Below are 72,089 nucleotides of genomic sequence, written 5' to 3'. Positions count from 1 at the left end.
CTAGTAAGACCTTAGATGAACCTCAGGTTAATTATGCTATTACTGAGAAGGGGCTTCTAGCCATAGTCTACGCCTTGGACAAGTTTTGTACCTATCTGATCGGGTCCAAGGTGATAGTCTACACTGATCATGCAGCCCTCAAGTATTTTCTCTAGAAAGAGGAAGCCAAGCCTAGGCTTATTTGATGGATACTACTACTACAGGAATTTGATTTGGAGATTCGCGATAAGAAAGGGGCTGAGAATGTGGTTGCATACCACTTGTCTAGACTGAGGTATGATGATGGTAAAGTGTCTACACCGACGGATGACTCGTTTCCAGATGACCATCTCCTTGCACTTGCCAGTCGGTCACCATGGTTCGCAGAGTATGCGAACTACATTGTGGGGGGTATTCTTCCGGCCGATCTTACATTTCAACAAAAGAAGAATTTCCTACATGATGTTCGGTTCTACTTTTGGGACGATCCACATTTGTTCCGTGAGACTGCTGAAGGGTTTTATAAGAGGTGTGTTCCAAAATGGAAAGTCCATTGTATAAGCAATAGGTGTCATTCTTCACCTTATGGAGGTCACCATGGGCCTTCAAAGACTAATGCCAAGTTGTCACAGTGCAGGTTTTAATGGCCTACTATGTTTAAGGATGCACAAGCTTTTATTATGGCTTGTGATGCGTGCCAGAGGGCCGACACTATCTCGAGGAGGCACGAGATGCCACAGAACGGAATACTTGAGGTTGAGGTTTTTGATGTGTGGGTGATAGACTACATGGGGCCATTCCCATCATCCAAGGGTAATCTATATATCCTTGTTGTTGTAGATTATGTATCTAAGTGGGTGGAAGCCATTGCCTCACCTACTAACGATGCCAAGACAATCATCTCCTTGTTCAAGAAAATCATCTTCCCCAGATTTTGAGTACCGAACGCATTGATCAGTGATGGAGGGTCACACTTCCATGAGAAGCATTTATATGCGCTCCTGCACAAATATGGGGTCTATCACCGCACCAGACTAGCCTACCACCCTCAAAGGAGTGGGAAAGTTGAGGTCTCCAACAGAGAGATCAAATCTATACTTGAGAAGGTGGTGGAAAAATCTAGGAAGGATTGGAGTGAGAAGCTTGATGATACTCTTTGGGCGTATATAACTGCTTTCAAGACACCAATTGGTACTTCCCCGTATCAGTTGGTGTATAGTAAGGCATGTCATTTACAAGTGGAAATGGAGTACAAGGCTTTCTGGGCAATCAAGCAGCTTAATATGGTGCTAAGCTAGCCGGTGAGAAGCGGCTATTACAGTTGAATGAGTTAGATGAGTTCCGACTGCAAGCCTATGACAGTGCCCGTATCTACAAGGAAAAGACTAAACGATGGCACGATATCACATTCTTAAGAGGGAGTTAGAAGTGGGCGACAAGGTTCTACTATTCAACTCTTGTAATCCCCCGTAAATTTATAAACATTATTTATATATTTTAACGTATCGACTATTATATTTAAATAAGAATTGACGGATTTTAGAAATAAATATATAATTAACGTATATTTATTTTATTACATTTTAATATTTTTAATGATTTATGAAATAAAAAGAAATTTTAGAATTTTACGTTGAAAAGAAATCGAATTACGAAAATTTATTGAATTTATAAAAAGATCCTATTCGTTTTTGGATTCGAATCCTAAAACTAAATTCCTAATTCTAGCCCAATTGACAAAGCCCAAACAATAAAACCCAAAACTTCTCTCATCCCTTCTCTACCTCTAATGCACGTGAAACAAAACAAAAAACAAAAAAAAAAGGCAAAACCCTCATCTTCTCCCCTTGCAATCACGTAAAACCCCAAGACCTTCCTCCTCCTTCACGTTCGTTGCTTCAGTCGCCGGACCACCATCACCCGTCGCCGCCTGTAAGGCCTCTCACCCCCTTCTCCGTCATCCTCCCTTTCTCCTTCGTTCCTCTTTTATCTTTTGGTTTGTTTCTTCCTTCATTCGCTGTTGTTGTTCGAACCAGAAACCTCCGCGAACTTGCTGCTGCCGAGCATCCTGCCACCGCCAGCACAACCCTGACCGTCGGCCACCGCGCGGTAGAACTCTCCTCCTTATTCTTTCTTTCCCTTTAGTTTTTCTTTTCCCTCTTACTTTTCGTGGCTGATGTTTGCTCATCCACGCAACCACCACCACCGTGTGCCGCCGTCTTTACTCGCAGCCACCCTTGCGACCACCTGCCGCCGCGACTCAGCCCGTCGGCGGCCCAAACCCTTCTCTTTTCTTGGTTATTTCTTAAACCCTAGGTAAACTAAATATTTTGATTATATTTTGTTTATTTAATTTATGCTTTGATTTAATAAATTTATGATTTTTATGAGTTAATTAGAATTTCAGATCTACATATTATATTTAAATAATAAGTTTAATTTTCAGATTATAAAAATACATTGAGATAATAATTTTTGATTATCTAAAGTATGAATTTCAAAGTTTTAATAGTTGTAAACCATGGTAGGACGATTGTGGATTATTAAATTTATTGTTTCGATGTTCTAAGAACGTAGATTGGCCTTGGTGAAGTTTTTAAATGAATTTATATTGCTGAAAATTTTAAGTACGATGTTTGCGAAAAGTTTTCAACGAATTTCAATCACTAATTCAATGACTATGATGCTAGGAAATCAAAAATTCAAGTTTTGATATTGGGGAAGGTTCTAAATGATGCATTTAGAATGCTTTATTATGTTTGCGAATGATTAGAAATTGATTGGGAATATTTGTTGGTTGTTTTAGGCGGAGAATTCTCTTTGGGAGACTTTTGAAAGTGTTAAAGTGGCCTATCAGTTTGTTTACACAAGGTACGTACATACCTGTGTGCTTGGAATGTGTTTTATTTGTTGAAACCATGTTGAAATTTGTTGATGAACTTGGTTATGTTGGAATCACATGTTTAATATTGTTGGATGGACATGTTGAACATATATATTTTGTTATAAGAATTATAACATGTTAGTAGATGATTGATGCGAACATGTTGGTTGGGAACATTAGATTATTATAATATATATATACATTGATTCAGATCGATTGTTCGTTGTTCCCTTTTAGCTTTTCACTACTTTATAAGGGCCGAGGACCTTGTTTAGTAAGTTGAAACCTTATACGCATATAGAGGGGTTGATCAGTATTAAAGAAAAGGTTGAATTAATTGGAATAAGTCTTGATTGATACCTTTGTGATCACTTACTTAATTCCAAGATAAAAACAGCTGTGATTAATTGTTGATTGCATGACTTATGTGATTGGTGAGTCATAACAAAGTATTAATATGTAAACCATGTAAAGTGAAACTGAGTAGCAATAGCTTTAGACTGTGCACGTCTGAAGTGACGGACAATCGAGAGTTGGGGTCATAGGTCGCCTATGGCTTTTTCTGGGCCGGATTGATCACCGGTTCTATTTTAGTCAAAAGTTCCTCGATATCGCAGGTCATTGGGGTTACGGAGTTGCGCTCGTACCTCGTCTTCTTTAGTGAAGGCTTCTAGTAGACAACTCAGTGCATTGACTATTTCAATTAAAATAATGTTAATGATACAAAGGTCTAGTTCAGTCAAGTATAGTCTTCAAGTCAATATCTTTTGGTTATCCTTGCTTATGTTGTATTAGTATCATGTTAGGGTTGTTCGTTTAATAGTATCATGTTATGATTATTATTGTTTTGGTATGTAGTACTCAGCTTTGCTGATTACGTGCTTTGTTTGTGTGTGTTGATCATGGCTATGCCTTATTGATCATGTGATGACCCAATTTTGTTGAGCAGTCTCTAAGGATCAATAAGCGTTGCCATCTACAGGTTGGAAGATGATGCATCATTGGGATCGGGATTAGAGAGCTTGTATTTATTTTTGTTTTGCTAATTGGCTTGGTTTGTTAATTTGGACTTGAAACTTGTCGTACTATTTACATTTCCTTATTTTCGTTGATTGGTTTTTGGATTTAATATGTAATCGATTATTTATAAACCTAAAGTTAGTTTTGTTAGGTTATGATACATATGACAAAACATAAATCATGCGGAAAAACCATAAAGCCGGGAAACATATTATTTACACATAATCATTTAGCATAGTTTAGATGCATACACTTTGTAGCGTGCCTTCCCTAGCTGCGCCCGAACCGAACAAGAACAAGTCTTTAGGACTCCAAGTGTCGTCCCTCCGTAGATAGTCCACAGCACGTCCGGATCCTCCTTAAGCTTGACCAACTAGAATCGCCCTTAAGGTTCTAGGAATTTCGACTATTTGGGTTGCAAGTGTATGGCTGATTTTTGCTTGAAAATCTTACCCTTTGAATACTTCAAATCTCGATGTAAATATGTGACCCTAGGCACCTATTTATAGAGTTTATGGAAAGGAATTATAATCCTACTAGGATATGGATTTATTAATTAGAATCCTATTAGAACTCTAAATAATAAATTTAATCTTTTAGGATTAGGATTTAATCAATGCACGAATTCCAATAGGATTAGTATTTGTTACGAACACGAGCGTCGCACGACCACGAGGGAAGCACGCACCGCGCAGGCCTTGCAGCCCACACGCATGAGCGCTGCCTCGCAGCCCACGAGCACGCTCAGCGCGCGCGCCAGCAGCCTTGCTGGGCCTGGCCTTGCGCTGGGCCTGGCGAGGCTTGTGGCCTTCGTGTTGGGCGCTCGGCTTGCTGGGCGTGGGCTTGGCTTCGTGTTGGGCCTTCGTCTAGCAAGCCTTGTCTGATGCTTAATTTGTACGATGCGCTTCCGATTAAATTCCCGGTTCCGGAATTCATTTCCGATACGACCAATATTTAATATTTCCGATTCCGGAATTAATTTCCGTTTCGAACAAATATTTAATATTTCCGTTTCCGGAATTATTTTCCGATTCCGATAATATTTCCGATTCAGACAATATTTCCGTTTCCGGCAATATTTCCGATTCCGGCAATATTTCCATTTCCATTAATATTTTCCGATACGTACCATGTTTCCGTTTCCGGCAACATCTACGACTTGGATAATATTCATATTTCCGATACGATCCATATTTCCGTTTCTGGCAATATCATCGTTTCCGGAGTATTCATTTCTTGCTTGTGACGATCTTAGCTCCCACAGAAACCAAGATCCGTCGATTCCGAATATCCATAGATGGATTATTTAATGCCATTAAATACTTGATCCGTTTACGTACTATTTGTGTGACCCTACGGGTTCAGTCAAGAGTAAGTTGTGGATTAATATCATTAATTCCACTTGAACTGAAGCGGCCTCTAGCTAGGCATTCAGCTCACTTGATCTCACTGAATTATTAACTTGTTTAATTAATACTGAACCGCATTTATTAGACTTAATATTATATGCATGCTTGGACCAAGGGCATTATTTCCTTCAGTCTCCCACTTGTCCTTAGGGACAAGTGTGCATTTCCTAATTCCTTTGTCGCTCGATGCTTGCTCTTGAACATAAGGTAAGAGTTGTCATCCTTATTATGTCCAGAGGTGTTTCTCGGTTTCAGAGTTCAACTGATCAAATAAACAGATAATCATAGCCTATGATTCATCCGAGCACGGCCATGCATTTTACAGTTTCTAGCTCTCCGAGTGGCCTTGTACAACTTTTAAGCATCTCATCCCGATTTATGGGAGGACAATCCTAATCTTGCGATCTTGAGATTAGACTTCGTTTGATAGGTGATTACCTGAGTGTTGCCTTTATAGCCTCCTTTTATGGTGCGACGGTTGGTCAACGTCAAAGTAACCAGTTCTCAAACAAGTAATCCCAAATCACTCAGGTATTGAGGATTTAGTGTCTAATAACTTTAATGAATTTTACTTATGATAGATTTTCATCTCTTACAGTAAAGTTTCATAGGTCTGTCCAATACTAGTATTCCCAAAGTAAGTATCTATGAAAATGATTATGACATTGCCATGTCCACATAGTTCAAGAAACAGAACTACTAGTCATCTTGCATTCTAGTCGTCTAACGTTTTCTATGCGTCCAATTTTTATAGAAAACTCCGACCAGGGACCTTTTTCAACTTTTGACATTCATGTTCACTTGATAGACATTTCATAGTCACAGGACTGGTCCTGACAGTCTATCTTGAATATTTCGTCAAATTGAAGGGACTCATCATTTAATACTAAACCAAGATTAAATGGAATATGAAAATACATTTCATATATGATAAATGTTCAACCCCAATGTTTTACAACCATGGGCCTCGAACCCATCTTTAAAAACAATTAGTGGAATTCAAAACTATGCTTGATTTCCATGGATAGGTTTATAGTCATTCAAAACTGGCCAGTGCCACAATGTGAGTGTTGTTTCTCACTTGTTGCATAGGTTTAGTTATCATGCTTTGCCAATCTTAATATCCCTTTTATCGAATGTTTTTCGAGATAGGATGATAAGATCTTTTGAGTTTGTTTATTATGTGATCTAGTCTTTCTTACTTAAATAGTGGTTCTACGCATTTTGCAATTAAGAACTATTAAGTCAACAGACATGTGATCTACCCAAGTTCAATGAAGAACTCTTTATCATAAACAACCCTGTTTTATTGCTTCTTAGGCAATAAGTACTTTTACTTCAACTGTTTAGGTTGCTAGTGATGCTTTGTTTGGATTTACTTATCCAAGCAGTTCCAGATATGTGGAATACTTTCCAGCTGTATCTTAGAACATAGAAATTAAAATTTAATTTCCCACGCAACAACTCATGGTCTCCAATCCATGTTGCCATTTTCAAAACACAATGCATATAGCTCGTTCTTGCCAATGGTTAACTCCAAAGGGATCTTGCCTGATCCTTTGCCAGTGTTTATGCGTGAAGCATCAATATTTACCATATCTTTATTTCCTTGAATCAAGAACTAATCCTATGTACCTTTTCAAGTACCATAAGTTTTTCTAGATCTCAATCTAGTTGATCTTTACTTAGACCAATAGAGATTGGTATATGTTCGTCATGCCTAAAGTCATACGATACGTTTTTGGCGATCCTCATAATATATCATACATGATAAATTCTTTTGCAGAATAATTCCCAATTGAATTCTATTCATGTAACTTTAGTTCATTCAATTTCAGCAGATACTGAATCCAACTAAATTCTTTGACATATAATATAGGTGAAGAATCTCATTAGATTCTTTGATGTTTAACTTAGTAAATGCTTATACATAGTTCAAACATTCTTTACTTAGATTTATTCATATGGGTCGAATATCTCCAATGGAGTCTTTCGTGTCTGATTTAGTAAATGCCATTACTTAATCTAAAACAATATCATAAGATCTTTGTAAATAGATCTTAATACCCATTATGTACTAAGTTTCGCCATGGTCCATCATTGATGAATAATCTCAAATCTAAGTCATTAGCATTTGAATGTTATTTCACAATAGAGAGATATGTGTGTGATACACATAGGACCAATTAAGTTTTACGTACTCCCACTAAACTTCTTATATATCTATAAGAATCATGTTCATTTTATGAAACTAAAATACTTATTAGCTTCACTAAAATACAATTCCAATTCCCAATTGCTTGCTTAAATCTGTACTTAGATTTTATAAGCTAGCATTCATTTCAAGCATTATTTGGATCCACAAATCTTATGACATGCTATGTACATAGTTTTCTTCCAACATTTGATTGAGGGATACGTTTTGTCATCCAATTGCCATATGTACCAATATGCAATCATTACTTGAATTATAGACTTAAGCATTACGATTATGCATGAGGTTTCAACACAAACCATGCCATGAATTTGCTTGTAACTTTTAGCAACTAATCTAGCTTTGTGTGTGAACACAATTCCATGTTTGATGGTTTTTATCCTTAAAACAAACTTGCAACCAATAGGTGTGAAACTATTCTTGCAAATCAACAAAATTTCAATTTTGTCATCAAAACATTGAGTATGTTTTATGGCCTCTAACCATTTAAAATATTTGAGTCTATATATGGCCTCTAACCATTTTAGGGAATCTGGGTTTCGTCATAGCTTTCTTACAAGTCACAAACTCATTAATCTACATGATAATAGTTTGACTGTAAGTTGTAGGTTTCTTCACTATCTAATAGAAGAATTGCATAGTGACCTGAAATCCATGTTTCTTCACTATCTAATAGAAGAATTTCATAGTTTCAGTGACTTGAACTCTATGCCCACTTGGGTATAGAACATCAAACAATAGAATATCAATAGCCACTTGAAAGTCCTTTGAATATTCTGTTCTCCTTGAAGCACTTGTAAAGTCTTCTAAGAGATGTCTATTCTTTAAAGCCACTTCTAAAGTCCTTAAAGAATAAGTTCGGATTTTCTGAAGCACTTCGAAAAGCCTCCGGAATGTCCGTTTATGTTTGTTGTTCGCCTCGAAGACTTTCGAGGTCTATTTTCTCCCACTTGTCATTTTGGAAACGAATCTCCAAAAGGACATTATTTCGAGCAAACAAACATTATGTTCTCAAAAGTTCGTGGTAGAAACAATACCCTTGTGTCTCATTTGAATAAATCACAATGAAACGTATATCTATACTTGGGCCTTAGTTTGTTGAATAACAAACACTAAGCTCCCACTGAGTTTAGGAACTCTTTAGATATATGATGAAAAGATATTCTGAAATTACTTTTCAATAGCTTTGACGAATTTGGTTTAGTTTGGTGGTAGTTGAGCATTTTGTTTAGAAATTATAGGAAAATTCTTTTATGATTCATCATTGATCGAATCAAGTACTAATTGACTTCGATCATTCCAACTTAGATATGCCATATCTTATGGAGCTAGATCGTGAAATTACAACACACAATCATTGATGATCATTCTTGGTATAAGTAATCAACAACATGATCTAACCTAGATCTTTATGATTTCTTGCCAAGTGGGATTTATACTTCTGAATCTTTGAACTAGCCAAACAGATTCAAACTTATATCACATTGGGTAAATAAACCTATATTCACTCAAATCTATGTGAAATAATAAAGTCATAAAACCTTTCTTTAGCTTTGAACTCTATCGTCTAGGCGTTCTAACAATAATTCATAATTTTTGTTACTTTCAACAAGTAAGACTAGCTTGTCTTGAATTGATCTAGAAATCAATCAACTTTCAAAAGTCCATCAAAATAGAGCTTATGAATGTTAACTTGTTGATATGGTCTAAGCAACAATGCCAAAGATTAGAGAAACTCAAAGCAAGGGTTTGATTTGAACCTAGTAAAGTTTTTATTGTTAAAGTGTTGTTTGTTTTAATCAAGCATATTGACTCATCCCGTAAATGACCATTTCATTCAAATAAACAAACAAACATTGTTTTTGTTCTTCTGAATGTGAGTCATTCTGTGTTTGAAAACAGAAATTTAGGTATGCTGATTGTGGAGCAAAATATCCATTAAGTTCCAGCCTTTGAAAGGACTTAAAACAAACTAGATGACCCTACAACTAATGTAGCATTGCCATGCTTCATTTCCCACTTGTAGGCCATTAGTGTAGCCTAGCTTCCAATGTTTGGGTTATTATCGAAGTAAAAACCACAAGCGGTATATGATACCAAGGAAGTTTGATTGCTAGGTCACTACTCTTTAAACATAAACTTATAGGTAGAAACGGAATCGTAAATTCCTTTCATTTGTTCCTTGTTTTCCTATTTCTTGTACCCCTTCTTATAGTCTTAAGAAATGAATTCTTTAGTGTTGACTTTTATACTTTGTTGGACATGTCCAATGTCACCAACAAGGTTCTTTACCATTTTAATTTATGTTGAATATTTTGTTTCAACTAGATGATCTTACCAGAAGCTTCTAAAGTTCTCTAAGCATAGATCTATTCGAATGTCTAGGGACTAGACTCATTCGAGAATTAAATGGACAAAGATGTTAGGTTGTTAACCATTGGTAAAGCTGGGCGTTTAAGCTCAATGCTTTATGATCTCAAAACTACAGTGTATTTTGAATTCACAAGCACCAATTGGTTTGCCATTCGATTTTGATACTCGAAAACAACCATAAAAGTCGCTATAAGAAACGTACATTTTAAATTGCTCATTTTCTCTCATTTCCTTGAATCGTTCTTGGATTCACTACCAATCGAGGAAATTTACTGTTACCTTTCTAAAAGGATTTATTGCAGTGCAAGATATTTAATTATAAACAATAATTAAAACATACATTGAAGCATGCAAAGTCTAAACATTTATCATGAGTAATAACTTGAAAGTTAAAGCAATCATGCAATTTAAACAAGTTATTGGCATTTTATTGGATTTTATTGTTCCGGCAGGTGTGAATAAAATGATTCCAAGACCCTAAAATCATTGAAGAATTAAGCACATTATGTATTTTGACTCAATTCTAAAATATTTTAGCTAAGCAAAAGCCTTTTGCTAATAGTCTAGAAACTACTCTTGGTTGATAGGTACGCCTAAGAACTTATTAGGAAAACCTATCGAATTTGCCACGACATAAAAGGACTCCTTACTTATATCGTTGAGTTTCACCAAAACTAACATGTACTCACAATTATTTGTGTACCTTACCCCTTTAGGACCAATAAGTAACACCTCGCTGAGCGAAAACTATTACTAGATTGATGTAAAGGATATCCAAGTAAGTGTTTATTTTGGCATGGCACCTTTTAACTCAACTTTTAAGTTTGGAACTTAAGGCTCTTACTATGTTGGTTAGATTTTAAGTGAACTAAAATCCTTAATCATGCAACATAATCAAGCCACAATCTCATGCATAATTAAGACATATTTAAAGCAATAAATAACTTAAAGCATGCATAAGATAAATGTGATCTAGTATGGCCCGACTTCATCTTGAAGCTTCAACTTCAAAGTCCGTCATGAAAATGGATTGAAAACTCCGTCTTGAATTTCACCGTGGGAGGCGCCGTTTTCTTCAAATAGGATAAGCTATAATTAAACTAATTAAAACTATTTGATGGTACGCATACCATATTTAAATTGAAAAACAAATTTGGTGCATTAGACCAATTACATTCAAATTAATGGTGCGCAGACCATATTTTCTATCCTATTTGGGCCATACTAGTCACTCCATAACCTGCAAAACAGTACATATACAATATATACCATTCACCCATTCATTATCATGAATGGCCCACATAGCTGGTTAGTAAAACACGTTATGCATCACATAAATATTTGCAGCAATTAATTTAGGGAACCAATAATCTACCAATTATTCAGTCCTTATTAATTCTAATCAAGTTGTTTAACCTTAAAGGATTTGTAGACCTAATCAAGAGTTTATTACTAAAAATGCTCCCACTTAAACCAATAAATTCATATGCTTTACTAATTTTAAACATAAAAATGTATTTCTAGTCTAACCGGAAACATACAAATTTAATTAAAATTTAAAGCTCATATAAATTTATAATCGAATCCATTAATTTAATTTATTTCAGTTGAATTAAACGAATTTAAATTAATTCAAGATTTAATTTTAGTAAAATAATTAGTATAAATAAAATTTATAATAATTATAATATTCAAAATTAAAATCCGAGAAAACAATTTAAATTACGAATTTTAAAATTAATTAAAATCGTTTCCGAACTGAAAATCAAAATTAAATTCAAAGTGTATCAATCGGGTCAAGACGAGGCCATGGGCTCGCGCCCATGCCCCGTCGAGTCCACGAGGCAGCATCGCCCCTCACGAGTGATCGCACAGCAAGGCACGAGCAGCAGCCACGCGCAAACGCAGCAAGCCAAGCCACGCTTGTGCGTAGTATCGCTCGCTGGCTTCGTAGCGCAGCAGCTGCTTGGCGAGGCTGGGCGAGGCAGCGCTCGTTGCTGCGAGGCACCCCTCGCTGCCCGCGCGCGCGCCTTCCATTACTCGCTCGCCTTGCTTCTTCCCCCATCCGCCCATGCATCATCTCAGCACTCGACGCAAGGCAGGGCCACTGCCTTGTGCTCGCGTGCCACTCGCCTTGCTCGCTGCATTCGTACCGCATGGGCGACAAACTCCCTTGCTCGTCGTCGCATGCCCGCACTATACAACACCCCTTAAGGGTAACACGTAGCGTCCATTGCTTTGTGCGTGCAAGTTTTATGAGCGAATTGCATAAAAATTAAAACTTTTATTTCCAAAATTAATGACAAATTATTAAATCATATTAATTTCATAATTTTAGGGCGGAAAATTGAAAATTTATTAATCAATTAACTTCCGATTAACATGGATTCAAATCTAGGTCATAAATATTTGAAATTTAACACAAATTAACAATTTTTATGGTGGTTTTTAATCATTGGTACCTAATTAAATTTTTAATTAATTATGAAAATCAAATCAATTCTAAATTATTCGAATTTCAACAAATTAATCATAATTACAAATTAGGTTGTATAATTAACAATGCTAGGCATTCAAACTTGTTAAACATATACAGTAGGTCAATCAAAGATTCAAGATTTATCAACAAGAATCGCAAATATTTAATTTAACATCTTAAATTTACAAACTTTTGCGTTCGAAAAACTAAAACCTCCGAAAAGTCATAGTTAGGCTTCGAATTTGAGAATTCTGGATTCGGCCGAAAAATACTACTTTTGTCAAAATTTTAGAATGCCTTTTACATGCGGAATTGACACAAAAATCACTCGATTTGGATGAGTAACGAAGAAACTGCCGAAAAACTGCGTACATATAATTAAATAAACGCAATTTGCAATTAATTACGAAAATTAATCACCCCTTTAATTCTTTGCAAATTTGTAAAATTTAACCATGTTCATGCAATTTAGATTATGAAAATAATAAGAGGCTCGTGATACCACTGTTAGGTTATGATACATATGACAAAACATAAATCATGCGGAAAAACCATAAAACCAGGAAACATATTATTTACACATAATCATTTAGCATAGTTTAGATGCATACACTTTGTAGCGTGCCTTCCCTAGCTGCGCCCGAACCGAACAAGAACAAGTCTTTAGGACTCCAAGTGTCGTCCCTCCGTAGATAGTCCACAACACGTCCGGATCCGCCTTAAGCTTGACCAACTAGAATCGCCCTTAAGGTTCTAGGAATTTCGGCTATTTGGGTTGCAAGTGTATGGCTAATTTTTGCTTGAAAACCTTACCTTTTGAATACTTCAAATCTCGATGGAAATATGTGACCCTAGGCACCTATTTATAGAGTTTATGGAAAGGAATTATAATCCTACTAGGATATGGATTTATTAATTAGAATCCTATTAGAACTCTAAATAATAAATTTAATCTTTTAGGATTAGGATTTAATCAATGCACGAATTCCAATAGGATTAGGATTTGTTACGAATACGAAGGTCGCACGACCACGAGGGAAGCACGCACCGCGCAGGCCTTGCGGCCCACGCGCATGAGCGCTGCCTCGCAGCCCACGAGCACGCTCAGCGCGCGCGCCAGCAACCTTGCTGGGCCTGGCCTTGCGCTGGGCCTGGCGAGGCTTGTGGCCTTCGTGTTGGGCGCTCGGCTTGCTGGGCGTGGGCCTGGCTTCGTGCTGGGCCTTAGTCTAGCAAGCCTCGTCCGATGCTTAATTCGTACGATGCGCTTCCAATTAAATTCCCGGTTCCGGAATTCATTTCTGATACGACCAATATTTAATATTTCCGATTCCGGAATTATTTTCCGTTTCGAACAAATATTTAATATTTCCGTTTCCGGAATTATTTTCCGATTCCGATAATATTTCCGATTCAGACAATATTTCCGTTTCCGGCAATATTTCCGATTCCGGCAATATTTCCATTTCCATTAATATTTTCCGATACGTACCATGTTTCCGTTTCCGGCAACATCTACGACTTGGATAATATTCATATTTCCGATACGATCCATATTTCCGTTTCCGGCAATATCATCGTTTCCGGAGTATTCATTTCTTGCTTGTGACGATCTTAGCTCCCACAGAAACCAAGATCCGTCGATTCCGAATATCCATAGATGGAGTATTTAATGCCATGAAATACTTGATCCGTTTACGTACTGTTTGTGTGACCCTACGGGTTCAGTCAAGAGTAAGCTGTGGATTAATATCATTAATTCCACTTGAACTGAAGCGGCCTCTAGCTAGGCATTCAGCTCACTTGATCTCACTGAATTATTAACTTGTTTAATTAATACTGAACCGCATTTATTAGACTTAATATTATATGCATACTTGGACCAAGGGCATTATTTCCTTCAAGTTTTATATTTTTCCGCTGCAAAATTTTGAATAAGCCATTACGTTTTCACACGAGCGATAATACTTTTATAATTCTCTATAGTTATATTTATAAAAAGGGTTATTTTAGAAAAAGGAGAAATGTCGGGGTGTTACAAAGTGGTATTTTTGAGCTAAAGGTTTTACTGACTTTTTGTGTCTACTTTTTAAATTTTTAGGCGCCTAACTAACTCATTAATTAAGTAAAACGAATTTCGTTGATTTAAGCTACAACTAGTAAATAAATTGAAATATTTTGTTTACTATTTATACAAGGTCCGAAATTATTCTAAGTTCGATTCGAAAAACTTTTGTTTATGTGAATTAAGTGTGTTTCCCTTTTTGAAATTAAGTTAATATTTTTGGAATTATTAAAAAAAAAAAAATAAAAAAAAAATACTGCTGCTGCTACAGTACCGTAAAAAAAATATTTTATTTACTTGTTAATTATTTATTCGTTTAATAATTATTCGTTTAATCAAATTATTTCTTACAAATCATTCTTGTTTTATTCTTTAAATGCTTCAATGTTTGACCTATTAGGATTCTTTTGAGAGACGGGTAATATAGGAAAGGGCATAAAGAATAAAAGCATTACATTTGCATTATGTCAACACGATTGTATTTTCTCTGCCTGCTAATTGCTTATGTCTTTCCTATGCCTTGCGATTGATATTTATTCTTACTTATTGTGCATTGTGGGATCGTACGGTAAGTGAGAGTACTAATTACTAACATAGAATCTATGTTTAATTGTTATAGATCACTAATCATGTCTGACATAGAAGAAAATAGAGTAGGGAGCAACTCTAACCCTATTGTTCTGAGCGATGATGAAAATGAAATGGATTACGAGTCTGACATTAATAGTTACACCAGCTACGAACTTATTCTGCGTCGAGTTTTAAGAGCAGGAGAACCTGATAGTGATGATGAAGCCCTTCGTGAGTTTGATTGTGCTAGAGGGCAAACTAGGGTCGATATTTATCAAGCTGTTTTGAGACCTGATAGCGATTCTGAGCCTAAGCCTGAGCTTGAGTTTGAGTTTGAGCCTGTACCTGAACATGTACCTGAGCCCGAGCCCGAGCCCGAGCCCGAGCCAGAGGAAGATAATCATCAACCTCAAGGTCCACGAAGATCCTCAAGGCCAAGAAAGCAAGCTTATTATTTTGATATGGATGATGATGATGAACTTAAATACGAGTTATTCACCCTAGAACGAATCAAAGGACAAGTCTGATGATGTCTCCCACTAGCTTTATTTACATATTTAGTTGTGTTTGAGGAAAATGTTGGACAATTCTCCCAACCATAGTTTATGTTTATATCATAGAACCTTTCCTTTTATTTTTGAGGACAGGTGTGTTAATATTTAGGATTGTTATTGACATTCTTTTGAGGAATAAAAGTTAGATTATTGATTATCCAAAGGATCAAAGTTTATTATGGGCACGCAAGGGGAATGTTTTCTTCTTTTATTCTACCTTATTATTCGTGATGATTGAAGTTATTCTTTGTTTCTCAGTTGAATGTCCTGTATGCGAATATCATTCGTAAATGATTGTTCATTTTATGTGAATTCTGGATGTTGGTGTGATATTACATTGCTAGAGGATAATATAAGTAAAATTTTGAACCTGAATTAGAGTATATTAATTTCAGGTCACGCTCTAGGATGGCCAACGATAACGACCTAGCTGCTGCTATTCGCCTCTTGGCGGAAAGATTAACCCAGGAAAGAACTGAGCGCCCCGATTCTGCAGGGGACATGTTTGAAAGGCTTGCGAAAGTTAAGCCACCATACTTTAAGGGGCAAGCAGACCCGACCTTCCTTGAAAACTGGATCAGTGAGTTTGAAAAACTATTTGGGGCGGTAAACTGTCCTGAGAATATGAAAGTAGTCCAAGCTGTCCTTTACCTGAAAGATGAGGCCGACCTTTGGTGGAGGGAAAATGGAACTAGACTAAGTGTTGTTGAGGGGTTCAATTGGGACTCATTTATTGTTGCCTTGAGGGGGAAGTTTTATCCTCCTTTTATGAGAAAGCAGAAAGCGCAGGAATACATCAACCTTAGGATGGAGAATATGACCATTGCTGAATACTATAGCAAGTTTATATCTTTGTCGAGGTTTGCACCTGAGGTGGTAGCTACTGAGGAGCTAAAGGCTCAGAGGTTTGAGCAAGGGTTGACCGATGAGATCCATGTGGGATTAGGTGGGGAAACCTTTACATCCTTAGACATTGTGTATGGGAGAGCTGCTCATATTTATGGCCTACAGACCAGGAGAGACAAGAAGAATATTGTTGTTGGGGATAAAAGGAAAGAGTTTAATGCTGGGGGAAGTCAGGGGAACTTCAAAAGGAATAGAAATGGAAATGGGAATGGAAATGGAGGAATGGTAATTTCCAGGGAAGAAATAACCAGGGAAATAACTACAACAACAAAAACCAATCTGAGAGAGTGCATCACTGTAAGATGTGCAATAGCAACCATCCTGGTAGAAACTGCAGGGGAGAATTGGTGACTTGTAATTACTGCCAGAAAAAGGGGCATAGGGAGTATGAGTGCTATACTAAGCAGAAAAGAGAGCAGAATGGTAGTGGGAGTAGTAACTATGGGAAACCAGGGTTTAACCATTCAGGGAACCAAGGTTCAAAGCCGGCTGGGGCACCAAATAACCAGGGAAACCAAAATAAACCTGCCAATGGGAACAACAATAACAACAAACTCCGGGAAAACTGTTCGTAATGAGCAGAAATGAAGCTGAACATTCTGCAGATGTAGTTTCGGGTACTTTCTCTATTAACTCCTTACCTGTTAAAACATTGTTTGATTCAGGGCAACTTATTCTTTTATTTCGTCCTCTATTGTTAAAAGTTTGAAGTTAGTAGATTTTGAGGCAATTGATTTACCTGTTAGTATGCGTACTGGTGTAACCATAAGGTGTACAAAATTATTTAAGAATTTGCCTTTGAAGATAAAATATTGCACTTTTCCTTCTAATCTGATAGAATTTAGTCTGGGGGACCTAGATGTGATTCTGGGTATGGATTGGCTAAGTTTATACAAGGCCAGGATAGACTGTGAGATTCAGAAAGTGAGCCTAAGGAACCCTACTGGGAAATCGATATCATATAGGCGTTTTGAGAAGTCTAAGAACTTTGAGGTAATCTCTGCGAAGCAAGTGAGGAAGTTGGTCAAGAAGGGGTGTGAATTATTTTTCTGTAGTGTCCAGGATGTAAGTAAAGAAGTTGGGGTGAAGATAGAGGATGTTCCAATTGTAAATGAATTCATGGATGTATTTCCGAGTGAGATTTCGGGTATGCCACCTACTAGAGCCCTTGAGTTTACTATAGAGTTAAATCCCAGAACTGCACCCATATCCAAGGCACCTTATAGAATGGCACCTCCAGAAATGAGTGAGTTGAAGACCCAATTGCAAGAGTTGTTCGACAAGGGGTATATTAGGCCTAGTGCATCACCATGGGGAGCTCCAGTATTGTTTGTCAAAAAGAAATATGGGAGTATGCAGTTATGTATCGATTATAGGGAGTTGAACAATGTAACCATCAAAAACAAATACCCTTTGCCTAGGATAGATGACCTGTTTGACCAGTTGAATAGGGCGAGTGTGTTCTCAAAGATCGATTTGCGTTCGGGGTATCACCAGTTGAGAGTAGCCGAGAAAGACATACCTAAGACTGCATTTAGGACTCGTTATGGTCATTATGAGTTTACAGTAATGTCTTTTGGGTTAACCAATGCACCTGCCATATTTATGGATTTGATGAATAGGATTTTCCACGAATTCCTAGATAAGTTTGTTGTGGTATTCGTTGATGATATTCTGATCTATTCGAGGAGTAAAAAGGAACATGATGAGCACTTGAGGATTATCTTGGAGACGCTTAGGAAGAACCAGTTGTATGCAAAGTTCTCAAAGTGTGAGTTTCGTCTAGAAAAGGTAGCATGGTATCTATACAACATTTATTTTCATGACAATTATGCCTCTAAGCCAAGTCCGACCGTAAATCGTAAACCGTAAATAGACCATTTATAAATTTGGCTTATCTATATGATGATTAACACATTTTATTGTACACATATGAGGCCCCATAATTGTATTTACTAACAGCGGAATGTTACTAGTATGGCTCAAATAGGATAGAAAATATGGTCTGCGTACCATTAAATTTGAATGTAAAATATGGTCTTAATGCACCATAAGTTTTAATTTAAATATGGTCTGTGTACCATCAATTTGTTGTAATTAGTTTAATGATTGAAAATCCTATTTAAAGAAAATTGAGCTTCCCATGGTGAAATTCAAGAACGAAGTTCCAATCCATTTTAAGATGGAATTCGAAGTTGAAGCTTCAAGATGAAGTCGGACCATACTAGATCACAAATATTTTATCTTATGCATGTTTTAAGATATTTATTTTTTTAAATATGTGTTAATATTATGCATGAGATTATGGTTTTCTGATGTTTCATGATTAAGGATTTTAGTTCACTTAAAATCTAACCAACATAGTAAAAGCCTTAAGTTCCAAACTTCAAAATTGAGTTAAAAGGGGTCATTTCAAAATAACACTTACTTTATAGAAACCTTTATGTCAAGTTAGTGATAGTTTTCCGCCAAAGCGAGGTGTCACTTCTTGATTTTATTGGGGTAAGGTACACCATTCAATTGTGAGAACATTTTTAGGTCGATTAGTGATAGTTTTCCGCCAAAGCGAGGTGTCACTTCTTGATGCTAAAAGTTGAGGTACATAATTAGTGGTGAGTACAAGTTGATTTTGGTTGAACTCAACGATATATGTACGGAGTCCTTTTATATCGTGGAAAATGGGATAGGTTTTCCTAATAAGTTCTTAGACGTACCTATCAACCAAGAGTAGTTTCTAGATTATTAGCAATGGTTTTTGCTTACCTAAAATATTTTATAATTAAGACAAGCCAAAGCATGCTTCGTTCTTTAATGATTTTGAGGATCTTGGATTCATTTTATTCACACCTTCCGGAACAATAATTTCGAATAAAATATCAATGACTTGTTTAAATTGCATGATTGCTTTAATTTTCAAGTTATTAATGATAAATGTTTAGACTATGCATGCTTCAATTTATTTTTTGATTATTGTTTATAATTAAATATCTTCCACTGCAATAAATCCTTTTAGAAAGGTAACAGTAAATTTCCTCGATTGGTAGTGAATCCAAGAAACGATTCACGGAAATGAGAGAAAATGAGCAATTTAAAATGTAGGTTTCTTATAGAGACTTTTATGGTTGTTTTCGACTAACAAAGTCAAATGGAAAACCAATTGGTGCTTGTGAATTCAAAATACAATGTAGTTTTGAGATCATAAAGCATTGAATTTAGAACTCAACTTTACCATTGGTTAACAACCTTATATCTTTGTCCCTTTAATTCTCGAATGAGTCTACCTTCTACACATTCGAATAGATCGAAGCTCAATGAACTTTAGAAGCTTCTGGTGAGATCATCTAGTTGAAGAAAATGTTCAACATGAATAAAATAGTAAGAACTTTGTTGAAATGACATAGGACACGTCTAACAAAGTATAAAAGTAAACACTAGAGAAGTCAATTCTTAAGACTATAAGAAAGGGTACAAGAAATAGGAAAACAGGGAACAAGTGAAAGGAATTTACAATTCCGTTTCTACCTGAAGGTTAATATTTAAAGAGAAGTAACCTAGACATCAAACTTCCTTGGTATCATATACCGCTTGAGGTTCTTACTTCAGTAATAACTCAAATCATGGAAGCTAGGCTACACTAATGACCTACAAGTGGGAAATGAAGCATGGCAATGGTACATTAATTGTAGGGTCATCTAGTTTGTTTATAGTCCTTTTAAGGATGGAACTTAACGACTATTTTGTTCCATAATTGGCATACCTAAATTTCTGCTACAAGCACATAAAGACTCACATTCAATGAAAAAAAAACAATGTTTGTTTGTTTGATTGAATATAAATGGCCATTTCAGGTTGAGTCATATGTATGCTTGATTAAAACAAAAACTCTTTAACGATAAAAACTTTACTAGGTTCAAATCAATCTCTTGATTGAGTTCCACTCATCTTTGGCATTGTTACTTAGACCATATCAACAAAATAACATTCTAAAGCTCCATTTCGATGGACATTTGAAAGTTGAGTGATTTCTAGATCATTGAAGACAAGTTAGTCTTACTTGTTGGAAGTAACAAAAGGAATGGACTATTGTTAGAACTCCTAGAAAATAGAGTTCAAAGCTAAAGAAGGATTTTATGACTTTATTATTTCACGTGTTGAATAAGGCTTTATTTACTCAAAGTGATATAAGTTTGAATCTGTTGACTTGTTCAAAGATTCATAGAGAACTATAAAATCCACTTGGCAAGAAATCATAAAGATCTAGGATAGATCATGTTGATGATTACTTAGACCAAAAATGATCATCAATGATTGTGTGTTGTAATTTCACGATCGAGCTCCATAAGATATTATATCCAAATTGGAATGATCGAAGTCAAATGGTACTTGATTCGAACAATGATGAATCATAAAAAAAATTCCTATAATTTCTAAACAAAATGCTCAGCTACCACCAAACTAAACCAAATTCGTCAAAGCTATTGAAAAGTAATTTCAGAATATCTTTTCAATAATATATATCTAAGAGTTCCTAAACTCGGTGGGAGCTTAGTTTTTGTTTTTCAACAAACTAAGGCCCAAGTATAGATATATGTTTCATTGTGATTTATTCAAATGAGACACAAAGGTATTATTTCTGCCACGAATTTTGAGAACATAATGTTTGTTTGCTCAAAATAGTATCCTTTTGGAGATTCGTTTTTCGATTCCAAAATGACAATTGGGAGAAAATAGACCTCGAAAGTCTTCGAGGCGAACAGCAAACATAAACGGGCATTCCGGGGGCTTTTAGAAGTTCTTTAGAAATGCCGCACACTTATGCTCTAAAGGATTTTAGAAATAGCTTTAAAGAATCTATCTCTTAGAAGACTTTACGAGTGCTTCAAAGAGAATAGAATATTCAAAGGACTTTCAAAGTCGATATTGATATTCTATTGTTTGATGTTCTATACCCATGTAGGCACAGATTTCAGGTAACTAAAGCTATGAGATTCTTCTATTAGATAACGAAGAAACCTACAACTTGCAGTCAAACTATTACCATGATGATTAATAAGTTTTTGACTTGTAAGAAAGCTATGAAGAAAACCAAAATATCCTAAAATTTTTAGAGGCCATATATAGACTCAAGGTTTTGATGACAAAATTAAAATTTTGTTGATTTGCAAGAATGGTTTACACCTATTGGTTGCAAATTAGTTTTAAGGATAAAAACCACCAAAACATAGAATTGTGTTGTCACAATGCTAGATTAGTTGCTAAAGGTTAAAAGCAAATTCACTTCATGGATTGTGTTGAAACCTCATGCATAATCGCAATGCTCAAGTCTATAAATAAGAAATAATTGCATATTGGTACATATGAAAATTAGATGACAAAACGTATTCCTCAATCAAATGTTGGAATAAACTATGTACATGAAATGTCATAGGATTTGTGGATCTAAATAATGCTTGAAATGAAGGCTAGCTTATGAAATCCAATTATGGATCTAGGCAAGCAATTGAGAATTAGAACTGTATTTTAGTGGAGCTAATAAGTATTTTAGTTTCATAAAATATACATGATTCTTATGGATGTATAAGAAATTTAGTGGGAGTACGTAAAACTCAATTGGTTCTATGTGTATCACACATATCTCACCATTGTGAAATAACATTCAAATGCTAATGACTTAGATTTGAAATTATTTATCAATGTTGGACCAAGGCGAAACTTAGTACATACTGGGTATTAAGATATATTTATAAAGATCTTAGAATATTGTTTTGGATTAAGTAATGGTATTTACTAAATCAAACACGAAAGACTCTACTAGAGATATTCGACCCATGTGAATAAATGTAAGTAATGAATGCTTGAACTATGTATAAGCATTCACTAAGTTAAACTTCAAAGAATTTAAATGAGAGTCTTCACCTATATTTTATGTCAAAGAATTTAGCTGGATTCAGTATCTACTGAAACTAGATGAGCTAAAATTCAATTGGGAATTATTCTGCAAAAGAAATTATCATGTATGATATAATATGAGGATTGCTAAAAATGTATCATCGGACTTTAGGCATGACGGATATATACCAATCTCTATTGATCTAAGTAAAGATTAACTAGATTGAGATCAAGAAAATCCTATGGTACTTAAAAAGATAAATAGGAATCGTTCTTGATTCAAGGAATTGAAGATATGTTAAATATTGATGCTACACGCATAAACACTGGCAAAGGATCAAGCATGATCCCTTTGGAGTTAACCATTGGCAAAAACGAGCTACAATGCATAGTGTTTTGAAATGGCAACATGGATTGAATACCATGAGTTATTGCGTGGGAAATTAAATATTAATTTATATGTTCTAAGATACAGTTGGAAAGTCTTCCACATATCTGTGAACTGCTTGGATAAGAAAAATCCAAACATAGCATCACTAGCAACCTACATAGTTGAAGTAAAATACTTATTGCCTAAGAAGCAATTAAATAGATTTGTGTATGTTAAAGAGTTCTTCACTGAACTTATGTGAATCACATGTCTACTAACTTGATGGTTCTTCATTGAAAAATGTGTAGAACCACCATTGAAGCAAGAAAGACTAGATAAAAAATCAACACACTCAAAAGATCTTACCATCCTATCTCGAAAGGCATTTGTTGAAAAGGATATTAAGATTGGCAAAGCATGGTAACTAAACCTATGAAACAAGTGAGATGCAACACTCACATTGTGGCATTGGAAATCAAACATAGTTTTGAATTCGATTAATTGTTTTAAAGATGGGTTAGAGGCCCATGGTTATAAAACACTCGGATTGAATATTTATCATATATGAAATGAATTTTCATATTCCATTTAATCTTGGTTTAGTATTAAATAATGAGTCCTTTCAAATTGACAATATATTCAAGGTAGACTGTCAGGACCAGTCTTGTGACTAAGAAATGTGTATCAAGTGAACTTGAATGTCAAAAGTTGAAAATGGTCCCTGGTCGGAAGTTTTCTATGAAGGTGAACGCATAGAAAACGATAGACGACTAGAATGCAAGATGACTAGTAGTTATGTTTCTTGAACTATGTGGACATGGCAATGTCATAATCATTTGCATAGATACTTACTTGACAAGACTAGTATCGGACAAGACCTATTAAACTTTACTGTAAGAGATGAAAATTCGTCATAAGTAACTTTCATTATCTTATTAGACACTAATCCTCAATACCTGAGTGATTTGAGCTTACTTGTTTGAGAACTGGTTGCTTCAACATTGTCAACTGTCGCACCGTAAAAGGAGACCATAACGGCAGCGCTCGGGTAATCACCTATCAAACAAAGTCTAAACTCAAGATCATAAGATTGGGATTGTCCTCCCATAAATCGGGCCAAAAGTTGTATAAGGCCACTCGGAGAGCTAGAAACTGCAAATTGCATGGTCGGGCTCAGATAAATCATATGCTATGATTATCTATTTATTTGACCAGTTTAACTCTGACATCGAGAAATATCTCTGATCGTAATAAGGATGACCAGTCTTACCTTATGTTCATGAGCAGGCATCAAGCGACAAAGGAATTAGGAAATGCACACTTGTCCCTAAGGACAAGTGGGAGACTGAAGGAAATAATGCCCTTGGTCCAAGTTTGCATTTAATACATTTAATGCTAAGCCTAATAAATGTGGTTCAGTATTATTTAACCAAGTTAATTATTCACTGAGATCAAGTGATCTGAATGCCTAGCTAGAGGCCACTTCAGTTCAAGTGGAATTAATTAATTAATGCCACAACTTACTCTTGACTGAACCCGTAGGGTCTCACAAATAGTACGTGAACGGATCAAGTATTTGGTTGAATATTATATTCAATGAATACTCTAATTATGGATATTCGGGAATGACAGATGTTGGTTTCAGTGAGAGCTAAACAAACTGTCAAAAGGCAGAGAAAGAATTTTTGCTGGAAATAAAGATGTTACCGGAAACGGAAACATGGTTCATAACGAAAATATAAATATTATCAAAGTCGAAGATATTGCCGGAAACGGAAATATGGTTCGTATCAGATAATATTTCTATTTCAGATAATATTTCTATTTCAGATAATATTTCTAGTTTGTGATGCGTGCCTTCCCTCCGTCAAACTTTCAAAGCTAGGGAAGGCACGCATCACAAACTGTGTTCACTAAATTATGCTAAATGATTATGTGCATTTAATTTTGGATTCTGGCGTTTATGGTTTTTCCACATGACATTAGATTGTTCATAGCCTAACATCAATACCATCAGTAGTGTGTTAGTTCTGATCAGGCATGGTCTCAATATCATCAGCACTAATACTCTTTATAATGGTGTGGCACGTTGCAGATGGGCTAGTCAGGTTGCTGAGAGACACCGACGGCCTTGCAGGTCATCAGGTTAGACACATTTAACTTGTAGTCAGCATTGCAAGCAACCCAAACTGCAACCATCATTGCTAGAAACACTGGGAGCTTTCTCATTACCATCAAACCGAAAACATCTTTGTGCACCATTAGACACTAATCCAACTTTATGTGCCTGAGTTGTTTACAATCCTCAGGAATCTCTCTGAATCCTTTCTCTGTAACACTCATACAGCTTTCCAAGTCCAAGTAAACAAGTTTAGGGCACCTCTTCGCAACCATTTCAAGCACCTGGTCATTCATCCCTTGCAATTCTTTTGCACCCAAGTACTCCAACTTGCATATTTCTTCCTTCCCAACTCCCCCACTAAACATTAACTTGTCGGCGTTACTTATGGTTAACTTCCTTAAATTAGGGCAGTACTTTGTGATATGACTAATATCCAGTAACTTGCACATGAGAAAATCAAACCCCACCCCCCCACCCCGGGAAATTCAACATGAGAAAATCAAACCTAAAAAGGATGCTAATAATTGACGTAATTTTGCAATCAAAATTTACTAATCAATTCAATTTGTAATTTCGAAAGCTTGATTTCAGAATTAAAACGAATTGATTACAACAAAACAGAAAAAATACCTTCATGTTGGGGAACCGTTGACACCTTTTCAGAAATTATGTTTAGTGAGAACCAGAATTAGGAGTAAAAATTGTTAATTGCATCTTTCAAATTAGATTTCCGCCATGGAAGAAGAGCCCGGGAAGAAATACAGAGAAAAATAGTGGTTTTATTTTTATTTTTAGGTAAGTGTTCTAATTGTTAGGATTCGGTTTTTCTATTTTCATGCGTGACATCTAAGCCTTTGGATTTTTTTTTGCTTGGACGGCCATGATCGCTTCTCATTCATCTCATTATATAGATATTCTCGATGTTCTTGCCACCAAACATTTAAGGGTCGGTTCGGAAATACCATGACTCTCAGAGTAGGCAATGAACCAAAAACATATTAGAGATCCGGATTCGGGAATGACACACTTGTTTAAATTGTGTTTAGCATGGTGATATGCAATACAAGGATCATTTTCGTGATACTACTTTGGAGGGTTTTCATGCATATTAAAAGATTGAATTATCTAGAATTGGTGATCGATTCGCTTTAGTCAAAATAATGGGAACCTAGGCCAATCCAAAAATTGTCTTGTTCAGCCTGATCTATTTTTGTAGGTTCTTTTATTTAGCATGTGAGATGATGAAAGCAATAAAAAAGTAAGAAAAATCATCACAAATAATGGTGCATAAAGGAAAATATACACCACCTAGAAGGACCAGGTGTAATAGAAAGAATGAATTGTAAGGGTGCAAAAAGCGATTAAATAAGAAAGTTAATGCATAAATAATCAAAATTGCATGAAGAGTTGAAATTTGCATGTTTGGAGACATGGAATTCAAAGTGAAAAATAATGTTCGGACATGACATACTTTCCCTTGAATGCTATCAAAATTGTATCAATCTAACTTTAAATTGAAGTTGCTCACTAAAAAGTATCATCGATTTTGAACTTAAAATTGTAAGTTGAACTTGAAATTAAAACTTGAATTTAGAAATTGAAATTAGGAGGCTTAATGTTCAAAATAAATTATAATTCAAGCATGGAAATCCTAACTTTGATGTGCTCCAAATATTTTTTTTTTTTTAAATAAAATAAAATAAAACCTAGTTTAAAGAGAGGTTGCTTTTCTTTAAACATCCTTGACTTTGAAAGCTTGGACATGAAACTTGAGGTTCATGAGTTCTAGTTTGAAGATTGGCTCTCACATCTTCAAAGATCATTGAACATTGAAAAAAAAAAGTAAAGCTTGGAAAAATGTATCATGATTGTTGTAAAAAGAATTTTCAAGAGTGAAATATCACTTACTAATCATGTTTTTTTAATGTGGTTTTGTAAAATTGAAACTTGAAATTAAAAGAAGAGTATGGAAGATCATTTGAAGGAAACATTCAAGTGTGATGCTCCTCCAAAGATTACTCTTAATATTACATATTTTCCTAGTTCATGTGAGTTATTTCATCATGAACATCCTTGGAATTTAACAGTGCATTAAGACGACGACAATTGTTGGTTTTGAAATTAATCAAAGAACCGTGGTAATTACTAAACATGAGGTTGGACATTACCTAGCAAACCATCAATGTAGTGAAGATTTACAATGACCATACATAGTACTAGAAATGACCAAGCCTAAAAAATTTGGAAAAATTATCAAAGTAAATCACAAGTTTGAGTTGACATTCAAATATGTGACTTAGATCTCGAACACGAATTAAAACGAATCCAATCAACTTATTTCGCCACTTATTTCATAACTTAAAAAAGATATTGCATTACACACAAATCCAATCAACTTCGAGGTGACAAAATAATCAATCTAGCTAGAATATACTTGAATTTTGACACAACTTCATTATTTCCAATCATCAATTGATCTTTAATATGGAGTAGTTGATCAATAAATGATGTTTCAATTGACATATTAAAATTAAAGGTTATCAATGTTATACATTATATATTCCAAGTTCATCTTTATTTTGTATTTGGTAATGTCCATCTATACTGTTGGTATTTACTTTAGGTAATTGGAGTTGAAACTGAAAAAGAGAAATGATTGGGTTAATAAATTTTCATTTAAAGTTAAGGGAAAATGAAGAAGTATTTGGATCTAAAAGTTTCTTAAGGTAAGTACCAACAACATAGATGGTAATTTTCATTTAAAAGTTGTTTAAGGTAAATACCAAAAAAATTATGCTTTCAAAATCACTAACATGTATAAAGTTAACCATTTAATCTTTTAAAATATATTAAAAGTTCAAAAAAAAAAAATTGGAGAAAGTTATTCTGTTATGTAATAAATTTATTGTACAACTTATGCATGAAAGACCTTTTGATCCATAAAATACTTATGTTTAAAATATACTCCATCCGTATTTAATTAAAATATTCACTTCACATTTTCGGCCGTATTTAATTAAAAGATACACTTCTTATTTTTGGCATGTCATGGTTCTCTCTTCCAATTATATTAATATTTATCTCCCTCTCGTGGTCTCACACTTACTCACGTCCTCTTTTTTTCTACAATAAATAATTCACACACTATCAATTTCTTACAATAAAAATAATAACTCAATACCCCACTTTCATCTTATTTTAATAAATTCAATTCACCATTCTTAAATTATGTGCCGGTCAAGCTGTATATTTTAAGTAAATACGGATGGAGTATTAATAGTTAAAAAAAATTTGGTGAAAGTTATTTTGTTATACTTCTCTGTTTCACAAATATTGCACCATCTTATTTTTTACATTATTCACATTACACTTTGGTCATCTTTTGTGATCATGCCTAAGAAAAATTATAGTCATGTAGGATTTTGTTAGATTCGTATCGATATAATATTTTCTAAATATCAACATTTTATAATTTACTTATACGCATAATACGAGATATTAAGAGGCAAAGTATGTTTAGAAAAACGTAGACAATAAACTTATGGTACAAAGGTTTGGCCTCATAACCTCAAGGTTATGGGATCAAACCCCACTAGGGGCTCTTTGGGAGTGAGGATTTCCCCTATAATCCCCCTCACTTCCAATGAGTCTGACCTGCAAAGCTGGCTGGAAATACCTGTGCGAGGTACCAGTGCAGTAGAATCCCTCCGTATTTATTTAAGGGATACACTTGCCTTTTCCGACCTTATTTATTTAAGAGATACACTTGCCATTTTTATTAACTTACACTACTACATTTCTTATCAGATGCAACGCCTAAAATTGTTGCATTAGGCATCAAAATCCGTCGCATTAGACCTAATGCGACGATAAATGACCCTTGCATCCGGTGGCGTTGCATTAGGCCTAATGCGACGATCACTGACCTAATGCAACGGGGAATTAATACCGTCGCATTAGATAAGTATCTAATGCGACGGTCCTTAGATGGGGTGTCGCATTAGACCTTTAGCTAATGTGATGGGGATTTTAGCTAATGCGACGGTTATTTAAGCTAATGCGACAGTTATTTTAGCTAATGCGACGGTTATCTATGTTGGCTTAAAGAAATAATGCAACGCGTTTTAGCCTAATGCAACGGTAATTTATTGTCAAAATAAATCTATTGAGCACCTAATGCAACGGGTTCATTTATTCATAATAATAAATAATAATAATTAAAATTAAAATTAGTTTTCTAAATTAAGAAAGGATGTCAATAATAAAAGATTTTCATTGACTTAAAGAGTAATATTACAATATTAGTGCCCATAGGACACATGCATTACAAAATAGTTGTTCACTAACTTAGTGTTTTTAATGACCAAAATACATAAAATTAAGATTCATATAAACAAATTCAACGTTACTAGAAATCACAAAATGACCCAAAAACAAACAAGAGCCCCCATCTCATTTGCTAGATCTACATTTCTCCTCCATTTAGCTCACCATGCTCCTGCAAGTTTAAATCACGAATGGGCACAAGTTAAAGATGGTACACTAGCTAAAACACGATAAATAAAAAAATTAACCTTCATGTTTACTCAAATAAAAACATAAAATTTCACAAAAAATAAGCAATACCTAGTAAGAACTCATTCTGTAGGGTACTCCCATTAGACTTGAGTAATCTGCACCCGACTAGAAGAGAAGCTCTGCCAGCAAATGCAGAGTATGCAGTTGATTGAACTCACCTCAAGTTGAGGCAGTTAGTAATTCCTAATCTAAACTTCTCAAGCTAAAAAAAGGGTACATGACTATGAGTAACATAGGCGTGCAAGAAAGGGGAAAGGTCAATAAACAGATTATAGATATATACTCCCAGTCCAAGGGCAACGGCAGCAGCTGGAACATTCAACAAGAACATTTTTAAGTAGTCAACACTTAGGTCGATGTAAACCTGCAAAATTAAGCTTACACAAGAACATCTTTGAACGACTATTTGTCAAGAAATGTAAGTTAGTGTAGCAAAACTAACAGGAAATCGAAGGAGATAATTGAAGTAGCTACTACAAACTAAGCAATACCCCTGTTCAAAGTTTTCGTTGTTGCAATTCCAAATAACATCCATTAATAAGCTGCAAAGACTGCATACTGATCTCTTTAGCTCCTCTCGAGATAAACCCTTCAGCAAGACCTGTATAGGCAAGAAAATCTGAATTTTTGCTACCAGATCAAAATATTATCATAAGCTAAAGTCCTGCTTTTACATTTTTCTGCCTTCATATTTCATACTGGAAAAGAAAACTACCTTTGTATGTTAATTGACAAGATTGAGCATGCCTTTTAATGAATTTATTCAAAGATATATATGTACACATGCGATTTTATTAATGGATGGAAAGATCAAGCAAACCAGACATAAGCCTAGAATTACTGCAACCAATAAACCAGATTAACGTATAGCCATTTTCACTGGTCTATAAAGCTTTTTGGCAAGAATATTCTTATATGAGAAATTTAAATTCAAACATACAACATAGATCATCACATCAGAAGAATTCAAAATGTATTTTAGCTGACCTACGCTACATGTTAGAAGATTCTAAATTTATTTTAGCATCCTTTTAATAGCCAACAAGCTGCAAAATTCAGAAGTCACAGTTTGCTTCCATAGTCTATTGTTCAGCCAACACAAGACTTTGTATAAATAGAATGAGGAAGCACAGTAGCCATATACCAAATACCAGAATGCACAAATGAATTCTGTCAGCCGACCAGAAAGCAATAGGAACAGGAGAACCAGGAACTGAGAGGATACCTTGACGATTTCATCATTCCTGGTCTTTACATAAAGACCAGCAACACTATCGGGGTAAGCTACTTGAATTTCGTCTTTCAAAAACATGCCACATGTAAGACCTGCAAAATTAAGCTTACACATCTGAGAAACTGAACAGAAGTTACAATATTACCTAGAGGTGTTGCCACAACAATGCAGAAAAGAACCGAGAAGACAAATTATAGGGTAAAGGAAGCCTCAAAAGCGAAGGCCGATAGTCCAACAAAGTCAAAATCTATGCACATCATGCATTTGGGAGGAGCGATTTCCAAAGCTTTCAGATGGGTGGAAATCCTACATTTCTACAGTAGGAAATGGTGAAATGAAAACATAATCCAGCACCACAAATTAGGATTCCTAATTCATTTTAGGTTTTCCTTTAACAAGAGAAGTATTCGTTTAGGTCCATTATTAGTTTCATTTTTGTGATTAGACCTCAGACAACCTTTAACTTGTTATGCATAAACCACCTCCATCACAAAGTGAAATAGAAGCTTCTAGAAGCATTCATTGGATCATAAAACAGAAGCCAGGAATGCAAAACGCAGAAAATTTTGGAGTGAATAGCACAATATACTCATATGAAAAGTAAGAATAGACACTGGACATATTACTTATCATGTACATTGGATTGAAGGTTACATAACTCCTATTTGTTTCTTTCTGTAAGAGCCCTATTTCACATTACACAAATATAACCTGCAGAGTTGCAAGCTACAGTATCAAATCCATTTACACACGCTCCATATCAACAGAACCAAGCTAGCCCTGTAATTACCTAATATCCCAGGCACCCTGAATCGATGCTCTAGCACATATGAAGAAGAAAACATAAACCAATATATGGGTCATCTTATTGACAGCATGTCAGCTAAAGTAAAATAAAATCGAAGATAACGCATTTCCCATTCCCAAACAATCTGAATTACTTAATCGAAACTGCTGGGAAGACCTTCTAGTTACAATTTGCACACCTAGTTGCTCTTACGACACAAATTTGGGAAACAAGGGCGGACCTTTGTTAATTAATAAACAATCAATCAAGTAAACCCCAATTAGGCAGATACTCATCGCTAAATGGTTTCAATGAAGATATTCGGTTACTCCGCAATTTTGAACACATACATCAAAACATTTCCTGTACAACCTAGTAACACATATTCCACGATTAAAATCATACAACATATCAACATACATTCCACGGGTTTCTCTAATCTGAATTCGGCAAATCTTCGCTAAAACCCTAAATCATTCACTTTCATAACAAATCGGAAACCCTAAATCAAAAAAGTAAAGCGGAAAACAGAAAATAAGATTAGAAGAAAGAAAAAGAAAACCTGAAATCTTGAAGTTTGGTGGAGGATTTCTTCTCGACACCGAGAACGAGGGTGTCGGTAGCTCGTACTCCGACGGCAGCGTTGCCCTTACGGACTGCTTCAAGTGTGTATTCGACTTGAAAGAGATGGGCGACAAGTGAAAATACTATAATTGATCTGTCTTATCTCGCCATTTCTCCCTCTTATTCGTCTCCTTCAACTATCACTGTTCTCTCTCTCCAGGGATCGAAAACGATGGAGTCAAGTTAATCAATTATCATCTAAACTCAAGACAGCAAAATACTTGAATTCTTTAAACTTCAAGAAGCCATAAGTTGAGAAAATCAAATTCATCTTTGAAATAAAGTGAATCCATTGAAATTGCAAAGAGCTGACATGTTAAACCCCATCAATTCAAATCATCAAAATCCTAAATAACTAAAACTATTACAATGCAATTCAAGAAATTGGGCCAAAAATTAAATCGAAATAACAAACCTTGCTAGAGTTTTTGAATCTGTTGTATGGGACTACAGTTTGTCGTCCTCTGGCTTCATCGTGGTGGTGTAATTTGAATCCATTGAAGAGTTTTGGAGTTTTCTTCAGAGAATTTGCGCATCTAATTGCAAGACCTCTCAAGAAATTGCTCAGAACTAATTGCGAATTGCAAACCTAAATTGTCGAACTAAACCCTAACATTGAAAATCTCTCTATTTCTTCTCACTATCTGTCCTCTCCATTTATGAATTTCTCAGTCTCTCTCCTCTCCTTAGAATAATTAGGGTTTGTGTTTTTTAGTTTCTATTGCTTTTTCTCTTTTGGGTAACAACTCCAGCGCCGTTTGAAAATTTTGGGTAAATCATCCAAGCGCGGGGTTTAAAATTTTGGAATAATGGGAGGGAATACAGTGAAAATTTTAAGCACAGTAATATTTATGGGAGGGAATAAAGTAAATTAGCACACCCGTCGCATTAGCCTAATATGCGTCGCATTTGACCCTCTAATGCAACGGTTTTAGACACACCGTCGCATTAGCCCAGATTTCTGAAATGTTATACAAGATACCGTTACATTAGCCTTCTCTATTGCAACGGTTCTCGGTAAGGTGTCGCATTAGCCTTTTCTTGACCGTTGCATCTGATAAAAAATGTAGTAGTGTTATCAACCCCACCATCTAATTAAATAATACATCTAATTTACCCTATGATCCACCATCCTATTAAACAAATAATTTCATAAACCCACCCCACCTCCCACCCCCCTAAATGACATGATCCCTACTTGTTTAATTATTAAAATATCTCTACTCAACCCCACTTGCTTTATTATTTTATTTCATTCAATTATTCTTCTTAATACCCGTGCCCGATCAATTGTATCTCTTAAATAAATATGGAGGGAATAAAATTTTTTACCAATAATATAGTATTTCTCACACTTACCTACTAACTCATCTCCTACAAGAAATCATTTAAAAATTCACAGATCCACTCCTTACACGTTTTCTACTAACTATATTAAAAAAAATACTCCCTCCGTCCCGGAATACTCGACCCGGTTTGACCGGCACAGAGTTTAAGGGACTTGAATTGACTTATTTAATTTAATAGGTAGGAGTTGATAGTGGGGTATTATTTTAATGTAGTTAGTGGAAAATGTGTAAAGGGGTGGGGATGGGGAGAGTAGGGGTTGAATTTTTAATTATTTTTTGTATGGAGTAGGGGGTAGGTGGGTTAATAGGGGTGGAGTGAGAAATAATATAATATTGTTAGAATATTTCCATTTTTAGAAACAGGTCAAGTATTAAGGGACGGCCCGATAAGGAAAACAGGTCAAGTATTCCGGGACGGAGGGAGTACGTCACTATCAATTATCACCCATTAAATTAATAAGTCAATTTAAGTGTTTTAACTCCGCACCGGTCAAATCGATGCGATTATTAAGGAACGGAGAGGATACTAAATTTCAACCCAAAAGCAAAGTTTTGCTGCAGGAATGTCAGACAGTAAAGTAGTGGCCACACAACCACCTCAACAACTCCCCTTCCCAAATCCTCTCTTCCAATTTCTTTCCAATTATTTAAGCCATATTTCTCATATTATATCCTCCGTTTATATGTCGTTACTTACATATTTTTTGCTATTTTAAAGTGAATTATCTGATTTTGTCTTCTGATTTACTGTTAATACTTAGCCAAATCAACAAACCCCACCTTCCATGTGCTATTTTGTTGTTGCCTTCATCTGTTAATATTTTCCCGTGACTTCGCTGCTTTTGGGCTATTTTTGCATCACTTTGCTCATCTGGGTTTAATTAATTTCTGATTATAAGCAAGAAAAGTCAGTGATTTGAAGTGGGTTTTTTATTTCTGTATCTGGGTTATGGATGTTTGTTGTGATGTTGAAGTTGATGTTAATGGTGAAGGTATTTTCATGGTGGATAAGGTAAACTTTCTTCTGGCACTTATCCTTTTTTTTTTGTTAGGGAATTGTATTTTTGTGTTTTGTGTTAAAGTGGATAGAATTCTATTTTGATTACTTTGAGTATTTTATGTCAGAAATTTCTTACTTGTTGATTTCTAAAGTATACATACAATGATACAAATATACAATTCAGTTCAATTTTCTGATGAATATTTAAGCCTCTTAGCTTAATGTCCGCCTTTTCAGTTCAGTAGTGTGAATATGTTAATTAATGGAGTCATTACTGGAACTAGGGTACTTGTCCAAGTGTATGACTTTTGTGGAAAATTTCCTACGATTATTTTCTTAAAGTGAGAATTATGATCTATATCAATTGATTGTAATGAGGTTGTAATCAGTGTACAAGATATCATTAAAGGGCGTAATCTCAATTAATTAAAGGGCGTAATCTCAATCACAAAGATATGTGCTGCAATGAATTTCCCTTTCATAAATGGGAGCATTGGCTGTCCATCATTTAATATGCAACTAATACTGCAGCATAGTGGGGTCCAAATGTCATCAATATTATTCCCTCTTCTGTACGGTAGTTCTGGCATTCTTGTTGAGTTAATAAAGTTTAAAAGAGTGTATGATTATGGAGTTACCTTTTCTGTTTATCACAAGATGTATATATGGGATACAAGTGTATAACTACCTCTCATCAGTAATCAGTGTTGTGCAGTCACTGTTATTCTCCCCAAGTGGCAAGTAAATAGTTTTACAGTAATTTTCTTACTTATTTTGTGTCTTTATCTGCATGTTTGCTGATTAATTCGTTGTTAATTACGTGTTGCAGAAAGTTTTATCTTCCTTCTCAGGTAGATTAAGGCAACTATTTGGTAAATCTGTAAGTAATGGGAGTAATTTAAAAGTGATATTTCATGACTTCCCTGGAGGAGCTGAGATATTCGAGTTGGTTGCAAGGTTTTGCTATAATAATGGCAGCATTGAAATAAGTCCAACTACATTGAGCTTTCTCCATTCTGCAGCATACTTCATGGAAATGAGAAAATCTGCGTCTGGGACTGAAAATCTAATAGAGCAGACTGAAAAATCACTTGAAGAGATTAGCTACTGGACTTGGGCAGATCTTTTGTTGGCTTTAAAGCAAAACCAAGAGTTGGCTGTAGATATGATCAACACATGTGGTGTGGTTCAGAAATGCCTTGATACTCTTGTTGGAAGGTTGGCATTGACTGCTGAAACCAGCCCGTGTCTATCTACTTGTTCACCTGAGAGCTTTGGTTTTCGGATTTCATGTGATTCTCGTAGTACTGAGAGCTTCAAGACAAGCTGCTGTCGATCAAATTGGTGGTTTGAAGATCTATTGGTACTAAATCAGAATTTGGTTCAACTGGCCATTAAATCTATGGTTTCTCAGAAGTTTGATCATGTGACCATAAGTAGGTTCCTTTTTCATTATCAAAAGTCGAAATTCATTTCCGCCCAAATTGATGACAAGTGTAGAATAATTGAGATGGTCGTCAACAGTTTATGTTCCCTTGATCATCTGTCTATTTCTTACAAGAATCTGATGGGGATTTTAAGAATTTCGCTAAGTCTCAACACAAGTAAGTGCAGCAGAAGTAGATTAGAAGGTATAATTGGTTTGAGAATGGATGAAGCAACATTGGATAATATCCTCATTCCTTCACCACAAGGGGTAAACTATTTATATGATGTGAACCTTGTTTTGAGGTTCCTGAAATCATTTCTTAGTGGCGGTCGTCTATCTAAGGTTTCAAATGATAGAATTACAAGAGTAGGCCACTTATTGGATTCATATTTGGCAGAAGTAGCTCCAGATCCATGCTTACGATCTTCCAAATTTATCGCTCTTGCAACTGCATTACCTGACTCTTCTAGAGACTCTTATGATGAAATGTATCATGCCATGGATATGTACTTAGAGGTATCATACATTTGATTTCTTAGTAAGTTATTATCTGGTTATATTTATCATATTATAACATGCTATGATTCAGCAATAGGTTGACTAAAAGTGTGGTCTGTGGTCTTATCTATGTAGGTTCATACTGATTTAACTGAAGAAGAAACATTCAACATTTGTTCTGCCTTGAACTACGAAAAGCTCTCACCAGAAGCCTGCGTTCACCTCTCAAAAAATATTAAGTTTCCATCGAGTTCTACTGTGCAAGCTCTCCTTTCTCAGCAAACAAAGCTTAAAAGCTTGCTCCTTGATGCAAATTACCCAAACTCAGGATCTTCTTCCCCTTCCACAACAACTGGAGCCAAAAATCAAAAGGAAGAATCAAGTCAGCAGCTTGTGCTTTATGCAGGAAAATTCCGTGTTATGACCGAGAACAACAACATTAAAGCACACTTACAAGGAATGCAATGCAGGGTTACAGAATTGGAGAAAGTTTGTCAGAAAATGCAAAATCAGGTGGCCAAAATGTTGAGATCAAAATCACCAAGCCATATGAATCCCAAATCATTGCCTAGATTTTGCTCGTAATGCCAACGTAAACCATACATATCTTCTACTCATTTTTTACCACAATTTCCAGCATTTTTATGTACAGCTTAACAGATTAATCATTAGTGTTTATTTAAATATATATATTTTTGCCATTCTTCTACATGGAACTACTGTATTTGTTAATGAAGTTTCCAGAAATAGATATCCACAAGTTATTTTGCAGAGCAAGAATATTAGAATCTAATAATGTTTGACTTAATTAAGCTATTCCGAAATTTGGCCATGCTCTCCTGAACACAATTCATTGCCATGTTGCCTGATAACGCTGTCGCGTGTCTATAAAAAATAACCTAATTAGATAAAGTTAGGCAAGCAATGGTCGAACATCAAGAAACTAATGTATCAAAAACTAGCTAAACTAACTTGTACTACGCAAATAACTACACGACAATTAAAATTGAATAATTGAACTAATTCTAGCTAAGTACACAATAAATTATAAGAATAAATTAAATCAAGGATCAAACACACCTAAAATTAAACAACGCCACTAACATAACTAATGAAAAGATAAATTCCTACCTCAAACTAAATAAATAAATATTCACAAGGAAAGATAAACTTTATATAATTCCATAAACCTTTCCCAAGTATCAATGACTTCCCTAACATGCAATTAAAACCTACTCCCATGGAATCATGCATATTAAAGACAATAAACTCAATACCCCAAACTTCCTAAAAATTTGTTCTTCCTACTCAAGTGGACAGGGGCGGATCCAGAAATTTACAGATGGGAGTCCAAAAAAATTTATAATTTGCTTTATAATTCTCCCATATGCTCATTTTAAGGAGTTAAAGATGAAAGTTAAGTAGTTAAAATATTATAAATGCTATAATAAAATAAGTGGAAGATTTCAGAACTTTAATTTTTGGGTTTCATAATAATAAAAATCAACACCTAATCCAAATTACAGGGTTAACTTGGCGCGATTTCAAATAAAATGGGAAAAAAAAGAGTGTGTACGACAAGTTTTTATACTTTGAAGGAGATTTTTTTATTACAATTGTCGTTGAAAAAATTGCACAAAAGGACACTAACAAAAAAATAGGAATATCATTTCAATGTATGGGGCATTACGCTATTATATAATTAGGCCGCTTAAAAGATCAAAAAACATGCAACTATAAGTATATAAAAATAGAGTATAAAATATATTACATATATATACTATGCCAATTACAAAATTATTTTGAAGAAAAAAGTAACACTACTAATATTTTGTATTTTTTAAAAAGCAAAATCATGAATCATATAAAAAAAATTAATAAATGAATAAAGAAAAATGATGAAGAAAAAACGACACGCAAAAGGGTGGAAAAAAAAGATGAAGAATTTAGAGGATCAGTAGAAAGACAAGACAAGTAAAAGGCAAAAAGTGAAAAAAATAAAAAAATACACTTGACAACCTCTCCTACTAGGATTCGAACCTAGGTAACCTTGAAAGTATAATAGTCAATGAACCACTAAGCTACAAGTACATTTCACTGTCTAAATTCCAAGTTAATAAATAATATACTGTATTAAATATTTAAGTGCAATTAATTACCTCAATATTAATTTAACATTTTTTTTTTCAAATAATTGGGTCCCTTTGAACCCCTCCAAAGACATATAGGTCCGCCCCTGCCAGTGGAGAATTTCATGTCCTTAATAGAAGTATTTAAATACGTCAAAACTCAACTCCCGTTGTGATGAAGACAATGGAGTGATAGTAATGCTACAAAAGGTCTTGCGCGCACTAGGTGTACAATAAATTTATTGTACACCAAGATAACTTTTACCCTTTTTTTTGTAACTTTAACCTAGTTTTGATTAACTTTATATTAGTAAAAAAAACGTTGATAGATAAACATTTTAAAGAGTTAAATGATTAATTTTATACATTATTAGTGATTTTGAAGAAATAAGTTTTATTAAAATGAAAAAATTTATTACTAAAAAATGGATAACTTTTACATATATAAGTTTAACTTTTAAACATTTTGAGTTAACTTTTACTATGGTGTACAATATTTATTGTACAACCCTTATAAATAAGAATTTGTGGTAACGCTAATTATCCCTAATCTAGTTGTTATAACACATTTTTAATAAAGCCCTTAGTAATGGTATATGACTTCTCTAAACGTCAAATAAACAAAGATCAAAGCCCAACCAAAAATAGTAGGCCCAAATCCACAATGGTCCAAAAATGAGAGTCGAGGATAACCGAAAAAGGATGATGAGGCCCAGAAACGCAGAGCCAAGCGTCCTTAATTCGGAACCGCATTCCCAATTCGGAAGGAGCAGTAGATGACATGGCAATAACTGCCCTTAATTCGGAACCGCATTCCCACAACGTCAAGATTATCGTTGTTGTTATAGACATGCGTATTTTTGTAATTGATTGTAATGTACATATCATGTCTTGATAAATTGATGAAATATGAGTACGACCGTCTCCGGAAATTTAGAGCCTGTTTTTTTTTTTTTCTTTTTGTTCCGATGTTGAAACAATGAGATGCGGATGGATGAAGACCCTATTTGTTGGTGTGGAAGATCTAGCTTATTTGAGTAAGTTGTGTCCGAATTTACCTACACAATTAACAATGTAACTGGAAATCTGGAATCGGGGGTGTTTCGAGGAAAGCCCCTCTGACGCCTAAGTAAGAACAATGTTTGGATTCTAGAGAGTGTTCTCTAGAGAGTAGTATTAAGGCAAAAAATAGACGTACTTTGAGGTGTGAGCCTAAGCAGCCTATTTATAGTGTTTGTGTATTAAATGCCACATAGGTCATTTATTACTTGTTGGGCCTTGGGCCTTATTGATGGTTGAATAGCCTTTGGAGGGGTAAATGACTTGATATGTTGTTGTTAGAGGCCATTGGGCCTTTGGACTGTTGGCCCAATTGCACTACAAAAAATTGTTATATTAACGACGGGAAATCCCATCGCTAAATGCCAATAATAGTTGATTAACGACGGGATTTTCCGTCGTGAACCCGTCATAAAAGGGGATCGTCGTTAATGGAAAATCTCGTCGTTAACCCGTCTTAAAAGACATTTGCGACGGTTGTTCCCGTCTTTGTTGGGTTGTCATCCCCGTCGCAAAAGCTATTTTACGACGGGAATTTTACCCGTCGTTATTAGGTTGTCATAAAAGATATAAATTTTTGTAGTGTTGGTTTCCAATTGGGAGCCCAATAACATGTCCCCCAGACCCGGTCCATTTAGAATTAAATGGGTGGGTTTCCATGTATCAAAAGTCCAAAAGTTCCCTCTTTTTTTTTCGAAAAGCGGCGTTTTGAATGCATGCCTTAATAACAGATGTCGAAAATCCCTTCGGATGCACTTTGATCGTGTGGAGTGGAGTGAAAGTGGAAGTTGGGCGGTTTTCAAAGTTGTGGCCTATAAATATTAGACCCAACTTTCCATTTAAAACTTTACTCATCTCAATTTCTCAAAGTTCCACAGAATTCCTGCGGTTTCTTCTTGCGAATTTCTTCAGATCTTTGCAAATTCAAGGGGAATTTACTCCGGGACCTTGTTCCGTCTGACTTGTCGGCAATTTTCGCTTCGGGAAAGGTAATTTGTTTCCAGTTTTTCTTAGTTTTTCGCATTACCCTGCTCTTCGGTATTCTAGATTTAGGGTTTTCACCATGGTTGTGGGTAGATGGAAGAAGAAGTCTGGTGTTGTATCTTCTTCAAGTGAAGGAGGGGAAAACAGGGTCTCTTTGGAGAGGCCGAGAGAAGCTTCTCCCGAGGATGATGCTAGGGAGCGCTCGGGAGAGGAAGTTCGTGCTGAATCGAGCCGGGGGGCTGGCATCACTGGTCGCTTTCTCGTGAAGGAAATAATGCCCTTGGTCCAAGTATGCATTCAATGTTAAGTGTAACAAATGCGGTTTAATTATACAAGTAAATAATTCAGTGAGATCAAGTGAACTGTATGCCTAGCTAGAGGCCGCTTCAGTTCAAGTGGAATTAATAATATTAATCCACAGCTTACTCTTGACTGAACCCGTAGGGTCACACAAATAGTACGTGAACGGATCAAGTATTTAAGTGAATTAAATACTCCATTTATGGATATTCGGAATCGACGGATCTCGGTTCCAGTGGGAGCTGAAATCGTCAAAAGGAAAATTATGAATACTCCGGAAACGATGATATTGCCGGAAACGGAAATATGGATCGTATCGGAAATATAAATATTATCCAAGTCGTAGATGTTGCCAGAAACGGAAACATGGTACGTATCGGAAAATATTATCGGAAATGGAATTATTGCCGGAATCAGAAATATTGCCGGAAACGGAAATATTGTCGGAATCGGAAATATTATCGGAATTGAAAATAAATTCCGGAATCGGAAATATTAAATATTTGTTCGAAACGGAAATTAATCCCGGAATCGAAAACCTGTTCAAAGCCCTAACCGTTTTAACCCGAACCGTTTACAACCCGAACTGTTTCAACCCGGAACGTTTACAACCCGAATGGTTTCAACCAGGACCCTTTACCACTCAAACCGTTTACAACCCGTTTAATTCAAACCGTTTAAACTAATTATGATCATCAATTCATCAGTTATTAGCTTATTAGATAATAAAATACATAATGTTATATTCCTTAATTCTTGACAATGTTATAAAGGTATAAAACTCATGAATTTGTATTGTTTTATGAGTATTGCACTCTTTTATTGACTTGTATTCAACTGACTAATCGTCTGATCGATCATTAAACTAAATTGATCTAATTCAATACCTTATAAGCTTATAACCTAAGAATTAATCCGACATTGTTTGTAATTTGTATCTGAATTGATCTGACTAAACATGAACCCGACCCGATATGAACCCGAGCAAATTACAATCCGGCTAAAACCGTTAACAAACAGAACCGAATTAACCCGACCCGATATGAACCCGACCCGATTATAACCCGAACCGATATGAACCTGAACCGATATGAACCCGACTTAACCCGTTTATGACCCGACCAAATATGACCCGACCTGATATGAATCCGACTCGATATGTACCCCATCTGATATGAACTCGGCCCGATATGAACCCGTACCACATAACCCGAACCGAACCGTTAAATTTTCAACTTGACCCGAACCGAACCGATAGCAAAATGAACCGGTTTCAACCCGAACCGATGAACCCGAATTGAAACCGAACCGATGACCCGATTTGACACCCCTACCCGTGATCCTAAGTCTTACGGAGTATCACTTATGTACACCAATTTATTCACATTTAATAATTCTTTTATTAATAATTTGTTTGAATAAATAAATATTTTGTACTCCCTCCGTATTTAAACAGGAGATACACTTATCATTTCTGACCGTATTTAAATCGAAGACACATTTACCATATTTAGTAACTTTTCAACGCCACCATATAATTAAATATTATATCTAATTGACCCTATGACACACTACTATATTAAAAAAATTAATTTCATAAACCCCCACCCCAAACCCCTCCAATATATTTATCCCAACCCCATTTGCTTTATTTTATTTCATTCAATTATTCTTCTTTAATACCCGTGTCCGACCAAGTGTGTCTCCTATTTAACTACGGAGGGAGTACTATGTAACACACTATTCCATTTGTATGTTGTTTCAAAAAACTCAACTCAAACATTTTATACACCTCTTTGGAATATGACATGATTTTACAGCATGTACATTGCTTGACTCTTCAAACTAAAATAGGTCCTAGATGACTCTTCTCTAACTCTCTACCACTATCTATCTAAAAGACACACTCAAGAATTCATAACAAAAACACTCAACCTTTGTTGGTTCCTCAATTAAGCTCCACAAACTCATTTTTACCATTTGGTGGTCTACAATTAATTATCTTTTAACTAAAGTTACTATCCACTTTTCAAAAGCACTCATCAATTTTCAACAAGAATCCAAAACACTATTGGACAAGAGCTACCTTGAAATAGCTTTCGAGTAAATAGATCTGCAGGTCCCTAAACTTTGCCAAAAGGAGCAGTTAGGTCCCTCAAGTTTCAAAAGGAGCATTTAGGTCCCTGCGTTTGGATGGAATCCGCTGCTTTTTGTTTTCCGTCACTAACGTCCGTTAAAATGCATTTAAATTAAAAGGAAACTAAATAAAAGGCACTAAACGACAAAAAAACAGTTACATTTACCATTTACCAATAATTAAATAAAGGGAAATTCATTTCAGTTAGCTTTTTACAAAAATATAGCCGTTGAGGCTCTCAAAAAACAGAGTATTTAACATTCCATGGCAAATAAAACACTTAAAAATTTTGTAGAACGTGAATTATGAATTTTGTTACAATTTACAATTAGACGTTGCACTTAGCGATATGTCCAGTATTTCATGCTCCTGAATCTAATTTATTTATCAAGTTTCGATGTGTGTTCAAGCCCGTCTAATTAATTAAATAAATGAACATAAACGAGCTTGTTCACGAGCTTGTAACATGAACGAGCATGTTTGTGTTCAGATCATAAACGAGCTTGTAACTGATTTGTTTAATGAGCCTCATTTTGTGTTCTATCTCGTCTCAAAGCTAAGCTCGCTCATCAGAGTATTATTTAACGAAATTCAATTAATGGTCATACTCGTTAGATAAGAGGACGTAAAAGAGCTTCGTCCGAGTAAGGTAATGAACCTTAATACGGAGTATGTGTTCAAACTAGGCACATATACGGAGTATGTATCCACTGTTCTGGAAATTTAAACATTTGTATTAGATACAAGTTGCATTTCAGACGCACTATATTTAATTTGGTCTTCCTTGGTCTACTAACTACTCCTAAGTATTTAATGAGGAGCATTGAGATGTGAGAAACAGCTTATCTTCCATTGGTCTTCCTTGACTATATAAACGCAAGGGGGTTGGCTTAAAGCATTACAACAAGACTATATTTAATTTGGTCTTCCTTGGTCTACTAACTACTCCTAAGTATTTAATGAGAAGCATTGAGATGTGAGAAACAGCTTATCTTCCATTGGTCTTCCTTGACTATATAAACACAAGGGGGTTGGCTTAAAGCATTACAACAATATTCATCTCTTATATCTTGGTTTGTATTCAATACTCCATATATATTTCTTCTTCTACTCAACAACCCAGTTTTTTTTCCTTTCAATTCATCACAACACAATGAATATCTTCTTAACCATAGAAGATTTCGTATACAAATATCACCCCCCATATCAGAAAATAAAAATTAGTCATAAAAAAAACACGACCGTAGTTTCTCTGTCTAAGTAGCCTTCCAATGTCATGCTTCCATGACCCCTTGTTGAGTCATTCTCAAAGGGGTTGTGAATGTTGGAGAATCCTGAAAAACAGATCATCGAATGGTGAGGAAATCATTTTTCGATGAAGTGAAGCTTGGGTTCGACAAAGGCGTGTTGTGAAGGGATCCACCTCGTGGGGCCTCACCTCGAGAGTTCTAGATCATGGCCATCAAACCAAGGCTTCAAGCAGTACATGAAACGAATGGATGGCATGTGAACAGAAGGTACGCGAGGCAGTTGGTCTGTATCCCAGCATGTCTGTATCCCGGGCCGAACAAACGTGAGTCGGATCAAATTGTGCATAAATGGTATCCGTTACTCGGTTGGTCTTATGTTATGGTTCAAGTGTATTACCCTTTTGAGGATTGGGTTGGCAACGGGTATTTACTAGCCTTGTACAGTGGGGAAGGACCATTGTCATGTAACTAGATTATCCTTTATTAATATATGTTGTGATTTTGTGTTTAATAAGTTAAGTGTAAGAACTATTTGTAATCAGTTTTGATGAAATGTGTATGGTGAAAAAGCAAATGAAAAGGCTAAGGAACTTGAAAAAGCTAAGTCAAAATCAAAAGAAGCTATTTTAAATCATTTATACACATGTAAATTGATTTCCCTTTATTTAAAATCAGTTTTATTATTATTTAATTGAACTTAACGGAAAATGTAACGGTGTTAATAAAAATAGCTTATTCCATCCATTTTGAGGGACCTAAATGCTCCTTTTGAAACTTGAGGGACTTAACTGCTCCTTTTGGCAAAGTTAAGGGACCTCCAGACCTATTTACTCAATAGCTTTCCATAAAGAGCTAATTAAAATACCCTAAAAAACTACTAAAGACCCCTAATACTGACCAAAAGATAGTTCTTGTTAGAGAACTATTTGGAGAGCCACGCTAAAATCCTCAACATATACATACTCTTATTCAAATTCAAATTTTAGAAAATGACGTGGCACATTCATTTCAAGAGCTTTTCATTCACGCCATCCTTTATTTTCAACTCTATAAATCGGACTGAATTATTTCTACACACTCACTCACTCACTCACTCACTCATTCACTCACTCATTCACTCACTCATTACCTCCCTCTCTCCCTCACTCAACTGAGTACATTTTCTCTCTCCTAAAAAATAAAAATGGGTTATTTTATGATTAAGAATAAGAAAATTGCAGTATTTTATTACAGTTTGGCAATTTTGATGATGGTGGAAGTGGTTAGGTCATCAAAATTCGATGAACTGTTTGAACCCTCTTGGGCTTTTGACCATTTCATCCATGAAGGAGAACTTCTCAAGCTAAGACTTGACAATTCTTCTGGTATATATATACTATTATACTGCACTAGCACTAACCTTGTTTTTGGTCAGTTTGAAACCCCAGCTTGACCTTAGTCAGGTTGAACGAAAGTAGTTACCACAATGCCACTCTCTAATAGATACGATACTGGTAGTAATTTAAACTAGTAAGTTATTCGGGATTACGGCGGTCACTAATTGTTGGGTATATCTTTGGTTAATTAACAGGAGCTGGGTTTCAATCAAAGAGCAAATACATGTACGGGAAGGTGACCGTTCAAATCAAGCTGGTTGAGGGTGATTCTGCTGGCACTGTTACTGCCTTCTATGTAAGTAATTTATTAAGATTACTATGGACTACTTCTCTTATTTTATTTAATTTAATTTTACCACTGAAATAACAGAAATTTATGTCAAGGAATTAATTATTTCTGAGGGAAACGTACAGTTGAGAATTCAAACTAATTTAATTTTAAAAATGATGGGGCCAAAGTTAGGAATTGACGAATTGTACTCCTAGCTAGCCTGTCAGTCCATGTCCATTATAAATTTATAATTATAAGCACGTGAATTATGTATTAGGTAAATAATTTAATTTTGTGATTCCTCCACCAATTGGCAATTGCAGATGTCCTCTGAAGGTCCAACTCATAACGAGTTTGATTTCGAGTTTCTTGGAAACACGACAGGCGAACCATACGTAGTTCAGACCAATGTTTTTGTAAATGGTCAGGGCAACAGAGAACAAAGGCTCAACCTTTGGTTTGATCCTACTAAAGACTTTCACAAATATTCTTTACACTGGACTCCTCGCCAAGTTGTGTAAGTTTTCTCTCTACACTCTATTCTCGACTCCTACTTCAAATATTATCAGAACATAACAAGTTTAACAACTCTCGTGATATTTTTGTCAACATTTACTTTTGTACATCAGCAATTGTCAACATCTGCTTTATTATTTGTTGTCTGTAACAATTTAACAACTTGGTACGCTATCAGAAAAATATTATCTACTTTTTCCACTATTATTTTTTTACTCAATAACGTATTCCATATCTAAACCAATTACCATGTACTCCATTATACAACTAAATCCGAGCAGAGGTAATGAAGATGCCATCCGTTAGATTAGTTACTGTGCACAAGTATTTCCCATAACGGCAACTTTTGTGTAAGACCGCCTTATCGGAAAAATCACTTTCATTGCTTAACTAATTGGTTTCGTTGCTTAACTAATCAGTTTCTGTGTGTAACTAATTAGTTTCTTCGTTTAACTAATTTATTCCAGTGATTAACTAATTAGTTTCAGTGTTTAACTAATTGATTCAATTGCTTAACTTATACGGAGTATGACATCAAGATCGGTCTTTTGTGTAAGGCCGCCTTATATAAAAGTTTGTATTCCCATAATTATAGGCTTGTTTTCTTATCTGAACATAAAATACTTACCATATTATCCTACTACAAAAAAAAATAGTGAAAACCTCCGTATGTATTATATACTGCTTCCCCATGTACTTTATTCCATTTTACGGAAGTACTATATTCTACTTTTCTTAATACAAATAAATCATCAATGTATTATATTTCAATTTCCAACACTATATTTCACTTTTTTTTAAAATTCATGTTTTAGTCAAACAAGACTATTATTTTTGGACGATAGTATATCGAAACGTAACCTAGCTTGAGCTTCGATTCTTAAGGTAATACAACATATTTTGAGTATCAACTAATCGATTAACATGGTTGTTACTTGTGCTATCGATTGTGCTCTAGAATATATGGGAGTTCACTTCTCTCCATATAAAAGTTATAACATTTGTGTAAAATATAAAAGTTATAACATTTGTGTCAAATTAGTTACATAAAAGCAAGGTAAATCTTGAAAATAAAATAAATTAATTGTACACTTGATGTGCGCAAGACCTTTTGATGGAGCTTTTGTGAGCTTTTGTTAGAATACAACGTGTAAGACTTTTTGATGAAGTTTTTGTTAGAATATGGAGTACAAGTTTCCATTGTATTAAAGTATTCATCACAATTTTAATAATTAAGCTTGATTATCGAGTTGATGGAGTACAATGTACTCCGTACATAGATTATGCTCATGTGATAAATGAAGTAAAATTTTAGTAATTATGTGAGCTTATAATTAAAGTAATTTCTTTATGTTATGTCATTAGTATGTTGGACAACTTTAATTTTAGCATCTATCATACCTCTTTATGTGAGTCACTGATGTCAAAAACATCATTCTATTCCCAATCTACTACTACTACTAGTACTACTTGGCTGTGAGGATGTGATAAGGTTTGGCCTACCATGTACGAAATCGTCGGAATGCAATGAATTGTGTTACCCTTATGGTCCCCTTAAATGATTGATGTGTAACTATTTCTTATTTTACCCATTTTACAATCACTGGCCAGTAGCCAACAGCAGTACAGTGGTAGTACCAATAGTATCGTCCATTAGGACCGCTTTATTTTATTTATTGTGATTACTGATTCATACTCTATCCGAATCTAAATGTTTTTTTCCATTTAGAATCTTAATACTATTTATAATGGAAGAGAATCTTATGAATCATGTTCGATATATAAGAAAAAACATAGTCAAGTAGGGTCTTGTTTGATTCGTCTCAATGAGTACTTTAACGATATGAAAAAAATTATTATTTTTAATAACACGTAACTAGATATATTAACGATGTAAAATGTGTATTGGCATGTGTGCCAAACAGAAAAGGGAAAACATTTAGATTCGGAGGGAGTAATTGATTATTGAATTAATGATTTAGAGCATGGGGTAATAGTGTTTTTAAGTGATGGAAATTGAATCAATTAACTAGTTCCTTCACCTAATGTTTGATATGAAATGTGTGGTAACACAATCCCTTTCGTAAGGGTAAACATCACAACCATTGTAACAAAATGGTTACCCTCTTCAATCCTCAATTGGTTACAAGTGATTCATTTTCTAAGATATACCAAACAACTAATAATGGTAATAGTTGACACTATCCTTTTCCCTTCTTATTTATTTCCTTTCCATTTTATTTCCTAAGTTTATACCAAACATGCTCTTAAAGGATACGTCCAAATTTTGTTGATTGAAATGTAATAAAAAGTACGTGTTTGTTTTTTGATATATCAGGTTCATGGTGGACGAGACGCCCATACGTGAGCACACAAATTTGGAGCATAGAGGCATTCCCTATCCTAAGGACCAAGCAATGGGAGTATACAGCTCAATATGGAATGCAGATGATTGGGCTACACAAGGTGGGAGGGTTAAGACTGACTGGACTCATGCTCCTTTTATTGCTTCTTATCAAGGCTTTGAGATTGATTCCTGTGAGTGCCCCGTCCCAACTTCCCTGTCCGAAAACATCAGGAGGTGTAGCAGTGGTGGTCAGAGGAAATACTGGTGGGACGAGCCTACCATGTCCCAGCTTAGCATCCACCAGAACCACCAGCTCAGGTGGGTTCGGGCTAATCACTTGATTTATGATTACTGTACTGACACTGCCCGCTTCCCTACTACCCCTGCTGAATGTGTTCACCATCGCCACCACTTCAGCCACACCTAGTGGTTGTCGATGACTAGATGATGATTTGGGTCTGCTAGATCATAAGGACTTGATCAATCACTTTCTGTAAAAAAGAAGGCCAAGTAAAACAAGAAACATAAAAACATCAAAATGCCTTCATTGTTTAATAATCATGTATAAAATGGTTTTTATTTGCTTTAATTTAACTTGCTATTTGTTAGAATCACCTTCTAGGGTGGTGTAGGGGGTGTTTTGTAAATTTTCCCGCACGTGGTTTATTTCCCCTACGGGTTTTGAGATTTTGAATTTCGAAGGAGTCGCCACCAAACAATATTTAAGGGTCCGGTTTGAAAAGACCAAAGTTGACTCTTGTGGATAAGGCATTGAATCTTATAAATCGAATGGGTGAGATTCGGGCACGGGAACGAATGGCTTATTTGGCAAGCTTTAAAAGTACATTCGAATACAAGACAATGTTTGTTTTCGAGAAATCCTAATCATGCCACTAAGTCGGTTGGATCATGCATTTTAGAACATCGAAATTGCTATTTGTATGTGATCACTTTGCTTTAAAGTGAATTGAAAGAACCTAAGGCCGGTTTGTCCAAAAATTATCTTTATTAAGGGTGATGTAAGCTTTTTGTATGTTGTTGAATTTAGCATGTGAGGTGATGAAAGCAATAAACATGTAAAGCATCATCACAAGAAATGAAGGAATTATTTAAATGCGTACAAAACCACATCACCTTAAAAAAGGTGAGTAAAGAGTGCGGAATTGAAATTGCAAAAATAAAGGTGCGATATTGAAAGTGCGTTATTGAAATTGCGATATTGAAAGTGCGATATTGAAATGATAACATATGTTCAATATCGCACTTTCAATTCCGCACTTTCAATATCGCAATTTCAATATCGCAATTTCAATACCACAATTTCAATATCGCACTCTTTACTCGTCTTTTCAAGGCGATGTGGTTTTGTACGCATTTCAATAATTCCTTTTATTTATGATGATGCTTTACATGTTTATTCGCTTTCATCACCTAACATGCTAAATAAAACAATATACAAAATGTTAAATCACGCTTAACAAAGATAATTTTTGGACAAATCGGCCTTAGGTTCCCTTAATTAACTTTAAAGCAAAGTGACCACGTACAAGTAGCAATTTCAATGTTCTAAAATGCATGATTCAACCAACCTAGTGTCATGATTAGGATTTCAGGAAAACGATCATTGTCTTGTATTCGAACGTATTTTTTAAGCTTGCCAAAATAAGCGGTTTGTTCCCGTACCCGAATCTCACACATTCGGTTTCAAGATTCAATGCCTTGTCCAAAAGAGTCAACTTTGGTCCTTACAAACCGGTCCCTTAAAATGTTTGGTGGCGACTCCGTCGAAGTTCAATATTTTAAAGCCGTAGGGGTATTTTGCGCACATTCTTATACCTTGAACTTTGATTTTTCTATGTTAAAATCCAACTATGTCATTTATGTGAACCTAGGATTTGGCTCCCCTTTTGGGGTGGGATTGAAAAGATCAAGTCAAACCTAATAGATCACATACTTGATAAGTTGGTCAAGTTAGAGACTTTGATGAGTCTTAAACGAGACTCATCAAGCTCTCCTAACTTGCATACAAAATTCAATGTGCAAATTATACGAAATAAGAAAAATACCACTACAAGAGCAAATGCAATTCAAGAAAGTCAATATATACCATACAAAAAAAAACCCTACAATATCATACGACATTGGATCGTCAAGTAAGAAACGATAAATAAATTGTCGAAGGATAATTTAATGGCAACACGAAAGCAACCCACGAGCCGAGCGCACGAAGCGCAAGGCCCATGGGCGCAACGCGCAAGCAAGCAACGCTGGCCCATGGCCTTGCTGCTTGGCCTAGCTTAGGTTTTCGTGTTAGTTTTATTATAACTTTCGTAGTTTTTATAGTTTTTATAGCATTTTTATGTTTTCTTTCCATCTTGTGCATTATAGGTGAATCTTGTGGAAAATGATGGAAAACCAAGTAAATTGGAGCAAAAACAGAGTTGTGCGACCGAACATAAGTCATGTGCGCCCGAACAGTGATGAAGTGGTGGAGTCAAGGAAGATGCAGATTTGTGCGACCGAACGGCTCTTTGTGTTCGATCGCACAAGTACCCCTTGTGCGGTCGTGCTCTATACGACGATCGCAAAAATTGGAATTTTGAGGCAGAATGTCCCCAATTTTGGTGTTCGATCCCACAACATTTCACTCGCCCGCACAAAAGATTTGTGCGCCCACACAAAATGGATGTGCGACCACACTGAAGATTTTCGGAAATTTGGCTAAGTCAGGTCTGTTCGATCGCACAGATATTTTGTGCTGTCAAACATGACGAAGGAAATCAGTCTTCGCTCCGTTTTCTCGCACAAAAATTATGTGTGTTCGCATAAGTTTTTCCCATTCGATCGCACAGAGGGTCTGTGCGACCGAACGTCGACGCGGGCTGTGTTAATTTGAATTTTAGCTTCTATTTGGGGAAACATATAAATAGTTTTTTCGATTATTTTCAACAACAATTCATTTTAGAATTTCCAAATTAGTTTTCAGAATATTAGAGAGATAATTCTTAGTTTTTCAAGTTTTGGATTAGGAGAGAGAAACTACCATTGGAGGAAGCTTCAACTTGTAATTCTCTTTCAACTCTTTGATTTTTATTGCAATTTCAATTCAATCTTTTATGCTTGCTATTCTTCTTGATTTTCTTGATTGTTCAATTACTTGATGATAGTTTTTTGTTGATTCTAATTTTCCATTGATTCTCAATTGAATTCTTAGTTTCTTGATTCCTTGCATTCAATCCTTCAATTCAAATGTCTACTTGCTTTGAATTCTTGATTTCCTTAGTTAAACCCATGAGTAGTTAGTAGTTTCTAGTTAGGGATAGGGGTGAACCTAGGGCTAAATTGGGGGAAATTGAAGGATGATTGTTGATTATTGATGTGATTAAATTTGATTAATTTGATGATAGGATTTTCATGACTAATAAATTAGTAGCTGCAAATGCTAGTTTAATTAGAATTGATTGAAGTGTGTCATCTTGATTTGGCAAGAGATTGTGAGTCTCTATGATGCATGTGAAAAGTAGGTCTCAATTGCAAGTCGTCTAGTCCTAGGATCATGCAAGAGCTTTTCTTAGATGAGATGATTTAGCGCGCTCTATCCGAGAGGCGAGCTCTTCAATAGTAGCTTTTCCCCTATATGTCAAGTCATTGCATCGTAATTGTGTGATTAGCCTTTGTCCTTCCCCGATTACCCTAGTCTATCCCCAATTCCCTAACGCTTTCCTTTATTTGCAAAAACTTGTTTGATAGCTTAGAATTGTAGTCGATAATTCAAAACCAAACTCCGTCCTAAACTAGCTTAACAATTGAACTCACTTCACTTTGTTTCCTTGGGACGATCCCTATGCTTGCCGCTATAGCCAATATAGCCGGTTAGTTAGGTGTTTACAAATTTTGTTTGATAAAGGTGTATTCATTCAATGACGGAAAATACCTCTATCAAAATGACGGAAAATACCTCTATCAAAACATGGGCATATACTTTTAGTGCTTTCTTTCCTTAGTTTCTTTGATTTTAGTTTGTTTTATTTTCTTTTTGCTTCCTTTTAGTTTCCTTATTTTCATTTCTTTTCTTTTCTTCCTTTTTCTTTGTTTTCCTTTCCTTTTGACAAGGCAACTTTTTTCTAGCTTTTTAGGCATTATTCTTGATTTGGGCATAATAAAAATGGAACTTGTAGGTTAGAATGCATTTATTCCTAATTGGTAGATGTGTGCACGGTTTTCAATGTCTTGGTTCGAGTCTAGGATTTAGGTGTTAAGAAAGTCAGTTAGAACTTTGGGTAGCATGAGTCTTGAACCATTGGTTTGTGGTAAGACAGTGTCGATCTCTCTAGTGACTTGAAATCGGAGAGGGTAGTATTTGCTCCCATTTGTGAGGATCATGTTCATTTTAGCCCAAACACATGTATACATATATTGAGTGGCATGGATCCTTGGCATTGACTTTCTCATATCCCGAATTTGACTTTTTCCTTCCCGAGACCGCGACCGAACTACTTTAGGGGACGATAGAGGCATTTCTTTCGGTGACTATTTTTCTTTTTAGTTTAGGACTTTATTTTCTATTTTTCTCATATATTTTTGTTTGCATTTTTGCCCCCTTGCTAGCCATTTGAGCCTTACCCCTTCATTTCTTATAAGCTCATTACAAGCATATTAGTCTTTGTTTTATTTTCACCCTTAGAAGTGATAGTGAAGCTTTGAGTTATTGTGCTTGATTTTTTGAATGATTATGCAATGATGAGGAATGATTGTTATTGGTTAGAATGGCAAAGTTTGGGAAATATGTTATATATAGTGAATGAATAAGAAAAAGCAAAAAGAGAAAGGAAAGTTTTGAAAAAGCCAAAAATAGAGAAAAGCAAGGCAATGAGAAAAGTTTCAATTGAAACACAAAAAAAGGAGAAAATCAAATCAAGAAAAGTTCAAAAAGAGTTTTAGTTTAGTTTTGTTGTTGAATAAGCTTGGGGGTACCCCAAATAAGTGGTATGCGTTTGTTTTGGTTCGATTTGCTTAAGTAAGTTCATTTCACACTTCACTTTAGGATTGAGCACTAGTTTCCAAATTTGTTCCACAACCTTACCCCTAGCCTATACGATTCACCCTAAAAGTCCTCTTGACCCTTTTGAGTTGAGTCATTGTCGGTGGAGGGGGGATTTAGTCAAATTTATGGAATGGGATTGTCATGCTAAGATGTCGAGTAACCTTCTCTCCTCCCTTGCAATTCTTGTCTTCCGGCGCCTTCGCGGCGTCACGAGAAGCTATCCTTAAGGGTGGATGGGATCTAGAGATTTGACGCGGTATGCTCGGTTGAAGGGGAATAGATAAGTTCACACCCTTAGTTCTCTTTGCTTCACACTTGAATCCTTCATTCGACTTAGGACATTGGTTAGCGTGCATTCGCTTATTGGTTAGTAATATTAGCATTCTTCCGTGCTTGTTCCATAATAAAAGCCCTTTTCTTGGATTTTGTAGTTTAATTTTACTTTCTTTTCTATTCTTTTTCTTTTCTTTTCTTTTTTCTTTTCTTTCCTTTTTCTTGGTTTGTTTTCCTTTTTGGTCTTGCCTTGATTGTGTTTTTGGAAGAGTTATGGGTGGTTCTCTTTGGAAACCCTTGCGAGATCCCGCTCGCCCTCATGAGCGATTGTGGGGTTTAAAGAGCTTGTTGCATGCGCTTAAATGCAACCGTGATTCCTACGAAAGTGAGTTAGGTTGTATATTCTTGTAGTTCTCGTTTTTATAGTTTTTAGAATCTGAATAATTGCTCATTCTTCCCTATTTCGTGCTTAGTTTGCTAGAGACTAGGAAACGCCTAGCTTGGGGGAGTTTGATGAGCGACATTTATGTCGCTCCTAGCTTAGGTTTTCGTGTTAGTTTTATTATAACTTTCGTAGTTTTATAGTTTTTTATAGCATTTTTATGTTTTCTTTCCATCTTGTGCATTATAGGTGAATCTTGTGGAAAATGATGGAAAACCAAGTAGATTGGAGCAAAAACAGAGTTGTGCGACCGAACATAAGTCATGTGCGCCCGAACAGTGATGAAGAGGTGGACTCAAGGAAGATGCAGATTTGTGCGACCGAACGGCTCTTTGTGTTCGATCGCACAAGTACCCCTTGTTCCGTCTTGCTCTGTACCACGATCGCACAAATTGGAATTTTGAGGCAGAATGTCCCCAATTTTGGTGTTCGATCGCACAACATTTCACTCGCCCGCACAAAAGATTTGTGCGCCCACACAAAATGGATGTGCGATCACACTGAAGATTTTGGGAAATTTGGCTAAGTCAGGTGTGTTCGATCGCACAGATATTTTGTGCGGTCGAACATGACAAAGGAAATCAGTGTTCGCTCCGTTTGCTCGCACAAAAATTATGTGTGTTCGCATGAGTTTTTCCCGTTCGATCGCACAGAGGGTCTGTGCAACCGAACGTCGACGCGGACTGTGTTAATTTGAATTTTAGCTTCTATTTGGGGAAACATATAAATAGTTTTTTCGATTATTTTTCAACAACAATTCATTTTAGAGTTTCCAAATTAGTTTTCAGAATATTAGAGAGAGAATTCTTAGTTTTTCAAGTTTTGGATTAGGAGAGAGAAACTACCATTGGAGGAAGCTTCAACTTGTAATTCTCTTTCAACTCTTTGATTTTTATTGCAATTTCAATTCAATCTTTTATGCTTGCTATTCTTCTTGATTTTCTTGATTGTTCAATTACTTGATGATAGTTTTTTGTTGATTCTAATTTTCCATTGATTCTCAATTGAATTCTTAGTTTCTTGATTCCTTGCATTCAATCCTTCAATTCAAACGTTTACTTGCTTTGAATTCTTGATTTCTTTAATTAAACCCATGAGTAGTGAGTAGTTTCTAGTTAGGGATAGGGGTGAACCTAGGGCTAAATTGGGGGAAATTGAAGGATGATTGTTGATTATTGATGTGATTAAATTTGATTTGATGATAGGATTTCCATGACTAATGAATTAGTAGTTGCAAATATTAGTTTAATTCGAATTGATTGGAGTGTGTCATCTTGATTTGGCAAGAGATTGTGAGTCTCTATGATGCATGTGAAAAGTAGGTCTCAATTGCAAGTCGTCTAGTCCTAGGATCATGCGAGAGTTTTTTTAGATTAGATGATTTAGCACGCTCTATCCGAGAGGTGGCGAGCTCGTCAATAGTAGCTTTTCCCCTATATGTCAAGTCATTGCATCGTAATTGTGTGATTAGCCTTTGTCCTTCCCCGATTACCCTAGTCTATCCCCAATTCCCTAACACTTTCCTTTATTTGCAAAAACTTGTTTGATAGCTTAGAATTGTAGTCGATAATTCAAAACCAAACTCCGTCCTAAACTAGCTTAACAATTGAACTCACTTCACTCCGTTTCCTTGGGACGATCCCTATGCTTGCCGCTATAGCCAATATAGGCGGTTAGTTAGGTGTTTACAATTTTTTTTTGATAAAGGTGTATTCATTCAACGACGGAAAATACCTCTATCAAGCAGCAGCAGCTGCGCTGTGGCCCGCGGCCCAGTAGCGCGCTGGCTGCGTGCCCGCATTCCTCGTGGGCCATCTGGCCGGTCGAAGCCCTTAGGTTTGCCCGGTTAGCTTTGTTGCTTATTAGGTTATTTTAACAACCTATGTACATTGTTTTTTCAACTAACTAATTCAGATTATTCACAACTCTAAGAAAAGAGAAAAACCCTAATTTCTTTTTTGTCTTCATTGTTGAATATTTCCCAAAAGCTTTAAACCTTGATCAAGATCTAAGCTATCAACAATCAAAGTGGGTCTGCAATAATGTCGGTGAACCAAGTAGAGGAATTACGATTAGAGTTCTTTTTCGTGTTCGTTGACATAAGTGGAAAATACGCTACAAACGTATTTATTTTCTTAATTTGTGCTTTATACATGTTTCATAGCTTTGGGGTTATTCCGCTATCATGTTATGTATTTAATTGTAAATCCCTACATAAACCAGCTTCAATACAGAATAGAAAACATCAAAGTATAAACATAATCCAAATAATCCGATTGCGTTTCAAGTCGAAGAAATTAATAAAATATTAATACACCCCAAAGACAAACAGTCTAATAATTATACTCCGTACAACTCTAATAAATTACTATAATCTATATACAAGTAGCGTAGTTGATTCTCAGGAGTAAACCAACCATCTGCATGGTCAGTAATATTAAAAATTGTTCCACTGTCTATCAATCTCCATAACATTATTCTTGATTCCGTGAGATATACTAAAATCGATAACATATGTTTCACTACAACAGTTCCATTTCGCATATTTCATAGACAATGTATTCATTATACTAATGATATCGCGTGCTTTAAAAATGATAACATATGTTCAATATCTCAGGTTATCAAGATGTACTATGGTTTTTAACAATTGTAATCTTCCCTGAATATCCTATCAAATGTCAATTAACATCACTATTTCTGCAAATTCACCACATGCACACTCAATTAAAAACAATGTCCACCAAATACATTCCAATACCAAAATTAAACCCGGATAAATCCAAAAGGTTCCAAATAAATTATACAATCTAAAGCTAATCACACTCAATTAATCCAAATTAGTGGAATTAAAATAATTTCATAAGAACTACTTAGCTAATTCAAGTAAAAAATAATCCATCTAACAAATATACATATAAATGACAAAAAAAGTCTCATAACAACTATATTTCTCCCAAAAGTTACATTAGAAAAACCTCTCTAAAAATTGATACTCACCTTAAATGCAGGTTCATACTCTTGACTCTTCCCTGCCAGCCTGCTAGGCTTATCAGATATTTCTATTACCCACTGCATGAAACCAAATTAATCAGGGATTAATAAATGCTACATAATACAATAGAAAGAACAAATTCAAGAGAGAAAAATTCTCATGTCATTAATTGTAGAAATCAACAATGGTTACTCATCGAAGGAATCTTAGCTGACACTTAACAGAAAGAAATACGGGAATGAAAAAAGGCCAAATCTACTACATGCTAGAAACTAAAAAAAGCCACTTTACTTTTCCTTTATTAATGCACCGATAATGGTTTAGAATTCCTTTTTCCAGAGAAAACAAAAGGTTCGTAAATTTTCTTTTTTTCCTTTTCCTCATTACACGAGAGATTCGTTACTCAAAATTTATCTCATAATTTACATACTTCGAGTTCAATACTTGAATTAGCGTCGATCAAGATACAAAGAAATCAATACGACAAAAGATCGATCGATAGCCCGTATATCCTCTCTCTTGAAGGAAATAATGCCCTTGGTCCAAATATGCATTTAATGCTAAGTCTAATAAATGCGGTTCAGTATTAATTATACAAGTTAATAATTCAGTGAGATCAAGTGAACTGTATGCCTAGCTAGAGGCCGCTTCAGTTCAAGTGGAATTAATATTATTAATCCACAACTTAATCTTGACTGAACCCGTAGGGTCACACAAATAGTACGTGAACGGATCAAGTATTTAAAAGAATTAAATACTCCATTTATGGATATTCGGAATCGACGGATCTCAGTTCCAGTGGGAGCTGAAATCGTCAAAGGCAAATTATGAAAACTCCGGAAACGATGATATTGCCGGAAACGGAAATATGAATCGTATCGGAAATACAAATATTATCCATGTCATAGATGTTGCTGGAAACGGAACATGGTACGTATCGGAAAATATTATCGGAAATGGAAATATTGCCGGAAACGGAAATATTGTCAGAATCGGAAATATTATCGGAATCGGAAAATAATTCCGGAATCGAAAATATTAAATATTGGTTCGAAACGGAAATTAATACCGGAATCGGAAATATTAATATTGTTCGAATCGGAAATGAATTCCGGAATCGGAAAATTAATCGGAAGTGCGTCGTACGAAATAAACATCGGACGAGCTTGCTAGACGCAAGGCCCAGCACAAGGCCAGCCCCGCGCCTAGCAAGCCCAGCGCGCAAGGCAACACAGCAGCAGCCAAGGCACGCAGGCCCAACCAAGCAGCACGCAAGGCCAGGCCCAGCGCGCATGGCAATAGGCCTGCCCAAAGCTGGTGGGCTGCGAGCAGTCGTGGGCTGCAGCGCTGTGGGCTCCTCTGCGCGCGCGCATGGCCAGCGCCCCTTGTGGGTCGTGCGCGTGTGTGTATTGAAGTTCGTGCATGCATCAAATCCTTAAGCAATTAGGATTAAATTAAAAGATAATTTCCTAAACTTACTAGTTTTAATTAATGTCTAATTCTAATAGAATTAGATTAATTGAAACCTAGTAGACTTCTAATTCCATTATTCCAACCCTATAAATATGTGATGGCATTCACAATTTATGAACACATAATTTCAAGTATTCACATAGTTTTAAGGATTAAAACTAACGTTAATTTTGCCTCAAATTATTCGAATAACATAAAACCTTAGGTGCAATTCTAGTTAATTAAATCTAAGGCGGATCCGAACGTGCTGTGGACTATCTACGGAGGGACGACACTTGGAGTCCTAAACTTGTGCATGTAAACGGCGTTTTAAAATTTTGACTAAAATCAAAGATTTGATGCCGAACCCAGAATTCCCAAATTCGAAGCCTAACTATTTCTTTTCGGAGGTTTTAGTTTTTCGAACGCAAAATTTGTAATTTTAAGATGTTAAATTAAATATTTGCGATTCTTGTTTGTAAATCTTGAACTTTTTCTTGACCTACTGTATATGTTTAACAAATTTAAATGCCTAAGCTTGTTAATTATACAACCTAATTTGTAATTGTAATTAATTTGTTGAATTTCGAATAATTTAGAATTTGATTTGATTTTCATAATTAATTGACAATTTAATTAGGTATCCATGATTAAAAACCACCATAAAATTTGTTAAATTTGGTAAATTTTTAAATTTTATGACCTAGATTAGAATCCATGATAATCGGAAATTAATTTGAATTATAAATTTTCGATTTTTCGCCCTAAATTTATGAAATTAATATGATTTATTAATTTGTCTATAAATTTAAATTAAAAAGTTTTGATTTTTATATAATCCGCTCATGAATCTTGCACGCACAAAGCAATGGACGCTACGCGTTACCCTTAAGGGGTGTTGTATAGTGCGGGCATGCGATGACGAGCAAGGGAGCTTGTCGCCCATGCGGTACGAATGCAGCGAGCAAGACGAGTGGCACGCGAGCACAAGGCAGTAGCCCTGCCTTGCGTCGAGTTCTGCGATGGCATGGGTCGATGGGCGAAGAGGCAAGGCAAGCGAGCAAGATAGGCGCGCGCGCGGGCAGCGAGGGATGCCTCGCAGCAGCGAGCGTTGCCTCGCCCAGCGAGAAATTATTTTACTAAAATTAAAACTTTGATTAAAATTTAATATATTAATTTAATAAACTGAAAATATATTAAAGGATTCAAATAATAATTTATATGAGCTTTAAATTTTAATTAAATTTGTATGTTTCCGGTTAGACTAGGAAATACAATTTTATGTTTAAAATTAGTAAAGCATGTAAATTTATTGGTTTAAGTGGGAGCGTTTTAGTCATAAACTCTTGATTAGGTCTACATTCTTTTAAGGTTAAAACAACTTGATTAGAATTAATAAGGATTGAATATTTGGTAGATTATTGGAAGCCTTGATTAATTGCTGCAAATATTTATGTGTTGCATAATATGTTCTACTAACCAGCTATGTGGGCCATTCATTGATAAATGAATGGGTGAATGGTATATTGTAAATGTACTATTTTGCAGGTTATGGAAAGTGACTAGTATGGCCCAAATAGGATAGAAAATATGGTCTGCGTACCATTAATTTGAATGTAATATTGGTCTAAAGTACCAAATTTTATTGCTTTAAAAATGGTATGCGTACCATCAAATAGTTGTAATTAGTTTAAATTATAGCTTATCCTATTTGAAGAAATTGGCGCCTCCCATGGTGAAATTTAAGACGGAGTTTCCAATCCATTTTCAAGACGGAGTTTGAAGTTGCAGCTTCAAGATGAAGTAGGGTCATACTAGATCACATTTATATCTTATGCATGCTTTAAGTTATTTATTGCTTTTAAATATGTCTTAAATATGCATGAGATTGTGGCTTAATTATGTTGCATAATTAAGGATTTTAGTTCACTTAAAATGTAACCAACATAGTAAGAGCCTTAAGTTCCAAACTTTAAAAATTGAGTTAAAAGGTGCGATGCCAAAATAACACTTACTTGGATAACCTTTACATCAATCTTAGTAATAGTTTTCCGCCTAAGCGAGTTGTTACTTATTGATCCTAAAGGGGTAAGGTACACAAACAATTGTGAGTACATGTTAGTTTTGGTGAAACTCAACGATATAAGTAAGGAGTCCTTTTATGTCATGGCAAATAAGATAGGTTTACCTAATAAGTTCTTAGACATACCTATCAACCAAGAGTAGTTTCTAGACTATTAGCAAAGGCTTTGCTTACCTAAAATATTTTAGAATTGAGTCTAAATACATAATGTGATTAATTCTTCAATGATTTAAGGATCTTGGAATCATTTTATTCACACCTGCCGGAACACATAACTTGAATAAAATGCTTAATAAATGATAAATTATGCATGTATGCTAGAATTTAAGTTTATTAAGAGAGACTGTGAATGGTTATTTATTTGTTTATTCTTTTTCAATTGTAGTTTTACTATGGCAAACAACAATCAAAACATCATCTTGGGTTCTGAGCTTATGGTCAAGCTGAACCTAACAAATTTTCTTGAATGGGAAGCTAAGCTAGTTGAAGTAGTCAGACTCAATGGATTTGAGTATGTACTGTTCAATCCAATGCCAAGCTACTATGCCAGAGACATGACCCCTGAAAGATATGCCGCCTGGGATGCGGATCTTAAAAAGGTTATGAGTCTCATGCTGAACAACATCCCTGATGAATGGGCTAGGAGGTTTGTGGCTTACGAACCTTTTATGCTTATCAAGAATCTGAGGGATATCTGTCGTGGAAACACGGAGGACAGGGACCTAAATGTCCATGAGTTGATTGAATCAATGTCAGGCCTAAAGGTTAGTTCTCATAACAGATGTTTTAGGATGGAAGTTCAAGAAACATATGTTCAGGTCCTTCGCACTAAACAAAGGGTGGGTGTTCCACTAAGGTTCCATGTAGACCATATGCTTTCATTATTTGATCGATTAAGTATGCTAGGAACACGAATAAGCGAAAGGATTTCAGTCTCTATCTTGCTCAATTCACTGCACTGTGGGTTTGGTCTCTTTAAGCAACTATACCTAAGTAAACCAAGAGAAGAAACAGTTGCAGAGTTTGTTCACCTGGTCAAAAAGGCTGAGATAATACTCGACTGTGAAGCCAAGGATTTACTCAAGGCTAAAGGGAGACCCTTCAAGAAAGGTGGAAAGTCCAAGGGCAATGCTGAGTCAAGAAAGAAGACAAAGCAGGACAAGTCCACATCAAGCTGTCTTTATTGTGATGGAATTGGCCATTACAAGAGAGAATGTCTGAAGCTTAAGGAAGATCAGAAGAACGGAACAGTCGTTCCATCTTCAGGTATTTTCGTTATAGACTGTATACTTGCTAATTCAACTTCTTGGGTATTAGATACATGTTGTGGCTCACACTTATGTTCCAATTCGCAGGGACTAAGAAGAAGTAGAAGGTTAAGCAAGGGTGAAGTCGACCTACGAGTGGGAAATGGAGCACGGATTGCTGCATTAGCTGTAGGAACTTATTATTTGTTGTTGCCCTCTGGGCTAGTTTTGGAACTGGAAGAATGTTTCCATGTTCCAAGTCTTACTAAAAACATCATTTTTGTTTCTTGCTTAGATGCTAAGGGATTTTCCTTTTTAATAAAAGACAATAGTTGTTCGTTTTATTTTAAAGAGATGTTTTATGGATCTGCTAGATTAGTCAATGGACTTTATTTATTAGATCACGACAAACAAGTTTATAACATAAATACCAAAAAGGCCAAAAAGAATGATTCAAATCTCACCTATCTGTGGCATTGTCGATTAGGCCATATAAACATAAAACGCATAGAAAGACTTCAAAAGGAAGGAATTCTAGAACCATTTGACTTAGAGGATCATGGTAAGTGCGAATCATGTTTACTTGGTGATAAGGTGTTTTTCCGTCGTTGAATAGAAAATCACCTCACCAAACAAAATTTATAAAACACCTAAACTACCTGCTATATTGACTATAGCGGCAAGTATAGGGATCGTCCCATAGGAATGGATATGTTTGACTTATCAATCTATGCGTTCACAAGCTAGTTCGGATGGAATTTGAGTTTTTGAACTAAACTAATCAAAGTTAGAAAAGCAAACAAATAAAGGAAGCTCTAGAGATTTCGGGAATCGGCAATGGAAATCAAATCAAAGAAATAACAAGGTCAAGACATTCATGAATATGCAACGACATAGCAAATATATGAATGAAAACTAATGACGTGCTCGCCACCTCTCGGATAGAGCACGCGAAGCAACCTCGCCTATAGAAAAGATTTCGCATAGTCCTAAGCTAGATTAGCTTGCATATAATAGGAACTATCATTCACTTGCATGAATTAGGCTCACAATGTCTTGCCAAACCTAAATCATACATTCCAATCTAACTCAATCAACTAGCATTTGCAACTACTACTCAATTGATCATGGAAAATCCTATCACTAAATCACATTTAATCACAACATCAATCATGAATTTTCCCTAAAATTCCCCAAATTTAATGCCAAGGCTTCATCCCTAACCTCTAGCCTAAACTACTTAACTAGCATGATTAACATCAATATTAAACTAATATTAATCCTAATCATGAAACTAATTGAATTAATGAAGCTAATTGAATCAACAAAAATTAGAAAATTCAAACCACAAAAATTGGGGAGAAATTAATGAAATTCAAAATATCAAACTAATTCTAGAATTCAAGCATGAAATCAAAGCATAAACGAAATTAATAAAGAAATTAAAGAATTAAATAACAAATCAAAAGAAGAATTAGAATTATACCTTGAAATGAAGAAATTGCATCAAACTTGAAGCACAAAAATGAAGAACAAAACTCAAGTGAAAGAGAAAAAAGAAATCTGAAAATTAATGATTGAATTGAATTTAGAATCAAGAATTTGAAGCAATGAATCCTAATCATTAATCTAAGCCCTAAACTAATTCTAGAGAGAGAATTATAAGCTAAGCCTAAAATCTGAAAATTAGAAATGAATTACGTGAAAACTAACTCTTCGACAATGCTGCGATTTTAAGCTTTATAGTAGCAGCCCGCCGCCCCATTCTGTCGCACAAGAGGTCTTGTGTGGTCGCACAGATTGTGTGCGGTCGAATCTGAAATCGTGTGCGATTGTTTTCCAAAATCGGGACATTCTGTCTGAAGTTTGCAGTTTGTGCGACCACACAGAATTTGTGCGACCACACAGTTTGAATCTGTTCGACAGCACAGAAGCCTGTTCGACAGCACAGACTGCAGGAGCTGCGTGTTGCTATGGCTGCTTCTGTTCTGCTGCGTGCTGTGCCATGGCTCTTGCTCGTAGATGTGGTGCACTGCTTTGCTGCCTTGCTACAAGGTTGTGTACATTGCTGTCCCATACTACAAGGTGTGGCACTCAAGGGGCTGTACAACAGCCTAAGGATTGCTACAAGGTGTGAGCAAAGTTGTTGTTGTTGTGGCTCGTTTTTGTTCGTATGCATAGTAGCTGTAGGTGAGGTATTGATGCACTGTACCACTCGAGCTGTTGCTGTGAGTGCACTTGTGGGAAGCGACGAGACTCAAACACAGCAACCAAGTTAAATTCCTCGCCTAGCACATTCAATAAAATCGTAAAGCACTTTATTAAAAATCGAAAATAAAAATACTAATTCGTTTAACAATTTTACAAATCGTAAAATATATAACTCGTCTACAAGCATAATGACACAATATTAACACGTCAATACTCAAAACGAACCTTACGCAATGAGAATGCGCAAAAAAGGCATATTTAGAGCAAAAACGACTAAAATCTACGCAAGACGAGAAAATGTTACGATAAATGCAAAAATGCAATAAACGAACTAAAAACGATAAAACTAAGCGAAAATAATAATAAAATGCTAATGAAATGAACTAAAATCCTAAGCTAAGAGCGACATAAATGTCGCTCATCAAACTCCCCCAAGCTAACCCTTTGCTTGTCCTCAAGCAAAGCTAGAATGAGAAACGGGGAGGAGAATGAGCTTAATTATTAAAAAAAAAATTACGAAAATAAGAACTACAAGAATGCACACTAACTCACTTTCGTAGGAATCACGGTTGCATTTAAGCGCATGCAACAAGCTCTTTGAACCCCACAATCGCTCATGAGGGCGAGTGGGATCTTGCAAGGGTTTCCAAAGAGAAACACCCATAACTCTTCCAAAAATTCGAATCAAGGCAAGAACTAAAAATAAAAAACAAACAAGAAAAAGAAAGAAAAGAAAAGAAAAGAAAAGAAAGGAAAAGAATATGAAAAACGAAACTACAAAACTCAAGATAAGGGCCCTTTTTATGGAACAAGTATGAGAGAATGCTAATATTACTAACCAAATAAATGCAAGCACGCTAAACAATGTCCTAAATCGAGTGAAAGATTCAAATGCCAAGCAAAGCGAACTAAGGGCAAACACTAGTCAATTCCCCTACAACCGATCATACCACGTCAAATCTCTAGATCCTATCCACCCTTGAGAATAGCGTCTCGAGACACCGCGAAGGCGCTGGAAAATAAGATTAGGCTACCCGACATCTTAGCATGACAATCCCATTCCATAAACTTGACCAAATCCTCCCTCCACCGACAATGACTCAACTCAAAAGGGTCAAGAGGACTTTTTAGGGTGAAACGTAGGTTAGGGGTAAGGTGTGGAACAAATTTGGTAATTTGGTGCTCATACCTAAAGTGAAGCGCAATAAGAACTCAACTCAAGCAAAACGAACCAAATACAAACTCATACCACTTATTTGGGGTACCCCCAAGCTTATTCAACAACAATTCTAAACTACAACTCTTTTTGCACTTTTCTTGATTTGATTTTCTCTTTTTTTTGCGTTTCAATTGAAACTTTTCGCATGCCTTGTTTTTCTCTATTTTTGGCTTTTTCAAAACTTTTATTTCTCATTTTTGCTTTTGCATCATTTATTCACTATATACAACACATTTCCCAAACTTTGCCATTCATACCAATAAACATCATTCCTCAAATATGCATAATCATTCCAAAACTATCAAGCATCATAACACTAAGCTTCACTATCACTTCTAAGGGTGAAAACAAAACAAAGGCTATTAGGCTTGTAATGTGCTCATAAGAAATGAAGGGTCAAGGCTCAAATGGCTATCAAGGGGGCAAAGGCAAACAAAAACATATGAGAAAAATAGAAAATAAAGTCCTAAACTAAAAAGAAAAATAGTCACCGAAAGAAATGCTTCTATCGTCCCCTAAAGTAGTTCGGTCGCGGTCTCGGGAAGGAAATAGTCAAATTCGGGAAGTAAGAAAGTCAATGTCAAGGATCCATGCCACTCAATATATGTATATATGTTTGGGCTTCTTTGAACATGAACCTCACAAGGGAGCAAATACCACTATCTCCGGTTTCAAATCACTAGAGAGATCGACACCATCTTACCACAAGCCAAGGGTTCAAGACGCATGCTACCCAAAGTTCAACCAACTTTCTTAACACCAAATCCTAGATTCGACCCAAGACATTGAAAACCGTGCAACCATCTACCAATTAGGAATAAAAGCATTCTAGTCTACAAATTCCAATTTTATTTGCCCAAATCAAGAATAATGCCTATAAAGCTAGAAAAGCTTGCCTTGAAAAAGATTGAAAAGGAAAAAGAAAGAAAAATATAAGAGAAAGAAAATAAGGAAAAGAAAATGAAAAGAAAAGAAAAGGAAACAAAATCAAATATTCACAAATTCAATGAAACTAATCAAGGAATATGCACAAAATCCAAAATATTCACAAAATCAAGCAATCCATCACACGGAGATCAAAGTAGCAAACAATAGAATCTCCCCCCAAGCTCGAATTAGGCTATGTCCTCAAGGCCTAAAACGAAACTAGGAGGGGCACAACTACCCATCTAACCAATGCCCCACAATAAAGATGCCCAACCCAAAGAATGCATGTGAGTTAGAAGGATATTACCGGTGATGACATGGGAGCAAGTCCCGCAAAGAACCGTAATAATGACCGAACTCACCAAGGAATAGCCGGACATGGCAAAGATGGATGCAAAGATTTCCACATCAAGAAAGCTTGAGCCACAAAAAAAAAACTTCAAAAATCAAGAAAAGTTAGTATACATGGGCCAAATGGCCAACACCCACGGGTTGCCTCCCGAGAAGCGCTCTTTTTACGTCATTAGCTTGACGCTTCTTACCTCTAGTAAGTACCCCCGACAACGATCGCAATAGTTTGTCATATGCAATGGCAAACATATCCAATAGTAACAAGTAGGCAAGAGTCAAATGAGATGCAAGCACAAAGTAAAATGCAACTCTATGCCTACAAGGGGTAGGGAACCAAAAATAAGAAAAATCAAAAGGAAAAACAAAATAAATACTCCCTTCTTCATGCTCCTTTGGTTAAGGAGAATCATTAGGATCAATGGAGGAAAAGGAATCCTCAAGCGGCGGGAGTTTGGACAAAAAGGGAAAAGAAATGGGAAATGAAGGATAAATGTTGAGTTTTCTCTTTCGGAATGGGGAATGAGGGAAGGGAGTAGGAACAAGAGATTCACAAACAACTTCACTCACATCACATAAAGCACAAGAAATCTCAACATAAGATCCTTCATTCACTTTAAAATATTTTTGGTTGGCACATTCACTCTTTTCCTCAATTTGAATCGATTTAAGCACTTCAAGGCAAAATGGAGCAAATAAATTTTCATCACCATCATCGAGGCACTCACTCAAAGAGGAACGAGTAGGAACAAAATCTCCAATACTCAACTCTTCAATGTCATGCATCATAGGTGGCAATGTAGCCTCAAACTCATCTCTTCTCCATGAAACTTCCTTAATAGATTCTTGCAATAGGTTAGAAAGTCCCAAAAAACCTTTTATAATTCGTTGGGGCATGACTTCAAATGAACTCAAACAAGAATCTATTCTTAGCTCTTCTTGAATTTCAAGATATTTTATGAAAGCAAGCCTCATAATTAATGATTTTGGAGGTTCAAAATTCAAAGAGCTTAGGAAATTATCATGGAGAAAGAGAAGATCATCAAGCGAAATCGATTCGTCATTTTGAGCAACAAGAGAATTTGCCATTTTTTTTTGGTTTTTAAAGAAAAAGAAAATGAAAAATGAACTAGACTAGCGAACTAGAATGAAGAATCAAACAATGATGCCATTCCCCGGCAACAGCGCCATTTTGATAAGGTGTTTTTCCGTCGTTGAATAGAAAATCACCTCACCAAACAAAATTTATAAAATACCTAAACTACCGGCTATATTGACTATAGCGGCAAGTATAGGGATTGTCCCATAGGAATGGATATGTTTGACTTATCAATCTATGCGTTCACAAGCTAGTTCGGATGGAATTTGAGTTTTTGAACTAACCTAATCAAAGTTAGAAAAGCAAACAAATAAAGGAAGCTCTAGAGATTTCGGGAATCGGCAATGGAAATCAAATCAAAGAAATAACAAGGTCAAGACATTCATGAATATGCAACGACATAGCAAATATATGAATGAAAACTAATGACGTGCTCGCCACCTCTCGGATAGAGCACGCGAAGCAACCTAGCCTATAGAAAAGCTTTCGTATAGTCCTAAGCTAGATTAGCTCGCATATAATAGGAACTATCATTCACTTGCATGAATTAGGCTCACAATGTCTTGCCAAACCTAAATCATACATTCCAATCTAACTCAATCAACTAGCATTTGCAACTACTACTCAATTGATCATGGAAAATCCTATCACTAAATCACATTTAATCACAACATCAATCATGAATTTTCCCTAACCTCTAGACTAAACTACTCAACTAGCATGATTAACATCAATATTAAACTAATATTAATCCTAATCATGAAACTAATTGAATTAATGAAGCTAATTGAATCAACAAAAATCAGAAAATTCAAACCACAAAAATTGGGGAAAAATCAATGAAATTCAAAATATCAAACTAATTCTAGAATTCAAGCATGAAATCAGGGAATAAACGAAATTAATAAAGCAATTAAAGAATTAAAGAACAAATTAAAAGAAGAATTAGAATTATACCTTGAAATGAAGAAATTGCATCAAACTTGAAGCACAAAAGTGAAGAACAAAACTCAAGTGAAAGAGAAAACAGAAATCTGAAAATTAATGATTGAATTGAATTTAGAATCAAGAATTTGAAGCAATGAATCCTAATCCTAATCACTAATCTAAGCCCTAAACTAATTCCAGAGAGAGAATTATAAGCTAAGCCTAAAATCTGAAAATTAGAAATGAATTACGTGAAAACTAACTCTTCGACAATGCTGCGATTTTAAGCTTTATAGTAGCAGCCCGCAGCCCCATTCTGTCGCACAAGAGGTCTTGTGTGGTCGCACAGATTGTGTGCGGTCGAATCTGAAATCGTGTGCGATCGTTTTCCAAAAACGGGACATTCTGTCTGAAGTTTGCAGTTTGTGCTACCACACAGAATTTGTGTGACCATACAGTTTGAGTTGAGTATGATAGTTGGGGCCAATATTAGTTATAGTTGATGTGGTATACGTACTATTTGCTCGAGCGTATTACATACTACATAGTAATTTGAAAAAAAATATATAAGGATTTCTATTTTAGACTTTGGAAACGGAAATTTATTTCAAAAGTATAGCTAAGTTTTAGAATTATCCTTCATCTAGTCCTTTCGTATTTTATTTGTTTAATTGAGTTCGAACTCCTTCTAAAATAACTCTCCTTCGGTTCGAGTATTCATAATAGTTATGTTTATTTCATAAGTTTACTTCCCACATTCCCACATGTTACTCCTACGTTATTGACATCCTTAAGTTGCTTCCCTCATGGTTTCTCTCAAGTCCAATTTCTACTCAAATGGCCTCAGACTTTATAAGTTTCCTCAAACGACATTGCACCACCATGTCACCTTTTACACATTCTGACCATCATATGCTCCTTATTTTACCTTATGCAATAATGATTATGGTATTGTGATTCATACATCTAACCGTCTTTCTCTCCAAATCTTAAGAGAAAAAAATAATAAAGAGATGAAGCATTGTGAGCTTACTCTTCCATTTATTTGTTAATGCTCAAGTTTATCCCCTTTCAACTTCATTCCATTTCAAATATATCAATTCTTTCAAACTTATATCATGTAATTTTTTTTAAATAATCTAAAGTTTCTATTTTAAAAAGTTTCGAGGACGAAACTTATCTTAAGGGTGGTATAGTGTAATAGCCCATATTTTAAGCAGCTTTTAATCTCGTGCTAATTATGTTTATCGCCTAAGACCGCCCTCAATATTTTCTTTAAGAAACTAACTTGATATTTAGTTTTGGAATTATACTAAGTTGCTGAGTGAATTTAAAATTTTATTAATTACTCTTATGCTAGTCTTACATAAATAAAAGTTGTCTTTTCAAATTTTAAGTCTTCAAATAAATTCGTTTGAGATAAAAAATAATAATAATAATAATAATAAAATATAAATAAATAAATAAAATAAAATAGAACTTGATATTAGGTTTGAACATCACTGTTCTAATTTATTTTAATTTTGTTTCTTTTGATAATTATTCTAATTTTGATATTATTCTAATTTCTACTAAATTAACTTAATGAGATATTTTGTTTATTATATGTGTAAATAGTCAATATATATGTTCAAGGAATTATCCTATTATTATATCATAACATTATTCTTGCAATTCATTATCCTTAGCTCCCTCTTGCCTCGTGTCAACCCCAAAAAGAAGCCAACAAGTACAACTAGTATAACATTCAACCTAACTTGAGGAGTCATTAAAGAAACAAAAATAATGTTTATTTGCTTCCTGCCAAAACAAAGATTAATTATTTTGATTATATATATTTGATTCACTCGAATAAATTTTTCTTGATACAAATAAGAGTTATAAATGAAGTATGATTTGAGTTTTCCGAATTGAGTTTATAAAACAAATAAATATTCCGATTCTGATTTCAATTATAACCTATGTCGAGTAATCTAATTCATTTTCTTAAGGTAGAATGTGTGCTATATTAATTCTAAACTAAGTTTTCAAAATGGTTCCAGGTTTTAAAAGGGATTGAATTTAGACTATGGGTAGCCTAGAATGAAATTCTGAAGGATCGATTAGGGGGATTTCTAAGAGAAACTGACTTAGTTTGATCTGATTTAAGTGAATGAACTACTAACTCGTGTCTTTGGTTGTTGAGGTTAATTGTTAGAAGAGGAATAAGGAGAATAGAGCTAGTTATGGAGTTAAGTGGAGATCGATGATCCAATATGTATCTCATGGAGTTTATATGTGTCGGTGATTCAAGGTACACAGCGTCCAACCATCTTCAATGTTTAAAAAAAAAACATATCTTGTGTTTAAGTATTATGTATATATATATATATATATAGATTGAATGTTGGTTTGCGAATTGAATTTTATTTTGCGAATTGAATGTTATTTTGTGAATTAAATTGTGTCTTGCAAAACTGAACAGTATTTGCAAATTGGTGTGTTCTTTGCAAATTGAATTGATCGTAATGCTTTTAAGAATCATGTTTCTTTTAAAACGAATGTTTTTGTCAATGAGAACCCAAGTGAGAGATGGTTTGAGTTGAGGTATTGAGCGGCTTGAGAATTGAGTTCATTGAGTATCTTGAGGTTGAACTTGGGAATCGTAAGATATGTGAAAGAGTCAAAAGGTTAAGGGAGTGTTAATTAAGAGTTTATCATAAATGAATACGTTAATGATCAAGTAAGAGTCCTTGCATAATGAAAGTAGTCTTACTTGAGTCTCTAAGGAGTTTAAGGTCTTAATATTAAATCGTATGGGAGTTTTTCGATCAAGGTTATAGTTTACTAAGTTCAAAAAGATTTGTTTTCAAAGAAAGTCTAATTTTGAATCAATTGGGTCATACTTGCCTTGAAATACTTAAAAGACGTTCGTTTTCTTAATGAAGGATTAATAATAAAAAGAAGAGTTTCTAACATGGAGTATGAGAAGTTCTAAACTATTTGAAATAAAACAAAATCGAGTTTTAAATGAATCTTTAGCGGGTTATTTCAAGGGTTTATAGTAATTTCGGACAAGCAACCTTATTTTGAAATTTTCTTAAATCGCATGGTTTTCCTTAATTTATGAATTATGAAATCTA

At 35.3% G+C, this 72,089-nt stretch overlaps 2 protein-coding genes and 1 long non-coding RNA gene across 5 annotated transcripts; 2 read left to right on the top strand and 1 right to left on the bottom strand.

Annotated features, from left to right (window-relative positions):
- Window positions 1–29,111: 29,111 nt before the first annotated feature.
- Window positions 29,112–32,789, bottom strand: LOC110786919 (uncharacterized). 3 transcript variants are annotated; one of them, XR_008918580.1, is made up of 6 exons: window positions 32,471–32,789; window positions 31,994–32,209; window positions 30,636–30,736; window positions 29,902–30,011; window positions 29,459–29,719; window positions 29,112–29,330 (listed from the first exon to the last, which is right to left on the bottom strand). It is a non-coding gene; the product is annotated as an uncharacterized lncRNA (long non-coding RNA). The 3 variants fall into 3 exon arrangements; XR_008918579.1 differs by having other exon boundaries at window positions 29,459–30,011; XR_008918581.1 differs by having other exon boundaries at window positions 29,459–30,011; window positions 31,994–32,198.
- Window positions 32,790–33,963: 1,174 nt separating this feature from the next.
- Window positions 33,964–37,040, top strand: LOC110786925 (BTB/POZ domain-containing protein At3g22104). Its single transcript, XM_021991508.2, has 3 exons — window positions 33,964–34,416; window positions 35,234–36,349; window positions 36,467–37,040. The coding sequence occupies exons 1-3, from the start codon at window positions 34,354–34,356 to the stop codon at window positions 36,914–36,916; spliced, it is 1,629 nt and encodes a 542-aa protein (XP_021847200.1). The 5' UTR covers window positions 33,964–34,353; the 3' UTR covers window positions 36,917–37,040.
- Window positions 37,041–45,270: 8,230 nt separating this feature from the next.
- Window positions 45,271–49,289, top strand: LOC110786926 (xyloglucan endotransglucosylase protein 6). The gene is made up of 4 exons (XM_021991509.2): window positions 45,271–45,554; window positions 45,761–45,861; window positions 46,161–46,354; window positions 48,692–49,289. Exons 1-4 carry the CDS (start codon window positions 45,374–45,376, stop codon window positions 49,125–49,127), a joined length of 912 nt encoding a protein of 303 aa, XP_021847201.1. The 5' UTR covers window positions 45,271–45,373; the 3' UTR covers window positions 49,128–49,289.
- Window positions 49,290–72,089: the final 22,800 nt, after the last annotated feature.

Source organism: Spinacia oleracea, chromosome 4, assembly GCF_020520425.1.
Source record: "Spinacia oleracea cultivar Varoflay chromosome 4, BTI_SOV_V1, whole genome shotgun sequence".
Lineage (NCBI taxonomy): Eukaryota > Viridiplantae > Streptophyta > Magnoliopsida > Caryophyllales > Amaranthaceae > Spinacia > Spinacia oleracea.
Note: the sequence above shows the minus strand (reverse complement) of the source record. Positions and strands in the feature narration are given on the sequence as shown.

Excerpts from the sequence above, each read along its gene's own strand:
- LOC110786925 (XM_021991508.2), top strand. The coding sequence starts at position 34,354 with ATGGATGTTTGTTGTGATGTTGAAGTTGATGTTAATGGTGAAGGTATT. Across the intron at positions 34,417-35,233 it reads GTATTTTCATGGTGGATAAG|AAAGTTTTATCTTCCTTCTC; the intron begins GTAAACTTTCTT and ends TACGTGTTGCAG. Across the intron at positions 36,350-36,466 it reads CCATGGATATGTACTTAGAG|GTTCATACTGATTTAACTGA; the intron begins GTATCATACATT and ends TTATCTATGTAG.
- LOC110786926 (XM_021991509.2), top strand. The coding sequence starts at position 45,374 with ATGGGTTATTTTATGATTAAGAATAAGAAAATTGCAGTATTTTATTAC. Across the intron at positions 45,555-45,760 it reads AAGACTTGACAATTCTTCTG|GAGCTGGGTTTCAATCAAAG; the intron begins GTATATATATAC and ends GTTAATTAACAG. Across the intron at positions 45,862-46,160 it reads GCACTGTTACTGCCTTCTAT|ATGTCCTCTGAAGGTCCAAC; the intron begins GTAAGTAATTTA and ends TGGCAATTGCAG.